Source organism: Thalassophryne amazonica, chromosome 18, assembly GCF_902500255.1.
Source record: "Thalassophryne amazonica chromosome 18, fThaAma1.1, whole genome shotgun sequence".
Taxonomy (NCBI): domain Eukaryota; kingdom Metazoa; phylum Chordata; class Actinopteri; order Batrachoidiformes; family Batrachoididae; genus Thalassophryne; species Thalassophryne amazonica.
Window position 1 is genome coordinate 20,697,080 of NC_047120.1, and position 72,089 is coordinate 20,769,168.

The 72,089-nt window shown below is 41.8% G+C and overlaps 5 long non-coding RNA genes across 5 annotated transcripts in view; 1 reads left to right on the top strand and 4 right to left on the bottom strand.

Annotated features, from left to right (window-relative positions):
- Positions 1 to 4,171: 4,171 nt before the first annotated feature.
- Positions 4,172 to 17,770, bottom strand: LOC117531217. The gene is made up of 3 exons (XR_004566564.1): positions 17,566 to 17,770; positions 6,035 to 6,039; positions 4,172 to 4,183 (listed from the first exon to the last, which is right to left on the bottom strand). It is a non-coding gene; the product is annotated as an uncharacterized LOC117531217 (long non-coding RNA).
- Positions 17,771 to 28,928: 11,158 nt separating this feature from the next.
- On the bottom strand, positions 28,929 to 43,101 carry LOC117531216. Its single transcript, XR_004566563.1, has 5 exons — positions 43,074 to 43,101; positions 41,020 to 41,222; positions 40,163 to 40,169; positions 36,738 to 36,741; positions 28,929 to 28,939 (listed from the first exon to the last, which is right to left on the bottom strand). It is a non-coding gene; the product is annotated as an uncharacterized LOC117531216 (long non-coding RNA).
- LOC117531235 lies at positions 38,777 to 40,131 on the bottom strand. Its single transcript, XR_004566583.1, has 3 exons — positions 39,971 to 40,131; positions 39,360 to 39,364; positions 38,777 to 38,788 (listed from the first exon to the last, which is right to left on the bottom strand). It is a non-coding gene; the product is annotated as an uncharacterized LOC117531235 (long non-coding RNA).
- A 170-nt stretch (positions 43,102 to 43,271) lies between the features above and the next one.
- On the bottom strand, positions 43,272 to 54,397 carry LOC117531211. Its single transcript, XR_004566558.1, has 3 exons — positions 54,124 to 54,397; positions 48,936 to 48,937; positions 43,272 to 43,284 (listed from the first exon to the last, which is right to left on the bottom strand). It is a non-coding gene; the product is annotated as an uncharacterized LOC117531211 (long non-coding RNA).
- Positions 54,398 to 66,444: 12,047 nt separating this feature from the next.
- Positions 66,445 to 72,089, top strand: part of LOC117531230 — a 16,300-nt gene continuing 10,655 nt past the window's right edge. Inside the window, exons 1-2 of the long non-coding RNA XR_004566577.1 lie at positions 66,445 to 66,572; positions 67,552 to 67,553. This is a non-coding gene — a long non-coding RNA (uncharacterized LOC117531230). The remainder of the gene's footprint in view (positions 66,573 to 67,551; positions 67,554 to 72,089) is intronic.

The window sequence follows — 72,089 nt, forward strand, 5'->3', positions numbered from 1 at the left end:
GTAGTCATTGGGGACTGCCACATCGATGATTTTGGCTGTTTTCTCTTGCTTGTTCCAGATGACAATATCAGGTTTGATTGCACCTCCTTCCATGTGTCTTCCTGCTGGGATCTCTTTGTCGTAGAAGATCGTAACTTTTCCGTTGGATGAGACTGAATGAATCATCATGTGTTTTCAGGTTGCCCTTTAGTCCAAATCTTTGACCACACTCAGAACAGACAAATGCTTTGTCTTTTTTTTTCATTTGCCTTGAATTTCCTTCTACTACAGTGCAGTGGGCCCCAGACACGGGGTCTAAAGCTGCACCCTTAACATTACTGGCTTTGCATCCGAGGGCTCTCTTCAAGATGGTGACCTTTCCTCTCCTCAAATACTGCCTTTGATCTCCTGCCCCACTTGTCAAGTTTGAGTAGGGGAAGCAGTGGGAGATTTTTTTCTTCTCCCCAATGGACCAATTTACAATGATGCAGTTTCACTGGATTCTTTTAGCTCATTGATGGTGTTGTTGCTGGGGTCCAGGATCAGAACTATCTGGTGGGATGACACAGCTGATCTGGTGGATGACCCAGCTGAGTGCTGCCTCCCCACAGCACTGGGAGAAGCTGCACCATTTTCTTCATACGCCCTGGTGCCTAGGCACTTTGTGGAGGTTTTAGCTGGGGTTTGTTTCTTTTGAAACATCCTCATACCAAGATCTCTCTTGGCAAACCCCTTCACAGTGGGACCGAGGACACTCGAGGCTTGTGTCCAGTAGGAACTCCAACTATCATGTGTGTGTTCAGGTGGCTCTTTTTTCCAAATCTATGACCACACTCAAAACAGACAAATGGTTTTCCTTCTGTCTGAATTCTAATGTGTTTGTTCGGAGTACCCTACTGTTTTTGTCTTTTACTCTGATCAGAACAGCTAAATGGTTTTCTGCTTGCTTGTCTCTCCTTTTGTTGCTTTGAGTTGTTCACATGACCAGATGCTTTTCCATATTTAGAGCCTTTAAATTGTTTTTCATCAGGGTTGCCTGAATGAACAATATTGGTATTTTTTAGACAGTTAAAATGTGACTGATGTTCTCTGGTCTGTTTCCAATCATCACTGTCATCAGTCTCAGTTCCAGAACTGTCTGAACTCCTACCACTGGTATCTGGTTGTGGTCCTCCATCATCCTCTCCTCTCAGTGTTCTGTGTACAGATGAGCTGCTGGCTACAGGCTCAGCCTCTGTGCTCTCATCCCTTTGGCTTTGATGAAGCTGTGATGACTCTGGTTTTTCATCATCATTTTCACTCTTTACAGGGACGGCAGTGAAACAACCTTGGTGAGATCTGCCTCCTCCAGCTGCTCTCCCTGCTGACTTATCCACAGCTTCTCTTCTTCTTTAATGTCCTCCTGGTCAACACTCAGATTCCATTCTTGGTGTTCAGGGAGACTTTCTTCTTTAATCACCAACAACGTCTGCACGTCTGCAAAGAAACAATACAATTAATTTAACAATAAGTATTAGAACAACACTCACTAAAATAAAGTATCAGTAGTGAGTCTGACCTGATGACAGTAAGTTATTTGCACTGGTGGAACTGATAAAGTGGAAATGTACATCAGCATTTGTTTTAAATTTCACAAATTGTAATTCACTGTCCTTGTTTTCCCACAATTGACTATTGCAGTGTTTTATTTTCTGGATTGCTATAACATAGTGTAGGGTGTCTACAGGTGGTACAGAATTACTAGTGCTTGAAGTTTGATGAAAACCAGAGGTGTGATCACAGACATTCTGGCTTCCCTTCACTGCATCGAGGACTAGATTGCAAGATTTTGTTAACATGTCAGGCTCTAAATGGTCATGAACTCAACTATCTTGCTGAACTTGTTCAGCCTTATGTCACCTCGTGCCATGTGGTCCTTGTATGCAGACTTTCTCTGTGTTTCAAGGGTTAAATAGAAGTCAGCAGGCTTCAGAGCCTTTTTTTTTGCCATGGTTGTATCTTGTGGAACAGGCTGACTGTTGGCATTTGAAATGTGAGACTATTTTTCAAACATATTTTCTGTCGACTGTAATTAGTTCTAAGGTTTTTCATCATCTTTTCATGATTTTTTTCTTTTTGTATTTAATTATTTTCTGTTTTGTTTTTATTTGGGATAGGGGGGGGTTCTTTGTTTCATGTACGTCTGCAGCTATGTTCAGCACTTTGTTGAGTTTTTTCCTTCATTTAAATTGCTTTAGAAATGTATTATTATTATTACTTAGTCAGCACGGTGCATTAAGTTGGTTTGCAAGGTTGCCTCACAGCAAGAAGGCATGGGATCGAGTCCCACCTGTGGCCTTTCTGTGTGGAGGTTGCATGTTCTCCCCGTGTTTGTGTGGGGTTCTCTCCGGGTGCTGCAGCTTCCTCCCACATCCAAAGACCTGCATGTTAGGTGAACTGAAAACTTTAAATTGACCCTTGGTGTGTGCGAGTGAATGTGTTTGTTTGTCTATATGTGGCCTTGCGACAGATCGTCATCCTGTCCAGGGTGTACCCCGCCTCATGCTCCATGACAGCTGGAATGGGCTCCAGCCCCTCGTGACCCTTAATTGGAGTAAGCGGGTATAGAAGATGGATGATTATTACTACTTACATGGCACTCCAACAGGATGTCAGAAGTCATCAAATATGATATGACACCATCTATAGTGATGTTACAACTCATTAAAAATATATAAGCCAAATATTTTAATTCGTTTGTAATGTGTCACAAAAACAAAACCTTAATGGACTGCATTTCTACAGCACTTTTTACCATCTGATACACATGTTCAAAGAGCTTATGGCTGCGTATTTCAACATCTAGACGCTGAATAAACTTTTTACTTCAGCCTTTTTTTCCCAACATATTTTTACTATAACTATTTTATTAAACACTTATTCAATGTTAAAATGCTCCTTTTTTAAAGCTCAATTAATGATCATAACTAACTTTTTTTTTTGTTGTTGAAATTAACAACACAAAGTAGTCTTGCTAGTTATGCTCCAACCAAAGCAGTTATGAGAACTAGAGCCCACACTCCCAATGCTGCCCACTAAACATGAACATCCTTTCATGGACAGTGACATGATGCCTCCTAACCGGACAAAATCTTGAAGTTCCCAGATGTTAATACACTTTCAATGGGGATTCGCAACTGAACACACTCAGAAAAACGCTCGCAATATACGTGTTAAAAATGCCATTCTGACCTGGATATCGAGCCAGTAAAATTAATTAACATTAAATCATGTCAGTAAAGTATTAAACTTACTCTGACACCCACACATTCCAAAATATTAGTGTTGAAAGTGACACGGATCTGATCTGTTCCAAGCTGCTGCTGTGTCAGGCACAGCATGGCTCCTAAAACCATTATATATATACACACACACACACACACACATTAAACACAATTATCCTTTATTGACCGAGTTTTATTCATGAAGTCAGTAGTGTGTGTGTGCACATTTCTGTGCGTGGGAGTGACTGTAATGGCACAGTTGTTATAATCAGGGGTGCACATAACTGGTACTCATTGTGCTTATGTGTGGTAAAAATCATTGATGCACAGCAGACAGCACAGAGAGGAACACGTTTCCTACAACCCCTGGCAAAATTATGGAATCACCGGCCTCGGAGGATGTTCAATTCAGGTTGTTTAATTAATAAAAAATAGCAGATCACAGACATGACACCAAAACTAAAGTAATTTCAAATGGGAACTTTCTGGCTTTAAGAAACACTATAAGAAATCAGGGAAAAAAATTGTGGCAGTCAGTAACGGTTACTTTTTCAGACCAAGCAGAGGGAAAAAAATATGGAATCACTCAATTCTGAGGAAAAAATTATGGAATCATGAAAAACAAAAGAACGCTCCAACACATCACTAGTATTCTGTTGCACCACCTCTGGCTTTTATAACAGCTTGCAGTCTCTGAGGCATGGACTTAATGAGTGACAAACAGTACTCTTCATCAATCTGGCTCCAACTTTCTCTGATTGCTGTTGCCAGATCAGCTTTGCAGTTGGAGCCTTGTCATCGACCATTTTCTTCAACTTCCACCAAAGATTTTCAATTGGATTAAGATCCGGACTATTTGCAGGCCATGACATTGACCCTATGTGTCTTTTTTGCAAGGAATGTTTCACAGTTTTTGCTCTAATGGCAAGATGCATTATCATCTTGAAAAATGATTTCATCATCCCCAAACATCCTTTCAATTGATGGGATAAGAAAAGTGTCCAAAATATCAACGTAAACTTGTGCATTTATTGATGATGTAATGACAAGCCATCTCCCAGTGCCTTACCTGACACGCAGCCCCATATCATCAATGACTGTGGAAATTTACAACATGTTCCTCTTCAGGCAGTCATCTTTCTAAATCTCATTGGAACGGCACCAAACAAAAGTTCCAGCATCATCACCTGCCCAATGCGAGATTCGAGATTCATCACTGAATATGACTTCATCCAGTCAAGCCACAGTCCACGATTGCTTTTCCTTAGCCCATTGTAACCTTGTTTTTCTTGCTGTTTAGGTGTTAATGATGGCTTTCGTTTAGCTTTTCTGTATGTAATCCCATTTCCTTTAGGCGGTTTCTTACAGTTTCGGTCACAGACGTTGACTGCAGTTTTCCTCCCATTCGGTCTTCTTTGTTGTTGTTGGTGCATTTTCGATTTGTGAGACATATTGCTTTAAGTTTTCTGTCTTGACGCTGTGATGTCTTCCTTGGTCTACCAGTATGTTGCCTTTAACAACCTTCCCATGTTGTTTGTATTTGGTCCAGAGTTTGACACAGCTGACTGTGAACAGCCAACATCTTTGCAACATTGCGTGATGATTTACCCTCTTTTAAGAGTTTGATAATCCTCTCCTTTGTTTCAACTGACATCTCTCGTGTTGGAGCCATGATTCATGTCAGTCCACTTGGTGCACAGCTCTCCAAGGTGTGATCACTCCTTTTAGATGCAGACTAATGAGCAGATCTGATTTGATGCAGGTGTTAGTTTTGGGATGAAAATTTACAGGGTGATTCCATAATTTTTTCCTCAGAATTGAGTGAGTCCATATTTTTTTCCCTCTGCTTGGTCTAAAAAAGTAACTGTTACTGACTGCCACAGTTTTTTTCCTCGATTTCTTATAGTGGTTCTTAAAGCCAGAAAGTTGCCATTTGAAAATGACTTAGTTTGTGTCATGTCTGTGATCTGCTTTTTTTCTACAAAATGAAAACAACTGAATGAACATCCTCCGGGGCCGGGGATTCCATAATTTTTTGCCAGGGTTGTACAATCTGTCATTGCTTTCCTCCTATGAAGTGCCTCCCTTGGGTTTCTGCTGTGCTTCATTTATTTTTAGCATGCACAAGCACCATGAGTACCAGTTATGGTGCATGCTGGGTTATATCTGAGCAGGCAGAGCGCAGGCGGCCGCTGCTGCCCTTCCCCCTGGTGCGCACCTCTGTCTCTGTTTACAAACAGGCAGCTAACGTTAGCTAGCTCTGCACCATGACTGAAGGAGGCGAAGCCTGCACTGAACTTTTCTCTCCGTTTAAAAGGACCGAGTTGGCTTTTCGTTTATTTCCAGGAATAGCCCTTCAAGCCAAAAACGGTGGCAACAAACGTACCGTAGCTATGGCCTGTGTCGACATGGAACGATTCAAGATACCCGCAAAGGATTACATAGAAGGAGTAAACTTTATCCGTCTTTGAAACCACTGAGAAGTACAAGCAGTGGACTCGAGTTGTCCCTTGTGGTCGACCAAATTTCTCCCATAAACATGTCAAGAAGGACAAATGCATCTATTCCAAGCACTTTGTTGGTGAAGCTGGGCCAAGTATTGAGCATCCGGAGTTCCGGACGGTTATTTCAGCCACGTTTCTCCCTAAGCAAGTAACTCATGTTTCCCACGGGGCAGATGCTACATGTCTAAAAGAGTACAGTAAACTATTATTTTGGTATTTTCTCTAAAGTTATCAGGGTATAGTACTCATAGCGGTAGACACCTGCGTCAATTAGAGCACCTGAATCACGTGTGCTTCATATACAAATAGCCATAATGTTGTTAAAGCACATTTTAAAGCTTACATAGTACCACAAAACCGTAAAACCGCTGTATTTTTGCCCATGGTTATCATACATCCAAATCTCATACCGGCCCATGCATACTAACAACAAGTATTTTAACTAGACATCGGTCTGGCAGGAGAAAATATCACACTAGAGAATAAGTTGAAGAGTTAATGGTCTGTGTCCATGGATAACACAGGCAGAGGCCAGAAACATATACCTGTTTATCAACCAAATGTCACGGCAAAATTGACAAGAAGAACCAAAACCACTCATGGAAGGAAATAGTGTCTCCCTTCTTCCTCCGTTGTGACTTTGCCAACATGTGCAGCTTCCGGCATATTCCACCTATTTCTTGACGAAACAAATTTAAATTCTATGAGCCGTGCTCAGTAAATTGCCCAGAATTAAAATGGTGACCACACCTCCTTGCCAGGACACAACTCAGTTTGAGTGCAGACTCTAGTTCTCATATATAACTCTTTGGCTCCAACAGTATGATTTGCCACAGTTTACTATTTGTATTGGGGAAAATGACACTATTGAAAATGCCAGTTAAAAACAGTCTAAACCCAAATGTTTATTGATCGTGTACAAACAGACTGAAAAAATCTTCACTTTTGAATGTCTTTCAATATAAAATACTAACTGGTGTAAATGGCCCAGCTCTTTGTTGAAACCATCCTATCAAAGGGCTCGAAGCAATGCTTTAAATACAGAAAAGGCCATTTATTTTAGTCCCATGCGAAGTCAGAAACGATCTCAACTCTTCGTGAACGTAGCTCACGTGGCAACTGTTCAGAAAAAGCCACAAACACACAGTGGCACACTGGAACCACAAAAACAGGACTCTGCGGTTGATTGTTTGGCCTGTTTTTCAGTATCCACCCTGTTGACTGACCGCAATGGCATCCTGTTGTGTCTCTTTTTCATGCAGATATGAGAAACGGAGACTGGCTGATAGTTTAGGCCCCCTGACACGATCATGACTTTGACTCACACACTAGCACAACCTGTGTTGTGCTGGAGAGAAACATGTCTTTAAACGGTGCAGACTGAACGTGAGAGGGGCGCCGTGTGCGTGCTATTGCGTACAGTGAATTTTAAAATGTTTAAAAAAAAAAAAAAAAACAAGATCTTTCACGCACCAATGTCACGCTACGTGGCACGATCTAATCGCCAACATGACGTGCAGCTCGTGAAGTCGAGTAAAGAAGGCGTGAACAGAGCGAGTGGTGACGTCAGCGGATCACATCAAATCAAATCAATTTTATTTATATAGCGCCAAATCACAACAAACAGTCGCCCCAAGGCGCTTTATATTGCAAGGCAAAAGCCATACAATAATTACAGAGAAACCCCAACGGTCAAAACAACCCCCTACGAGCAAGCACTTGGCGACAGTGGGAAGGAAAACTCCCTTTTAACAGGAAGAAACCTCCAGCAGAATCAGGCTCAGGGAGGGGCAGTCTTCTGCTGGGACTGGTTGAGGCTGAGGGGAGAGAATCAGGAAAAAGACATGCTGTGGAAGAGAGCAGAGATCAATCACCAATGATTAAAAGCAGAGTGGTGCATACAGAGCAAAAAGAGGTGAATAAAAGAAACACTGGGTGTATCATGGGAAACCCCCCAGCAGTCTAAGTCTATAGCAGCATAACTAAGGGATGGTTCAGGGTCACCTGATCCAGCCCTAACTATAAGCTTTTTCAAAAAGGAAAGTTTTAAGCTTAATCTTAAAAGTAGAGAGGGTGTCTAGTCTAGCCTAGAAGAAATAAATGCATGAATTAGCTTTTCAGCATCACCCTGAGACAAGACCTTTCTAATTTTAGAGATATTGCGCAAATGCAAAAAAGCAGTCCTACATATTTGCTTAATATGCGCAATGAAGGACATATCCTGATCAAAAAATGACTCCAAGATTTCTCACAGTATTACTGGAGGTCAGAGTAATGCCATCCAGAGTAAGGATCTGGTTAGACACCATGTTTCTAAGATTTGTGGGGCCAAGTACAGTAACTTCAGTTTTATCTGAATTTAAAAGCAGGAAATTAGGAGGTCATCCATGTCTTTCCTTTCATTCCTGCAGTTTAACTAATTGGTGTGTGTCCTCTGGCTTCATGGATAGATAAAGCTGGGTATCATATCGTACAATGAAAATTTAAGGCAATGCTTTCTAATAATACTGCCTAAGGGAAGCATGTATAAAAGTGAATAAAATCGTCCTAGCACAGAACCTTGTGGACTCCATAATTAACCTTAGTCCGTGAAGAAGACTCCCCATTTACATGAACAAATTGTAATCTATTAGATAATATGATTCAAACCACTGCAGCGCAGTGCCTTATTACCTATGGCATGCTCTAATCTCTGTAATAAAATTTTATGGTCAACAGTATCAAAAGCTGCACTGAGGTCTAACAGGACGAGCACAGAGATGAGTCCACTGTCTGAGGCCATAAGAAGATCATTTGTAACCTTCACTAATGCTGTTTCTGTACTATGATGAATTCTGAAATCTGACAAACTCTTCAAATAGACCATTCCTCTGCAGATGATCAGTTAGCTGTTTTACAACTACCCTTTCAAGAATTTTTGAGAGAAAAGGAAGGTTGGAGATTGGCCTATAATTAGCTAAGATAGCTGGGTCAAGTGATGGCTTTTTTAAGTAATGGTTTAATTACTGCCACCTTAAAAGCCTGTGGTACATAGCCAACTAATAAAGATAGATTGATCATATTTAAGATCGAAGCATTAATTAACGGTAGGGCTTCCTTGAGCATTCTGGTAGGAATGGGGTCTAATAGACATGTTGATGGTTTGGAGGAAGTAACTAATGAAAATAACTCAGACAGAACAATCGGAGAGAAAGAGTCTAACCAAATACCAGCAGTACTGAAAGCAGTCGAACATAAAGATATGTCTTTGGGATGGTTATGAATAATTTTTTTCTCATAATAGTTAAAATTTACATGCAAAGAAAGTCATGAAGTCAGTACTAGTTAAAGTTAAAGGAAGACTCGGCTCATAGAGCTCTGACTCTTTGTCAGCCAGTGCTGAAAGTAACCTGGGGTTCTTTATTTTCTTCAATTAGTGATGAATATGTAGTAAGATGTCCTAGCTTTACGGAGGGCTTTTTTAAATAGAGCAACAGACTCTTTTTCCAGGCTAAATGAAGATCTTCTAAATTAGGGAGACGCCATGTCCTCTCCAGTTTACGGGTTATCTGCTTTAAGCTGTGAGTTTGTGGGTTATACCACGAGTCAGGCACTTCTGATTTAAGGCTCTCTTTTTCAGAGGAGCTACAGCATCCAAAGTTGTGCTCATTGGAGGATGTAAAGCTATTGACAAGATAATCTATCTCACTCACAGAGTTTTAGGTAGCTACTCTGCACTGTGTTTGGTATATGGCATTGAAGAACATAAAGAAGGAATCATATCCTTAAACCTAGCTACAGCGCTTTCAGAAAGACCTTCTACTGTAATGCAAACTTATTCCCCACTGCTGGTTAGTCCATGAAAGTAAAATGTAATGTTATTAAGAAATGATCAGACAAAAAGGGGTTTTCAGGGAATACTGTTAAGAGTCTTCAATTCTATGCCGATAGTCAGAACAAGATCTAAAGTGTGGCTAAGGTGGTGGGTGGGCTCATTTACATTTTGAAGCGAAGCCAACTGAGTCGAATAGATTAAATGCAGTGTTGAGGCTGTCAGTTCTCAGCACTATGTGGATGTTAAAGTCACCCACTGTAATTAGCTTATCTGCTCTAAGCACTAAGTCAGACAAAAGGGTCCCAGAAAAATCACAAAGAAAACTCACAGTAACGACCAGGGTGGACGATAGATAATAACAATAAAACTGGTTTTTGGGACTTCCAATTGGATGGACAGACTAGAGTCAAGCTTTCAAATGAATTAAAGCTCTGTCTGGGTCTTTGATTATAATAAGCTGGAGTGGAAGATTGCTGCTACTCCTCCTCCTCCAGCCAGCAGTCAAGGAGAACAGTGCGGGTAAACATGCCACTCCCGGTCCGATTTGGGGAGGGGGCCAGAGAAAACTACAGAGTCCGACATTGTTTTTGCAAAGTTACACACCGATTCAATATTAATTTAGTGACCCCCGATTGGCGTAACCGGGTGGTCATTACTGCCGATGTGAATTACAATCTTACCAAATTTACGCTTAGCCGTAACCAGCAGTTTTCAAATTTCCGCAATGTCGCCTGCTCTGGCCCCCGGAAGACACTATGGTTGCTGGTGTCGCTAACTTCACATTTCTCAAAACAGAGGCGCCAATAACCAGAGTTTGATCCTCGGCGGGTGTGTCGCCGAGTGGGGAAAAACGGTTAGAGATGTGAACGGGTTGGTGGTGTACAGGGGGCTTTGGTTTAGAACTATGCTTCTTACTCACAGTCACCCAGATCGGCCTGCTTTCCCGGCTGCTCGGAATCTGCTGGTGGACAGCTAACGGTGGCTAAGCTACCTTGGTCCACACCAACTACAGGGGCTGGCTAGCTGTAGGATTTTCCAAGGTGCGGAGCCGAGTCTCCGTCGCCCAGCCTGGCCTCCAAGCTACGAACAAGCTACACTTATTACAAGTACCGTTACTGCTAAAGGGGCCGATGAATAACTAAACATTTCACACCCAGCAGAAAAGGCGGGAGAGGACAGGAGAAGCCGCCATGCTAAACCGGGTAGAGCTAATAGCTGCGCTAAGCTAGCGGATTACTAAAAACACACAAAGTGAAGAATGTGAAATAATTTTAGAGGTGATCAGCAGGAGGTGGCTTTAGTTAAGGCACGTGAAGATTACACTGTGAAATAAATCGTTATCTAGTTATCTAGATCAATCTAAACTATGCAGATTAAACAGCTACAGATACAGCAAAACACCGCTGTGCTCCGGAACAGGAAGTAATACATACCGCAGTGAGAGCCAACCACCATTAGAGTGCAGCTCGTCTGAACGATTATAACAAGAAGTTAAATTTTTATAAACATACTTTAACAGAAGAAGGAAAGTACATGCAACTGTTTTAATCAAGCCATGACAATGTAAACATGGCAAATAATTACCATTTTTTAGATGGCCTCCCTATTCTGTTTTTTTTTTTCTGCAGCCTCCTCTGTGATTCAGGAACCGATTAGAGCAGCTTTCAGCGGCCAATTTGCAGAAAAAAAAAAGATTAATTCCGCCACTAAATAATTATTTCCATATACGCAGCGTCCAGCGCAGAGCATGTGGCAGGCGGTGGAAGAAAGAACGGTGTCCAACTGGGAACAGAGGGTGGGGTAGTCACAATGACAGGCGTGCTAGTGCATGAGTCTAAAGTCATGCTTGTGTCAGGGGGCATTTACAAGAAATTGTGATAGCGGAGTACATACCGTTCCTGGGAAATGGAAACTTAATCTTATATAACCTTAGCAAGAGCACGGTGACACATTAACAACTCCTCCTTTTGACATTAGTAGGGGTCCCAAGTCGATACTCGGTATCGCAAATGGAAGCTGATAGGCTATTTTGCGACAATCGGTTACTATCGGATTTGGAAACGGTATCGGGCGGATTCACATTAGTTTTCAGAGTCGTCGCGTTTGAAAAGTGTGGGAGAGCAGTCATGTGTGTAAAGTGTGTACAGGAGTGGACTGTCCCAGACCACCACGCGATGTTGCCGAGGCATGTCAACCAAGATAGTCCCACAACATCCAGAGACTTAAGGTACTCAGGATGGATTTCACCCACCCCAGGAGGCTTGCCACAGAGGAGCTTTCTGACCACCTCGGTGACTTCGACCTGGGTGATGGATAGTCCACCTCTGATTCCCCATTCTCTGCTTCCTCTTCAGAAGATGTGACGGGATTGAGGAGATCCTCGAAGTATTCCTTCCACCACCCAACAAACATCAGTCAGGGTCACAGCTCCCCACCCGCACCGTAGACAGTGTTGGTGTAGAACTGCCTCCGCCTCCCGAGGCGTCAGACGGTTTGCCAGAATTTCTTTGAGGACGACCAATAGTCCTCCTCCATGGCGTCCCCAAACTCCTTCCAGACCTGAGTTTTGCCTCTGCGCCGCACAGGCTGCAGCACGCTTGGCCTGCCGGTACCTGTCAGCTGCCTACGGAGCCCACTTACCAAGAAAGACAAGCAGGACTCCTTCTTCAGCTTGACGGCATCCTTTACTTCCGGCATCCACCCCGGGTTTGGGGACTGCAACCGGACAGGCACCAGAGACCTTGCGACCACAGCTACGAGCGGCCGCATTGACAATGGAGGTGGAGAACATGGTCCACTCTGACTCCATGTCTCCAGCTCCCCCCGTTATCTGGGAGAAGCTCTCCGAAGGTGGGAGTTGAAGACCACTGACAGAGGGTTCCGCCAGCGTTCCCAGCAGACCCTCACAATACGTTTGGGCCTGCCAGGTCTGACCGGCTTCCTCCCTTCCCAGCGGATCCAACTCACCACAGGTGGTGATCGGTCGACAGCTCAGCCCCTCTTCACCTGAGTGTCCGAGACACGTGGCGAAGGTCAGATGTACGACTACAAAGTCGATCACGACCTTCGGCTCAGGGTGTCCTGGTGCAGCATGCACTAATGGACACCCTTGTGCTTGAACATGGTGTTCGTCATGGCAAACTGTGGCCAGCACAGAAGTCCAACAACTGAACACCACTTGGATTCAGATCGGGAGGCCGTGATTCCCGATCACCCTCCTCCAAGTCTCACTGTCGCTGCCCAGTGGGCGTTGAAGTCCCCAGGAGAACAATGGAGTCTCCAGTCGGAGCACCATCTAGTACCCCTCCCAGGGACTCCAAGAAGATCGGGTACTCTGCACTGCCGCTCGGCCATAGGCCGGAAAACAGTGAGACCTGTCCCTAACCCAAGGCGTAGGGACGCGACCCTCTTGTTCACCGGGTGAACTCCATCATATGGCGACTGAGCTGGAGAGCAATGAGCAATGCTACCCCAGCTTAAATCAATCAATCAATTTTTTTTATATAGCGCCAATCACAACAAACAGTTGCCCCAAGGCGCTTTATATTGTAAGGCAAGGCCATACAATAATTATGTAAAACCCCACGGTCAAAACGACCCCTGTGAGCAAGCACTTGGCTACAGTGGGAAGGAAAAAACTCCCTTTTAACAGGAGAAACCTCCAGCAGACCAGGCTCAGGGAGGGGCAGTCTTCTGCTGGACTGGTGGGGCTGAGGGAGAGAACCAGGAAAAAGACATGCTGTGGAGGGGAGCAGAGATCGATCACTAATGATTAAATGCAGAGTGGTGCATACAGAGCAAAAAGAGAAAGAAACAGTGCATCATGGGAACCCCCCAGCAGTCTAGTCTATAGCAGCATAACTAAGGGATGGTTCAGGGTCACCTGATCCAGCCCTAACTATAAGCTTAGTTTAAAACAAGCCTACATTTATTAAAATCTGCTAACAAATAGCGACAATAGAGCGAGAAAAGCAGCACAATTGTCACAATTTCCCCAAATTTCTGCATTTTACATAAGTTTTTTTCCACCCACACATGCATAGGTTCATTGGAAAGAGCTTTCAAAGGGCTTTAAAACAAGCCTACATTTATAATCCGTTAAGAAATAGCAACGCTAGTGCAAAAAAAGCTGTCAGTTTATTATTGATGATCGGCACATCTCCACCCTTAGTAATGGTGCCTTCCTGTCCTGAGCGACGCTAATAGATTGAGGAGCGCACGTCCATTCCAGGTCTATATTTCCATGCCAATATTATTGATGCTCTGTAGGCCTGGTTGATTTCGGTGAGACCCAGACCGCCTTCTTTGAGAGCGATATATTCTGTCCATGATGATTTCTGTACGTGACTTTGTGGAGGGTGAGCATCTTCCTGGTTTTTGTGTCCAACTTATTAAGCTCACACTGTGGCCAGTCGACTATGCCAAACTCATATCAACCACTGCATTGCAAACTGGTTTATGACTGTGATCTTGTCTTTGGTGTCAACTCTGTTTTGCAGCTCTTTTTTAAACAGTTTAGGTATTCTTGTGTTGTTTTCTTTGTCATTTTCTTGTGTTCGATTGGAGGATTTGTTCAATTCCCAATCATTTGTGTAGTGGAGTCTACAGCCAGATCTTCAATCTAGCTCCCTACATCCAACTGTATGTTTTTCTGTTTTTGTCTTTTACCTTTTATTGTGCATTTTGACCATTTATCCAGTCCAAATTCCATAACAATGTCTGTAGAACTTATGGACTGTTTCCATGAGCTGACTGAGTCCCTTTTTGTGTTGGCATTGATTTTCAAATTATCCATGAACAGCAGATGGTTCACAAGTTTTTGATTTTTCCTTCCTCTGCCTCTACTTACAGTAGTGTTCAGATAATAGTGCTATGTACTAAAACGATTAATCCAGTTTTGAGTATATTCTTATTGTTTCATGGGAAACAAGTACCAGTAGATTCAGTAGATTCTCACAAATCCCAAGACCAAGCATTCATGATATGCACACTCTTAAGGCTATGAAATTGGGCTATTAAAAAAAAAAAAAAAAAAATAGAAAAGGGGTGTTCACAATAATAGTAGCATCTGTTGTTGACACTACAAACTCAAAACTATTATGTTCAAACTGCTTTTTTAGCAATCCTGTGAATCACTAAACTAGTATTTAGTTGTATAACCACAGTTTTCATGATTTCTTCACATCTGCGAAGCATTAATTTTGTTGGTTTGGAACCAAGATTTTGCTCATTTACTGGTTTGCTTTGGGTCATTGTCTTGTTGAACACCCATTTCAAGGGCATGTCCTCTTCAGCATAAGGCAACATGACCTCTTCAAGTATTTGACATATCCAAACTGATCCATGATACCTGGTATGCAATATAGGTCCAACACCATAATAGGAGAAACATGCCCATATCATGATGCTTGCACCACCATGCTTCACTGTGAACTGTGGCTTGAATTCAGAGTTTGGGGGTCATCTCACAAACTGTCTGTGGCCCTTGGACCCAAAAGAACAATTTTACTCTCATCAGTCCACAAAATATTCCTCCATTTCTCTTTAGGCCAGTTGATGTGTTCTTTGGCAAATTGTAACCTCTTCTGCACATCTTATTTAACAGAGGGACTTTTCGGGGGATTCTTGCAAATAAATTACCTTCACACAGGCATCTTCTAACTGTCACAGCACTTACAGGTAACTCCAGACTGTCTTTGATCATCCTGGAGCTGATCAATGGATAAGCCTTTGCCATTCTGGTTATCTTCTATCCATTTTGATGGTTGTTTTCCATTTTCTTCCACGCGTCTCTGTTTTTTTTGTCCATTTTAAAGCATTAGAGATCATTGTAGATGAACAGCCTATAATTTTTTGCACCTGCGTATAAGTTTTCCCCTCTCCAATCAACTTTTTAATCAAATTACGCTGTTCTTCTGAACAATGTCTTGAACGTCCCATTTTCCTCAGGCTTTCAAAGAGAAAAGCATGTTCAACAGGTGCTGGCTTCATCCTTAAATAGGGGACACCTGATTCACACCTGTTTGTTCCACAAAATTGACAAACTCACTGACTGAATGCCACACTACTATTATTGTGAACACCCCTTTTCTACTTTGTTTTTTTTTTTTTTTTTTTTTTTTTTACTAATAGCCCAATTTCATAGCCTTAAGAGTGTGCATATGATGAATGCTTGGTCTTGTTGGATTTGTGAGAATCTACTGGTACCTTGTTTCCCATGTAACAGAAATATACTCAAAACCTGGATTAATCTTTTTAGTCACATAGCACTACTATTATTCTGAACACTAGTAAGTCATACCCGATGTCATGGTCCTTCAGGATCTCGTTAAGCAGGTCTATGATTAAACAGAATAAAAGTGGCGAGATGCTGTCTCCTGGAATATCCCTCTCTGAACTCGTATGTCTGGGATTGTTATTTGTCCCTCTGTGTGATTGAGGGTGATGGTGGTGTTCCACTTGTTCATTTGTGCTCTCAGGAAAGATTTTATTTCCTCATTGATGTTGTTCTAAGCACCTCATAATCCAGGAGTGTGGCATGCTGTCAAATGCCTTTTGTAATCAATCCAAGCCATGCTGAGGTTTCTCCTTTTTTTTGCAGTCCTCCATGATAGCTTTGTTTATCAGTAACTGGTCTTTAATTGAATCTTTTCTGGAACAACCTTTCTGTTCACTTTTGCCTTTTTTTTTTCATTTGCCTTGAATTTCCTTTTGTTTTTTATGTGTCTATTCAGGTGGCCCTTTTGTCCAAATTTTTGACCACACTCAGAACAGACAAATGCCTTTGTCTTTTGGTTTTTGTCTTTTTAGTAGAATGCAATGGGCCCCAAACCCTGATGTCTAAAGTTGCACTCTAGGCTCTATAGTTATCCTAACCAGATCTGGCATTGTATCCGAGGGCTCTCTTCAAGATGGTGATCGTTCCCTAATTGCAGACAACTGCACCTCATGTGCACTTGGGTGACCAGGGATTGCCTCAAGGTATTTCTTCAGGTTTCTTCTTCATCAGGCCTGTTGCTCCCACCACAACTGGGATGGATCTGATGTCTTTCAATGACCATGTTGTTCGTAGGTCATTTTTCAGGTCTTGTATTTTGAGATCTTTCCCCTTTCAGCTCGATTCAGACCGTAGTCAGTGGGGACTGCCACATCGATGATTTTGGCTGTTTTCTCTTGCTTGTTCCAGATGACAATATCAGGTTTGATTGCACCTCCTTCCATGTGTCTTCCTGCTGGGATCTCTTTGTCGTAGAAGATCGTAACTTTTCCGTTGGATGAGACTGAATGAATCATCATGTGTTTTCAGGTTGCCCTTTAGTCCAAATCTTTGACCACACTCAGAACAGACAATGCTTTGTCTTTTTTTTTCATTTGCCTTGAATTTCCTTCTACTACAGTGCAGTGGGCCCCAGACACGGGGTCTAAAGCTGCACCCTTAACATTACTGGCTTTGCATCCGAGGGCTTCTCTCAAGATGGTGACCTTTCCTCTCCTCAAATACTGCCTTTGATCTCCTGCCCCACTTGTCAAGTTTGAGTAGGGGAAGCAGTGGAGGATTTTTTTTCTTCTCCCCAATGGACCAATTTACAATGATGCAGTTTCACTGGATTCTTTTAGCTCATTGATGGGTGTTGTTGCTGGGGTCCAGGATCAGAACTATCTGGTGGGATGACACAGCTGATCTGGTGGATGACCCAGCTGAGTGCTGCCTCCCCACAGCACTGGGAGAAGCTGCACCATTTTCTTCATACGCCCTGGTGCCTAGGCACTTTGTGGAGGTTTTAGCTGGGGTTTGTTTCTTTTGAAACATCCTCATACCAAGATCTCTCTTGGCAAACCCCTTCACAGTGGGACCGAGGACACTCGAGGCTTGTGTCCAGTAGGAACTCCAACTATCATGTGTGTGTTCAGGTGGCTCTTTTTTCCAAATCTATGACCACACTCAAAACAGACAAATGGTTTTCCTTCTGTCTGAATTCTAATGTGTTTGTTCGGAGTACCCTACTGTTTTTGTCTTTACTCTGATCAGAACAGCTAAATGGTTTTCTGCTTGCTTGTCTCTCCTTTTGTTGCTTTGAGTTGTTCACATGACCAGATGCTTTTCCATATTTAGAGCCTTTAAATTGTTTTTCATCAGGGTTGCCTGAATGAACAATATTGGTATTTTTTTAGACAGTTAAAATGTGACTGATGTTCTCTGGTCTGTTTCCAATCATCACTGTCATCAGTCTCAGTTCCAGAACTGTCTGAACTCCTACCACTGGTATCTGGTTGTGGTCCTCCATCATCCTCTCCTCTCAGTGTTCTGTGTACAGATGAGCTGCTGGCTACAGGCTCAGCCTCTGTGCTCTCATCCCTTTGGCTTTGATGAAGCTGTGATGACTCTGGTTTTTCATCATCATTTTCACTCTTTACAGGGACGGCAGTGAAAACAACCTTGGTGAGATCTGCCTCCTCCAGCTGCTCTCCCTGCTGACTTATCCACAGCTTCTCTTCTTCTTTAATGTCCTCCTGGTCAACACTCAGATTCCATTCTTGGTGTTCAGGGAGACTTTCTTCTTTAATCACCAACAACGTCTGCACGTCTGCAAAGAAACAATACAATTAATTTAACAATAAGTATTAGAACAACACTCACTAAAATAAAGTATCAGTAGTGAGTCTGACCTGATGACAGTAAGTTATTGCACTGGTGGAACTGATAAAGTGGAAATGTACATCAGCATTTGTTTTAAATTTCACAAATTGTAATTCACGTCCTTGTTTTCCCACAATTGACTATTGCAGTGTTTTATTTTCTGGATTGCTATAACATAGTGTAGGGTGTCTACAGGTGGTACAGAATTACTATTGCTTGAATTTTGATGAAAACCAGGAGGTTTGATCACAGACATTCTGGCTTCCCTTCACTGACTCGAGGACTAGATTTCAAGATTTTGTTAGACATTTCAGGCTCTAAATGGTCATGAACTCAACTATCTTGCTGAACTTGTTCAGCCTTATGTCACCTCGTGCCCTGTGGTCCTTGGATGCAGACTTTCTCTGTGTTTCAAGGGTTAAATAGAAGTCAGCAGGCTTCAGAGCCTTTTTTTTTGCCATGGTTGTATCTTGTGGAACAGGCTGACTGTTGGCATTTGAAATGTGAGACTATTTTTCAAACATATTTTCTGTCGACTGTAATTAGTTCTAAGGTTTTTCATCATCTTTTCATGATTTTTTTCTTTTTGTATTTAATTATTTTCTGTTTTTGTTTTTATTTGGGATATGGGGGGGTCTTTGTTTCATGTACGTCTGCAGCTATGTTCAGCACTTTGTTGAGTTTTTTCCTTCATTTAAATTGCTTTAGAAATGTATTATTATTATTACTTAGGTCAGCACGGTGCATTAGTGGTTTGCAAGGTTGCCTCACAGCAAGAAGGTCATGGGATCGAGTCCCACCTGTGGCCTTTCTGTGTGGAGTTTGCATGTTCTCCCCGTGTTTGTGTGGGTTCTCTCCGGGTGCTGCAGCTTCCTCCCACATCCAAAGACCTGCATGTTAGGTGAACTGAAAACTTTAAATTGACCCTTGGTGTGTGCGAGTGAATGTGTTTGTTTGTCTATATGTGGCCTTGCGACAGATCGTCATCCTGTCCAGGGTGTACCCCGCCTCATGCTCCATGACAGCTGGAATGGGCTCCAGCCCCTCGTGACCCTTAATTGGAGTAAGCGGGTATAGAAGATGGATGATTATTACTACTTACATGGCACTCCAACAGGATGTCAGAAGTCATCAAATATGATATGAACACATCTATAGTGATGTTACAACTCATTAAAAATATATAAGCCAAATATTTTAATTCGTTTGTAATGTTGTTCACAAAAACAAAACCTTAATGGACTGCATTTCTACAGCACTTTTTACCATCTGATACACATGTTCAAAGAGCTTATGGCTGCTTATTCAACATCTAGACGCTGAATAAACTTTTACTTTCAAGCCTTTTTTTCCCAACATATTTTTACTATAACTATTTTATTAAACACTTATTCAATGTTAAAATGCTCCTTTTTTAAAGCTCAATTAATGATCATAACTAACTTTTTTTTTTGTTGTTGAAATTAACAACACAAAGTAGTCTTGCTAGTTATGCTCCAACCAAAGCAGTTATGAGAACTAGAGCCCACACTCCCAATGCTGCCCACTAAACATGAACATCCTTTCATGGACAGTGACATGATGCCTCCTAACCGGACAAAATCTTGAAGTTCCCAGATGTTAATACACTTTCAATGGGGATTCGCAACTGAACACACTCAGAAAAACGCTCGCAATATACGTGTTAAAATGCCATTCTGACCTGGATATCGAGCCAGTAAAATTAATTAACATTAAATCATGTCAGTAAAGTATTAAACTTACTCTGACACCCACACATTCCAAAATATTAGTGTTGAAAGTGACACGGATCTGATCTGTTCCAAGCTGCTGCTGTGTCAGGCACAGCATGGCTCCTAAAACCATTATATATATACACACACACACACACACACATTAAACACAATTATCCTTTATTGACCGAGTTTTATTCATGAAGTCAGTAGTGTGTGTGTGCACATTTCTGTGCGTGGGAGTGACTGTAAATGGCACAGTTGTTATAATCAGGGGTGCACATAACTGGTACTCATTGTGCTTATGTGTGGTAAAAATCATTGATGCACAGCAGACAGCACAGAGAGGAACACGTTTCCTACAACCCCTGGCAAAAATTATGGAATCACCGGCCTCGGAGGATGTTCATTCAGTTGTTTAATTTAATAAAAAATAGCAGATCACAGACATGACACAAAACTAAAGTAATTTCAAATGGGAACTTTCTGGCTTTAAGAAACACTATAAGAAATCAGGGAAAAAAATTGTGGCAGTCAGTAACGGTTACTTTTTCAGACCAAGCAGAGGGAAAAAAATATGGAATCACTCAATTCTGAGGAAAAAAATTATGGAATCATGAAAAACAAAAGAACGCTCCAACACATCACTAGTATTCTGTTGCACCACCTCTGGCTTTTATAACAGCTTGCAGTCTCTGAGGCATGGACTTAATGAGTGACAAACAGTACTCTTCATCAATCTGGCTCCAACTTTCTCTGATTGCTGTTGCCAGATCAGCTTTGCAGGTTGGAGCCTTGTCATCGACCATTTTCTTCAACTTCCACCAAAGATTTTCAATTGGATTAAGATCCGGACTATTTGCAGGCCATGACATTGACCCTATGTGTCTTTTTGCAAGGAATGTTTTCACAGTTTTTGCTCTATGGCAAGATGCATTATCATCTGAAAAATGATTTCATCATCCCCAAACATCCTTTCAATTGATGGGATAAGAAAAGTGTCCAAATATCAACGTAAACTTGTGCATTTATTGATGATGTAATGACAGCCATCTCCCCAGTGCCTTTACCTGACACGCAGCCCCATATCATCAATGACTGTGGAAATTTACATGTTCTCTTCAGGCAGTCATCTTTCTAAATCTCATTGGAACGGCACCAAACAAAAGTTCCAGCATCATCACCTTGCCCAATGCAGATTCGAGATTCATCACTGAATATGACTTTCATCCAGTCATCCACAGTCCACGATTGCTTTTCCTTAGCCCATTGTAACCTTGTTTTTCTTCTGTTTAGGTGTTAATGATGGCTTTCGTTTAGCTTTTCTGTATGTAAATCCCATTTCCTTTAGGCGGTTTCTTACAGTTCGGTCACAGACGTTGACTGCAGTTTCCTCCCATTCGTTCTTCATTTGTTTTGTTGTGCATTTTCGATTTTTGAGACATATTGCTTTAAGTTTTCTGTCTTGACGCTTTGATGTCTTCCTTGGTCTACCAGTATGTTTGCCTTTAACAACCTTCCCATGTTGTTTGTATTTGGTCCAGAGTTTAGACACAGCTGACTGTGAACAGCCAACATCTTTTGCAACATTGCGTGATGATTTACCCTCTTTTAAGAGTTTGATAATCCTCTCCTTTGTTTCAACTGACATCTCTCGTGTTGGAGCCATGATTCATGTCAGTCCACTTGGTGCAACAGCTCTCCAAGGTGTGATCACTCCTTTTTAGATGCAGACTAATGAGCAGATCTGATTTGATGCAGGTGTTAGTTTTGGGGATGAAAATTTACAGGGTGATTCCATAATTTATTCCTCAGAATTGAGTGAGTCCATATTTTTTTCCCTCTGCTTGGTCTAAAAAAGTAACTGTTACTGACTGCCACAGTTTTTTTCCTCGATTTCTTATAGTGGTTCTTAAAGCCAGAAAGTTGCCATTTGAAATGACTTTAGTTTTGTGTCATGTCTGTGATCTGCTTTTTTTCTACAAAATTAAACAACTGAATGAACATCCTCCGGGGCCGGGGATTCCATAATTTTTGCCAGGGGTTGTACAATCTGTCATTGCTTTCCTCCTATGAAGTGCCTCCCTTGTGTTTTCTGCTGTGCTTCATTTATTTTTAGCATGCACAAGCACCATGAGTACCAGTTATGTGCATGCTGGGTTATATCTGAGCAGGCAGAGCGCAGGCGGCCGCTGCTGCCCTTCCCCCTGGTGCGCACCTCTGTCTCTGTTTACAAACAGGCAGCTAACGTTAGCTAGCTCTGCACCATGACTGAAGGAGGCGAAGCCTGCACTGAACTTTTCTCTCCGTTTAAAAGGACCGAGTTGGCTTTTCGTTTTATTTCCACGGAATAGCCCTTCAAGCCAAAAACGGTGGCAACAAAGTACCGTAGCTATGGCCTGTGTCGGACATGGAACGATTCAAGATACCCGCAAAGGATTACATAGAAGGAGTAAACTTTATCCCGTCTTTGAAACCACTGAGAAGTACAAGCAGTGGACTCGAGTTGTCCTTGTGGTCGACCAAATTTCTCCCATAAACATGTCAAGAAGGACAAATGCATCTATTCCAAGCACTTTGTTGGTGAAGCTGGGCCAAGTATTGAGCATCCGGAGTTCCGGACGTTATTTCAGCCACGTTTCTCCCTAAGCAAGTAACTCATGTTTCCCACGGGGCAGATGCTACATGTCTAAAAGAGTACAGTAACTATTATTTTGGTATTTTCTCTAAAGTTATCAGGGTATAGTACTCATAGCGGTAGACACTGCGTCAATTAGAGCACCTGAATCACGTGTGCTTCATATACAAATAGCCATAATGTTGTTAAAGCACATTTTAAAGCTATACATAGTACCACAAAACCGTAAAACCGCTGTATTTTTGCCCATGGTTATCATACCATCCAAATCTCATACCGGCCCATGCATACTAACAACAAGTATTTTAACTAGACATCGGTCTGGCAGGAGAAAATATCAACTAGAGATAAGTGAAGAGTTAATGGTCTGTGTCCATGGATAACACAGGCAGAGGCCAGAAACATATACCTGTTTATCAACCAAATGTCACGGCAAAATTGACAAGAAGAACCAAAACCACTCATGGAAGGAAATATTGTCTCCCTTCTTCCTCCGTTTGTGACTTTGCCAACATGTGCAGCTTTCCGGCATATTCCACCTATTTCTTGACGAAACAAATTTAAATTCTATGAGCCGTGCTCAGTAAATTGCCCAGAATTAAAATGGTGACCACACCTCCTTGCCAGGACACAACTCAGTTTGAGTGCAGACTCTAGTTCTCATATATAACCTCTTTGGCTCCAACAGTATGATTTGCCACAGTTTACTATTTGTATTGGGGGAAAATGACACTATTGAAAATGCCAGTTAAAAACAGTCTAAACCCAAATGTTTATTGATCGTGTACAAACAGACTGAAAAAATCTTTCACTTTTGAATGTCTTTTCAATATAAAAATACTAACTGGTGTAAATGGCCCAGCTCTTTGTTGAAACCATCCTATCAAAGGGCTCAGAAGCAATGCTTTAAATACAGAAAAGGCCATTTATTTTAGTCCCATGCGAAGTCAGAACAGATCTCAACTCTTCGTGAACGTAGCTCACGTGGCAACTGTTCAGAAAAAGCCACAAACACACAGTGGCACACTGGAACACACAAAAACAGGACTCTGCGGTTGATTGTTTGGCCTGTTTTTCAGTATCCACCCTGTTGACTGACCGCAATGGCATCCTGTTGTGTCTCTTTTTCATGCAGATATGAGAAACGGAGACTGGCTGATAGTTTAGGCCCCCTGACACGATCATGACTTTGACTCACACACTAGCACAACCTGTGTTGTGCTGGAGAGGAAACATGTCTTTAACGGGTGCAGACTGAACGTGAGAGGGGCGCCGGTGCGTGCTATTGCGTACAGTGAATTTTAAAATGTTTAAAAAAAAAAAAAAAACAAGATCTTTCACGCACCAATGTCACGCTACGTGGCACGATCTAATCGCCAACATGACGTGCAGCTCGTGAAGTCGAGTAAAGAAGGCGTGAACAGAGCGAGTGGTGACGTCAGCGGATCACATCAAATCAAATCAATTTTATTTATATAGCGCCAAATCACAACAAACAGTCGCCCCAAGGCGCTTTATATTGCAAGGCAAAAGCCATACAATAATTACAGAGAAACCCCAACGGTCAAAACAACCCCCTACGAGCAAGCACTTGGCGACAGTGGGAAGGAAAACTCCCTTTTAACAGGAAGAAACCTCCAGCAGAATCAGGCTCAGGGAGGGGCAGTCTTCTGCTGGGACTGGTTGAGGCTGAGGGGAGAGAATCAGGAAAAAGACATGCTGTGGAAGAGAGCAGAGATCAATCACCAATGATTAAAAGCAGAGTGGTGCATACAGAGCAAAAAGAGGTGAATAAAAAGAAACACTGGGTGTATCATGGGAAACCCCCCAGCAGTCTAAGTCTATAGCAGCATAACTAAGGGATGGTTCAGGGTCACCTGATCCAGCCCTAACTATAAGCTTTTTCAAAAAGGAAAGTTTTAAGCTTAATCTTAAAAGTAGAGAGGGTGTCTAGTCTAGCCTAGAAGAAATAAATGCATGAATTAGCTTTTCAGCATCACCCTGAGACAAGACCTTTCTAATTTTAGAGATATTGCGCAAATGCAAAAAAGCAGTCCTACATATTTGCTTAATATGCGCAATGAAGGACATATCCTGATCAAAAATGACTCCAAGATTTCTCACAGTATTACTGGAGGTCAGAGTAATGCCATCCAGAGTAAGGATCTGGTTAGACACCATGTTTCTAAGATTTGTGGGGCCAAGTACAGTAACTTCAGTTTTATCTGAATTTAAAAGCAGGAAATTAGAGGTCATCCATGTCTTTCCTTTCATTCCTGCAGTTTAACTAATTGGTGTGTGTCCTCTGGCTTCATGGATAGATAAAGCTGGGTATCATATGCGTAACAATGAAAATTTAAGCAATGCTTTCTAATAATACTGCCTAAGGGAAGCATGTATAAAGTGAATAAAATCGGTCCTAGCACAGAACCTTGTGGAACTCCATAATTAACCTTAGTCCATGAAGAAGACTCCCCATTTACATGAACAAATTGTAATCTATTAGATAAATATGATTCAAACCACTGCAGCGCAGTGCCTTTATTACCTATGGCATGCTCTAATCTCTGTAATAAAATTTTATGGTCAACAGTATCAAAAGCTGCACTGAGGTCTAACAGGACGAGCACAGAGATGAGTCCACTGTCTGAGGCCATAAGAAGATCATTTGTAACCTTCACTAATGCTGTTTCTGTACTATGATGAATTCTGAAATCTGACAAACTCTTCAAATAGACCATTCCTCTGCAGATGATCAGTTAGCTGTTTTACAACTACCCTTTCAAGAATTTTTGAGAGAAAAGGAAGGTTGGAGATTGGCCTATAATTAGCTAAGATAGCTGGGTCAAGTGATGGCTTTTTAAGTAATGGTTTAATTACTGCCACCTTAAAAGCCTGTGGTACATAGCCAACTAATAAAGATAGATTGATCATATTTAAGATCGAAGCATTAATTAACGGTAGGGCTTCCTTGAGCATTCTGGTAGGAATGGGGTCTAATAGACATGTTGATGGTTTGGAGGAAGTAACTAATGAAAATAACTCAGACAGAACAATCGGAGAGAAAGAGTCTAACCAAATACCAGCATTACTGAAAGCAGTCGAACATAAAGATATGTCTTTGGGATGGTTATGAATAATTTTTTTCTCTAATAGTTAAAATTTTACATGCAAAGAAAGTCATGAAGTCATTACTAGTTAAAGTTAAAGGAATACTCGGCTCAATAGAGCTCTGACTCTTTGTCAGCCAGTGCTGAAAAGTAACCTGGGGTTCTTATTTTCTTCAATTAGTGATGAATATGTAGTAAGATGTCCTAGCTTTACGGAGGGCTTTTTTAAATAGAGCAACAGACTCTTTTTCCAGGCTAAATGAAGATCTTCTAAATTAGGGAGACGCCATTTCCTCTCCAGTTTACGGGTTATCTGCTTTAAGCTGTGAGTTTGTGGGTTATACCACGGAGTCAGGCACTTCTGATTTAAGGCTCTCTTTTTCAGAGGAGCTACAGCATCCAAAGTTGTGCTCATTGAGGATGTAAAGCTATTGACAAGATAATCTATCTCACTCACAGAGTTTAGGTAGCTACTCTGCACTGTGTTGGTATATGGCATTGAAGAACATAAAGAAGGAATCATATCCTTAAACCTAGCTACAGCGCTTTCAGAAAGACTTCTACTGTAATGAAACTTATTCCCCACTGCTGGGTAGTCCATTAAAGTAAATGTAAATGTTATTAAGAAATGATCAGACAAAAAGGGGTTTTCAGGGAATACTGTTAAGTCTTCAATTTCTATGCCATATGTCAGAACAAGATCTAAAGTGTGGCTAAGGTGGTGGGTGGGCTCATTTACATTTTGAGCGAAGCCAACTGAGTCTAATAGATTAAATGCAGTGTTGAGCTGTCATTCTCAGCATCTATGTGGATGTTAAAGTCACCCACTGTAATTATCTTATCTGCGCTAAGCACTAAGTCAGACAAAAGGTCAGAAAAATCACAAAGAAACTCACAGTAACGACCAGGTGGACGATAGATAATAACAAATAAAACTGGTTTTTGGGACTTCCAATTTGGATGGACAAGACTAAGAGTCAAGCTTTCAAATGAATTAAAGCTCTGTCTGGGTCTTTGATTAATTAATAAGCTGGAGTGGAAGATTGCTGCTACTCCTCCTCCTCCAGCCAGCAATTCAAGGAGAACATGCGGGTAAACATGCCACTCCCGGTCCGATTGGGGAGGGGCCCAGAGAAAACTACAGAGTCCGACATTGTTTTTGCAAAGTTACACACCGATTCAATATTAATTTTAGTGACCCCCGATTGGCGTAACCGGGTGTCATTACTGCCGATGTGAATTACAATCTTACCAAATTTACGCTTAGCCTTAACCAGCAGTTTCAAATTTCCTTCAATGTCGCCTGCTCTGGCCCCCGGAAGACACTATGGTTGCTGGTGTCGCTAACTTCACATTTCTCAAAACAGAGTCGCCAATAACCAGAGTTTGATCCTCGGCGGGTGTGTCGCCGAGTGGGGAAAAACGGTTAGAGATGTGAACGGGTTGGTGGTGTACAGGGGGCTTTGGTTTAGAACTATGCTTCTTCCTCACAGTCACCCAGTCGGCCTGCTTTCCCGGCTGCTCGGAATCTGCTGGGGGACAGCTAACGGTGGCTAAGCTACCTTGGTCCACACCAACTACAGGGGCCTGGCTAGCTGTAGGATTTTCCAAGGTGCGGAGCCGAGTCTCCAATTCGCCCAGCCTGGCCTCCAAAGCTACGAACAAGCTACACTTATTACAAGTACCGTTACTGCTAAAGGAGGCCGATGAATAACTAAACATTTCACACCCAGCAGAAAAGTGCGGGAGAGACAGGAGAAGCCGCCATGCTAAACCGGGTAAGAGCTAATAGCTGCGCTAAGCTAGCGGATTACTAAAAACACACAAAGTGAAGAATGTGAAAATAATTTAGAGGTGATTCAGCAGAGAGGGTGCTTTAGTTAAGGCACGTGAAGATTACACTGTGAAATAAATCGTTATCTAGTTATCTAGATCAATCTAACTATGCAGATTAAACAGCTAACAGATACAGCAAAACACCGCTGTGCTCCGGAACAGGAAGTAATACAATACCGCAGTGAGAGCCAACCACCAGTAGAGTGCAGCTCGTCTGAACGATTATAACAAGAAGTTAAATTTGTTATAAACATACTTTAACAGAAGAAGGAAAGTACATGCAACTGTTTTATCAAGCCATGACAATGTAAACATGGCAAATAATTACCTTTTTAGATGGCTCCCATTCTTTTTTTTTTTTTCTGCAGCCTCCTCTGTGATTCAGGAACCGATTAGAGCAGCTTTCAGCGGCCAATTTGCAGAAAAAAAAAGATTAATCCGCCACTAAATAATTATTTCATATACGCAGCGTCCAGCGCAGAGCATGTGGCAGGCGGTGGAAGAAAGAACGGTGTCCAACTGGGAACACAGAGGGTGGGGTAGTCACAATGACAGGCGTGCTAGTGCATGAGTCTAAAGTCATGCTTGTGTCAGGGGGCATTTACAAGAAATTGTGATAGCGGAGTACATACCGTTCCTGGGAAATGGAAACTTAATCTTATATAACCTTAGCAAGAGCACGGTGACACATTAACAACTCCTCCTTTTGACATTATTAGTAGGGATGTCCCAAGTCGATACTCGGTATCGCAAATGGAAGCTGATATGGCTATTTTGCGACAATCGGTTACTATCGGATTTGGAAACGGTATCGGGCGGATTCACATTAGTTTTCAGAGTCGTCGCGTTTGAAAAGTGTGGGAGAGCAGTCATGTGTGTAAAGTGTGTACAGGAGTGGACTGTCCCAGACCACCACGCGATGTTGCCGAGGCATGTCAACCAAGATAGTCCCACAACATCCAGAGACTTAAGGTACTCAGGATGGATTTCACCCACCCCAGGAGGCTTGCCACAGAGGAGCTTTCTGACCACCTCGGTGACTTCGACCTGGGTGATGGATGAGTCCACCTCTGATTCCCCATTCTCTGCTTCCTCTTCAGAAGATGTGACAATGGGATTGAGGAGATCCTCGAAGTATTCCTTCCACCACCCAACAACATCCCCAGTCAGGGTCAACAGCTCCCCACCCGCACCGTAGACAGTGTTGGTGTAGAACTGCCTCCGCCTCCCGAGGCGTCAGACGGTTTGCCAGAATTTCTTTGAGGACGACCAATAGTCCTCCTCCATGGCGTCCCCAAACTCCTTCCAGACCTGAGTTTTGCCTCTGCGACCGCACAGGCTGCAGCACGCTTGGCCTGCCGGTACCTGTCAGCTGCCTACGGAGTCCCACTTACCAAGAAAGACAAGCAGGACTCCTTCTTCAGCTTGACGGCATCCTTTACTTCCGGCATCCACCACCGGGTTTGGGGACTGCAACCGCGACAGGCACCAGAGACCTTGCGACCACAGCTACGAGCGGCCGCATTGACAATGGAGGTGGAGAACATGGTCCACTCTGACTCCATGTCTCCAGCCTCCCCCCGTTATCTGGGAGAAGCTCTCCCGAAGGTGGGAGTTGAAGACCTCACTGACAGAGGGTTCCGCCAGTCGTTCCCAGCAGACCCTCACAATACGTTTGGGCCTGCCAGGTCTGACCGGCTTCCTCCCTTCCCAGCGGATCCAACTCACCACCAGGTGGTGATCGGTCGACAGCTCAGCCCCTCTCTTCACCTGAGTGTCCGAGACACGTGGCCGAAGGTCAGATGATACGACTACAAAGTCGATCATCGACCTTCGGCTCAGGGTGTCCTGGTGCAGCATGCACTAATGGACACCCTTGTGCTTGAACATGGTGTTCGTCATGGACAAACTGTGGCCAGCACAGAAGTCCAACAACTGAACACCACTTGGATTCAGATCGGGGAGGCCGTGCTTCCCGATCACCCTCCTCCAAGTCTCACTGTCGCTGCCCACGTGGGCGTTGAAGTCCCCCAGGAGAACAATGGAGTCTCCAGTCGGAGCACCATCTAGTACCCCTCCCAGGGACTCCAAGAAGATCGGGTACTCTGCACTGCCGCTCGGCCCATAGGCCGAGACAACAGTGAGAGACCTGTCCCTAACCCAAAGGCGTAGGGACGCGACCCTCTTGTTCACCGGGGTGAACTCCATCATATGGCGACTGAGCTGGAGAGCAATGAGCAATGCTACCCCAGCTTAAATCAATCAATCAATTTTTTTATATAGCGCCAAATCACAACAAACAGTTGCCCCAAGGCGCTTTATATTGTAAGGCAAGGCCATACAATAATTATGTAAAACCCCAACGGTCAAAACGACCCCCTGTGAGCAAGCACTTGGCTACAGTGGGAAGGAAAAACTCCCTTTTAACAGGAAGAAACCTCCAGCAGAACCAGGCTCAGGGAGGGGCAGTCTTCTGCTGGGACTGGTTGGGGCTGAGGGGAGAGAACCAGGAAAAAGACATGCTGTGGAGGGGAGCAGAAATCGATCACTAATGATTAAATGCAGAGTGGTGCATACAGAGCAAAAAGAGAAAGAAACAGTGCATCATGGGAACCCCCCAGCAGTCTACGTCTATAGCAGCATAACTAAGGGATGGTTCAGGGTCACCTGATCCAGCCCTAACTATAAGCTTTAGCAAAAAGGAAAGTTTTAAGCCTAATCTTAAAAGTAGAGAGGGTGTCTGTCTCCCTGATCTGAATTGGGAGCTGGTTCCACAGGAGAGGAGCCTGAAAGCTGAAGGCTCTGCCTCCCATTCTACTCTTACAAACCCTAGGAACTACAAGTAAGCCTGCAGTCTGAGAGCGAAGCGCTCTATTGGGGTGATATGGTACTACAAGGTCCCTAAGATAAGATGGGACCTGATTATTCAAAACCTTATAAGTAAGAAGAAGAATTTTAAATTCTATTCTAGAATTAACAGGAAGCCAATGAAGAGAAGCCAATATGGGTGAGATATGCTCTCTCCTTCTAGTCCCCGTCAGTACTCTAGCTGCAGCATTTTGAATTAACTGAAGGCTTTTTAGGGAACTTTTAGGACAACCTGATAATAATGAATTACAATAGTCCAGCCTAGAGGAAATAAATGCATGAATTAGTTTTTCAGCATCACTCTGAGACAAGACCTTTCTGATTTTAGAGATATTGCGTAAATGCAAAAAAAGCAGTCCTACATATTTGTTTAATATGCGTTTGAATGACATATCCTGATCAAAATGACTCCAAGATTTCTCACAGTATTACTAGAGGTCAGGGTAATGCCATCCAGAGTAAGGATCTGGTTAGACACCATGTTTCTAAGATTTGTGGGGCCAAGTACAATAACTTCAGTTTTATCTGAGTTTAAAAGCAGGAAATTAGAGGTCATCCATGTCTTTATGTCTGTAAGACAATCCTGCAGTTTAGCTAATTGGTGTGTGTCCTCTGGCTTCATGGATAGATAAAGCTGGGTATCATCTGCGTAACAATGAAAATTTAAGCAATACCGTCTAATAATACTGCCTAAGGGAAGCATGTATAAAGTGAATAAAATTGGTCCTAGCACAGAACCTTGTGGAACTCCATAATTAACTTTAGTCTGTGAAGAAGATTCCCCATTTACATGAACAAATTGTAATCTATTAGACAAATATGATTCAAACCACCGCAGCGCAGTGCCTTTAATACCTATGGCATGCTCTAATCTCTGTAATAAAATTTTATGGTCAACAGTATCAAAAGCAGCACTGAGGTCTAACAGAACAAGCACAGAGATGAGTCCACTGTCCGAGGCCATAAGAAGATCATTTGTAACCTTCACTAATGCTGTTTCTGTACTATGATGAATTCTAAAACCTGACTGAAAACTCTTCAAATAGACCATTCCTCTGCAGATGATCAGTTAGCTGTTTTACAACTACCCTTTCAAGAATTTTTGAGAGAAAAGGAAGGTTGGAGATTGGCCTATAATTAGCTAAGACAGCTGGGTCAAGTGATGGCTTTTTAAGTAATGGTTTAATTACTGCCACCTTAAAAGCCTGTGGTACATAGCCAACTAACAAAGATAGATTGATCATATTCTCAACAAAAATATAAACGCAACACTTTTGGTTTTGCTCCCATTTTGTATGAGATGAACTCAAAGATCTAAAACTTTTTCCACATATACAATATTACCATTTCTCTCAAATATTGTTCACAAACCAGTCTGAATCTGTGATAGTGAGCACTTCTCCTTTGTTGAGATAATCCATCCCACCTCACAGGTGTGCCATATCAAGATGCTGATTAGACACCATGATTAGTGCACAGGTGTGCCTTAGACTGCCCACAATAAAAGGCCACTCTGAAAGGTGCAGTTTTATCACACAGCACAAGGCCACAGATGTCGCAAGATTTGAGGGAGCGTGCAATTGGCATGCTGACAGCAGGAATGTCAACCAGAGCTGTTGCTCGTGTATTGAATGTTCATTTCTCTACCATAAGCCGTCTCCAAAGGCGTTTCAGAGAATTTGGCAGTACATCCAACCAGCCTCACAACCGCAGACCACGTGTAACCACACCAGCCCAGGACCTCCACATCCAGCATGTTCACCTCCAAGATCATCTGAGACCATCCACTCGGACAGCTGCTGGAACAATCGGTTTGCATAACCAAAGAATTTCTGCACAAACTGTCAGAAACTGTCTCAGGGAAGCTCATCTGCATGCTCGTCGTCCTCATCGGGGTCTCGACCTGACTCCAGTTCGTCGTTGTAACCGATTTGAGTGGGCAAATGCTCACATTTGCTGCCGTTTGGCACGTTGGAGAGGTGTTCTCTTCACGGATGATGCGAAGGAGATGTGTTGCACTGCATGAGGCAAATGGTGGTCACACCAGATACTGACTGGTATCCCCCCCCAATAAAACAAAACTGCACCTTTCAGAGTGGCCTTTTATTGTGGGCAGTCTAAGGCACACCTGTGCACTAATCATGGTGTCTAATCAGCATCTTGATATGGCACACCTGTGAGGTGGGATGGATTATCTCAGCAAAGGAGAAGTGCTCAATATCACAGATTTAGACTGGTTTGTGCACAGTATTTAAGGGAAATGGTGATATTGTGTATGTGGAAAAAGTTTTAGATCGTTGAGTTAATCTCATACAAAATGGGAGCAAAACCAAAAGTGTTGCGTTTATATTTTTGTTGAATATATTTAAGATCGAAGCATTAAATAATGGTAGGGCTTCCTTGAGCAGCCTGGTAGGAATGGGGTCTAATAAACATGTTGATGGTTTGGATGAAGTAACTAATGAAAATAATTCAGACAGAACAATCGGAGAGAAAGAGTCTAACCAAATACCGGCATCACTGAAAGCAGCCAAAGATAACGATACGTCTTTGGGATGGTTATGAGTAATTTTTTCTCTAATAGTTAAAATTTTGTTAGCAAAGAAAGTCATGAAGTCATTACTAGTTAAAGTTAATGGAATACTCAGCTCAATAGAGCTCTGACTCTTTGTCAACCTGGCTACAGTGCTGAAAAGAAACCTGGGGTTGTTCTTATTTTCTTCAATTAGTGATGAGTAGAAAGATGTCCTAGCTTTACTGAGGGCTTTTTTATAGAGCAACAGACTCTTTTTCCAGGCTAAGTGAAGATCTTCTAAATTAGTGAGACGCCATTTCCTCTCCAACTTACGGGTTATCTGCTTTAAGCTACGAGTTTGTGAGTTATACCACGGAGTCAGGCACTTCTGATTTAAAGCTCTCTTTTTTAGAGGAGCTACAGCATCCAAAGCTGTCTTCAATGAGGATGTAAAACTATTGACGAGATACTCTATCTCACTTACAGAGTTTAGGTAGCTACTCTGCACTGTGTGTTGCATTAGAGAACATAAAGAAGGAATCGTATCCTTAAACCTAGTTACAGCGCTTTCTGAAAGACTTCTAGTGTAATGAAACTTATTCCCCACTGCTGGGTAGTCCATCAGAGTAAATGTAAATGTTATTAAGAAATGATCAGACAGAAGGGGGTTTTCAGGGAATACTGTTAAGTCTTCAGTTTCCATACCATAAGTCAGAACAAGATCTAAGGTATGATTAAAGTGGTGGGTGGACTCATTTACTTTTTGAGCAAAGCCAATAGAGTCTAATAATAGATTAAATGCAGTGTTGAGGCTGTCATTCTCAGCATCTGTGTGGATGTTAAAATCGCCCACTATAATTATCTTATCTGAGCTAAGCACTAAGTCAGACAAAAGGTCTGAAAATTCACAGAGAAACTCACAGTAACGACCAGGTGGACGATAGATACTAACAAATAAAACTGGTTTTATTTGCTTGCTGCCTCTCCCTGTGGGCAATGCCAGAAAAGTGGAGCATCCAGCCCCTCTCCAGGAGTTGGGTACCAGAGCCCAAGCTGTGCATGGAGGTGAGCCCGATTATCTGTAGTTGGTACCTCTCAACCTCTCGCACAAGCTCAGGCTCCTTCCCCCCCCCAGCGAGGTGACATTCCACATCCCGAGGCTGTGAGCGTGGACCAGGCCGTCGGGCCACCCGCCCTCGACTGCCACCCAGTCCTCTCTGCACCCGACCCCCATAGCCCCCTCTGCGGGTGGTGAACCTACAGGAGGGCGGGCCCACGTCGCTCTTTCGGGCTGGGCTGAGCCAAGCCAGGACCCGTGGGCTAAGGCCTGACCACTGTGCGCTCACGCGCGAGCCCCAACCCCAGGCTTGGCTCCAGGGTGGGGCCCCAGCTCCGCCATACCGGGCGACATCTCAGTCCTTGATTTCGTACTGGTCATGGGAGCTTCTGAACTGCCCTTGGCCCCTCAGGAGCTGGGGGTCTAGGGTGTTGTGGGGCCCCAGAAACCAAATAAAATTTTTATCTAATGATACATTTTCAGCATCCCCTGGAAGAACAAATCTCAAAAGAAGTGCATATTTAAATGATCCAAGATTCAACCTTTCATTTGAACTGTCAGTGATCATGTTGAAATAACAGAATATGATGTGGAAGTAGGACCTGGAATGATTTTCCTTTTAATTGTAAACCAAATTATGCATTAACTCAGATCAGTTAAACTACATGAAATTCATGAAGACTGAAAAGATTATTAAAGCATTTCAAAATCCACAGCTAAAGCTTGTAGAATATTTTAAAAAGCATGGTAAAATATCAATAACACACCTTATAGTAAAAAAGCCACACATTCTTGTGTAAATTCCTGTAAATTCACTCAAAGCCAGAGTGTCTTTTTTTCCCATGAAAACATCTACATTAATAAAACTAATTTACAGTGTTGCGTAAATTAATTTAGCCTAAATTCATTCAAAGCCAGTCTTTTTTTTTCCAATGAAAGAAGTCTAGATTAATGAAAGAAAAGAAGTCACATAATCTTGTCTAAAATCCTGTTAGAACAGCACAATGTTTATTTTCCAGACAGAGAAAAATTCTTATCTTGTTTCCTGATGGCACAGTTCACTTTTCCCGTTTCTTTTATCTTTCAGGTGTGTTTATGAAGCCAGCGACAATTCCACGGTTTCCTATCCTTATCAGACCTTTCCAAACAGTCTTTCTTGCCATCTTTCTCTCTGTGCGATGTTGGTCCGTGACACAGACATGATGCAAAATTCTTCATTTAAAAACTTGAAAGCTCTAAAAGTTTGCAATGTCCACATGCTACCTTTAGCTTAAGCTTCGCACAGGAGATACACAGTGTCATCGCAGCAACAGTTTATGATGCTTTATGACAGTTCCATTGTAAAAGTCACGCTTTGAGTGGCATTTATTCTCCTCGAAACTCTGCGGATCCGAGGAAACTGATTTGTATCTGTAACACACAGATCAGTGTCCATGGACTTATAAAACTTGTGTGATGTCGTAAAAAAAAAGAACGCTTTGCGATAAGCATTTTAAAAACTCAGTAATGATCATGATTAAAGAGTACAACACTAACACCCCTCCACCCCATGATGAAATCTGCGGAATACCACGGCGTTTTCACAGCCCTGGCTGTAACTTCTGCTAAACTTTTTTGGGGTTTATCGGCTTAGCTTTAAAAAAGTTAACTTTTCAGTTAGCGGATTAACAGTTATTGCCCCAACATGTCCTGTGAGGCTTCATCACGGCGTCGCTTTGCGCCATGCGGCTCCGTCGCGACGCGCGGGATTCCTCCGCACGTCTGTCTCAATGTGCCGAAAAAGTGCTGATGTCCACGTCTTCCGCAATTCCTGTGCTAATCAGACGACATACCGGATCAAGACAGCGTCCAGTTTAGAAATGAACGGCACATTCCACTGTCCAGCTCATGCTCAATTTCTCGGATATTCACACGACTGAAAAGCAACCGGAAGCCGTCTGAAAGCCACCTGAAAGCCGTCCTGAGAGACCAACATGGAGGTGGTTTTGTCCCGCGCCATGAGCGGCACGGTGGCGCATTCATCCGCTTCTTTTTCCATGAAAAAAAAAAAAAACTCCTGTAACAGTGGAATGTGCTGAAAAAGTGCTGATGTCCACACCTTCTGCCTTTTTGTGAAAGTCAGACGACGTCCCGGATCAACAAAGCCTTCACGTTGGAAATGATCTGGTTGTTTCAGCGGGGTGTCAGCCTGTCGATCGGCGCCGTGCTCTCAGACGCTGTGGGCAGTCTTTAAACCGGCTGGAGCACTCCTTAATCTGTGTAATCCCCATAAAATTGTCCCTGAAAGCCATATTAATTTTCTGAATGGTGTCCACATGGAGGTCTCTCACAGTTTCAAGAAAAAATTGATGCAGCAAAGCTCCAAATCATTCCGCCATTTCCTTAACGACGAGAGGGGTGGACCAGTGCTCACTCAAAGCCTGCTCACAGGCGAATGACACAACCGACAGGCGTGAAAAAACTCACGCATGCGCACGAAGGTTCAAGCTTTGCTGATGCAATCACACGTGATTCAAATCCATATGGTTTTTGAAAAAAAATAAAAAGGTCCGATACTTTTCTAACAGACTTCGTAAAAACAAAAGGAAGATATCAGATAAAACACTAAAAAGATTAAAAAAAAACACACACACACAATAAAAACAGACAGAAGACCACACAACTCTCATGCAGTATTAAAAGCCATGGAATAAAAATAAGTTTTTAAACGAGATTTAAAAGTATCCAGGGTGGGTGCCATTTTGATATGAGTGGGCAGCTCATTCCATAACTTAGGAGCCACGAGTCTTTTGTCTGCTTTTTGGCACCACAAGACGGAGCTGATCCACGGCTCTCAATGATGTCATGGGGGCATAGATATGTATAAGATCAGCAATATACTGAGGTGCCAGGCCATTTCGTGACTTAAAAACAAACATTAAAATCTCAAAATTTATTCTAAAATGGACAGGAAGCCAGTGGAGAGAGGCGAGAATGGGAGTAATGTGATCATGCTTACGAGTACCTGTTAAAAGAGGAGCAGCCACATTTTGGACTAACTGTAAGCGGGCAAGGGAGGACTGGTTAATGCCAGTATACAGTGCATTACAGTAGTCCAAACGGGTTGAGATAAAAGCATGAATCAAACACTCAAAATCATTAAAAGATATGACAGATTTGATTTTAGATAAAAGCCTCAGATGATTAAAAAGTGGTTCGCTGTGCTCATCACTGTGTACCCACAACGAACACAAGGAGTGGAAATGCTGATTTTAGAAAATGAAGCTACAGTTGATGGGGGTACATTGAAGCTGGATAGTGGGAAAAATGTGAGAGGCAGCTTTACACATATGATGCATTCACGTTGCCGTCTTGCACCGCAGCTGTTGAAATGTACATATATTTGTGGTAAACAGGTCTGGATTACCGCAGTCATATGGACAAATCAGTCTGAGTGCATTCAGAGCACCTGCAACATCTGGACACATTTTTTTTTGTTTGTTTGTTACAAACAAACAAAGCGGACTAACTACTCTGATTTGATCAACAAAAACAAGCATAACTCAAAGTTCTTGTTCAACACGGTGGCAACACTTATGCATGGACAACCACCTGTAGTTCGCTCTCCTTTAATAGCACAAGATTTCCTGGATTACTTTGGGAAGAAAATAGAAGACATCAGGTTAAACATATCCCGGCATGCCTTAACCCAGCCACTACACCCTGCTATGGAGGTGGGCGCCACGACTGAGGTATTACCTAGATTTACAGAATTTGACAGTATCTCACTAGGCATGCTGACAAAACTCATAATGTCAACAAAAAGCACAACCTGTTTATTTGATCCTATACCAAAAAAACTGTTTAAGGACCTGTGGCCCACTCTTGGGACGACTGTGCTGGAAATTATTAATCTTTCTTTAACTTCTGGATCTGTTCCTAAATGTTTCAAATCTGCAGTGATTAAACCATTATTTAAGAAACCTAATCTTGACCCTAGTGTATTGAAAAACTATCAGCCGATATCAAATCTATCATTTTTCTCTAAAATTCTGGAAAAAGTGGTGTCACAGTAGCTCGTAGACTATTTTACTGAAAATAATCTCTTTGAGCCATTGCAGTCTGCTTTTAGAAAATATCATTCCAGAGACGGCTCTCACTAAAGTGGTGAATGATCTTCTGCTTACAATGGATTCGGACACCACTACGGTTCTGTTGCTGTTAGATCTCAGTGTTGCATTTGATACAGTGGATCATCATATTCTACTTGATAGGCTGGAAAATCATTTTGGGATTACTGGGAGTGCCCTTGCATGGCTGACGTCATACTTGACCATTCATTCTCACTGTGTTTTGTACAGTAACACTACCTCTAACCTTAGTGACATGAAATTTGGGGTTCCACAGGGGTCTGTTTTAGGCCCCCTGCTTTTCTCCCTTTATATAGCACCCCTTGGGCACATATTGTGGCGTTTTGGGATTACCTTTCACTGCTATGCAGATGATACTCAGTTATACATACCTATAACTGCTGGTAATCTCGTTCACATAAAATCCTTAGAAGATTGCCTTGCAGCAGTGAGAAGTTGGATGTCTAGAAACTTCCTACTTTTAAACTCTGATAAGACTGAAATGATGGTTCTTGGTCCAGTGAGACATAGGCATCAATTTGACCAGTTAACACTCAGCCTCGGCTCGTGTGTCATACATCACACTGACAAAGTGAGGAAACTTGGGGTAATTTTTGATCCTTCGTTGTCCTTTGGCCTCCACATTAGAAATATTACTAGGACTGCTTTCTTCCACCTGCGAAATATAGTGAAGATTCATCCCATCCTGTCTATGGCTGAGACCCTGATCCATGCATTTATCTCTTCTAGATTGGACTACTGCAATGTTCTATTTTCTGGTTTACCGCAGTCTAGCATTAGGGGTCTCCAATTGGTTCAAAATGCTGCAGCCAGACCTTTGATACGAAGCAGAAAGTACAACCACATTACACCCATTTTGGCATCCCTTCACTGGCTTCCTGTCCCAGTGAGATCAGATTTTAAGGTTCTGCTACTAACCTATAAAATTATTCATGGACTGGCACCTCCCTACCTAGCTGACCTAATTAAACCTTGCGTACCGGCCTGGGCTTTACCTTCTCAGGGTGCAGGACTACTCTGTGTCCCTAAGGTGAATAAGAAGTCTGCGGGTCACAGAGCTTTCTCTTATCGTGCCCCTGTTCTGTGGAATGATCTCCCTGCATCAATAAAACAGTCAGATTCTGTGGAGATTTTCAAGTCCAGACTTAAGATGCACTTATTTTCCCTTTCATATGGCTAGCATACTGGTACAGTTTTGTTTTACGCTTTTTACTCTTTTAATTCATTTATTAGTAGTTGTCCAGTTAGTAGTTGGAGCAGGCTGCGGCCTCAACTTTACCTAAATTGTGGGTCTTTTAGTGAAGTTTAGGGCTAGTGGCCGGTGATCACCTTAGTATTTCTCTGTTTTTCTTGTTGTTTAAAGCTGGCAAATTATATAGTATTTTTTTGTCTTTCTGATGCCTGATTCAGTTTTTTCTCTCTGAGGTGCAGCTACATCCAGAGATGGGAGTTGTATTCATGTTGGCGATCCTCCTGTCCTGTGCGCCAATAGCATTTCTTGTATATTCGTTCGTGAATTGTTCTGTAATTTATGTTTGTAGCATGGCCCAAGCAGAGGGTCACCCCTTTGAGTCTGGTCTGCTTGAGGTTTCTTTCTCAGAGGGAGTTCTTCCTTACCACTGTTGCTCTGGGGGTTGTTAAGGTTAGACCTTACCCGTGTGAAGCAATTTGAGGCAACTCTGTTGTGATTTGGCGCTATATAAATGAAAATAAATTGAAATTGAATAACCCACTGCTGTAATCACCAAACAAAATGTTTTTTCTACTCTATTCTCTACAAGCACCTCAATTTCTGTTTCAGAAAATTTTTACTTGCACTTCATCTCAGTTGTCAAGGCCATTAAATGTTTATCTGTTTGAAACATTTGAGGTGTTTAGCATTGACTATTTATGGCTGAATTTGGTCGTTTAGAGGGTGGAATATGTGGCTGATCCAGGTGTGCACAATTCTAGAGTGTGATTTATAAAGAGCATTGTTTGCAGGTGTGTGTCTGCATGTTTTTTTTATAAAACTGATTTTTTTTGTACACTTTCAGCTTTTATACGCATGAGTCCTCGGCTGTTTTATAAAGGAGACTCTTGTCCTTCAGTGTGTTCTAACGGCAAATCAGAGCTTTTACATAATGAAATTTTTACAATTGTTTAAATTTTTTCATAATATCATTCTCATCCTACTGCACAAGTATTTGCAAAATTACCGGTTAAATACCTGATTAGGAAAATATTTGACAGTCATAACAGCTTGTTATGGGCTAAAAGTAGATATTATCGGCCGATATAAGCCCTTTTCAAAGTACTTACTATCGGCCGAAATTTTGCCGATAATTTCTCATAAACAGAACAGTTACTGAAATAATGTTTGTGTCGGCAATGTAAAATGTGCTTGCACCGTTTGTCCAGTAGATGGATCTCTGACTCCATCCAACTGAGAGCTGCTTACACCCCTGCTTAATTGTGTTCATCACCGGCCTCCGTAGTTCGCCGTCACACTGCACTGATCGGCTGACAAAAGCATACAAGTAAGTTTATAAGGATCTATATCCTTATCCTGAACCTATATCTAAGTTGCAACAACAAGAGGTACAAGATCAGATGTATTTCACAACTCTTTTTAAGGATATGTATTTGCTAATTTCATAAAGGTTTAAGTCTTTATTGCATTTTTTGAACTTGAAAATTCTTCTCTTTTATAAAGTTAATCAATATGAGAACAAAGCTTCAGCTTTTAGCTCATACCTCTTTTGTTAAGGGTCCAAAAAAGAACATTTTATTCATAAAAAAAATAATAATAATATCGGCTGATTTATCGGCTATCGGCAAATCAGCTGATTTATTGATTATCGGTATTTTTTTCATCCAAATATCGGTATCGGCCTCAAAAAAAATCCATATCGGTCAGGCTCTAGCTAAAAGTAATACGTTTAGTGAACAAACCTGCTTTGTACAAGCGAACTCGAGGATTAAAAGCAGCTTCCAGAACTTTCCGTCCTTTGTTCTCTTCTTTTAAACGATGAATTTCTTCTTCATGGTTTGCTATCAACCCTGCTAACAATTCAAATATTTCTTCATCAGCAGCTGTTGGCAGTTGTTTCAGCCTGTCCCTCAGCTGTTAGGCTTTAGACATGTTTGTAAAAAACCTTTAAAAAGACACAAAAACAGTTACTGACCAAGTGAATTGATGAATCATTGAATTATCAGAGGGAGAAAAAGTGAATAGATTGAGTGACAATTGTAATTCTTCCTGATTCTTTATGTAATATATTGCCCCTTACAAAAAACAAATCAATATATTCTTCAGTTTGAATTTATTGAAAGTCACACTGAAACCCAAAAACAGAGCCCACAGACGGCTCTATTTTGTGAAAAGACCACGAACATGGCTGACACAGTATCTTTACACAAGACAATGTGGGCGTTACAGTGGGTGGGTTTTAGTCTCACAAACCTAATCTTACTGGTTCCCCACAGACTGAGAGGAAGCTCCACCCCCTGTCTTCAACCAAGTTGTTTGATACACGATGGAACCTAAATTGGCAGTAAGTCGACCCAATGTCTTAGCATCGTTATAGATGATAAACGTGGATGGTGTGAACATATTGATCAGTGTCAAAAGAAAATTAGAAGTGGCATATATGCGCTTAACGTGAGTAAGAATTCTCTATTTTAAACAGGAAAATGTTATAGTTTAATTAATTCACATCTGCTCTATGGCAGTGTGCTTTGGGGAATGGTGCATAAAAAATACTTAAAGACTGTACTTTAAGAACATGACTGTGTTCTTGATTTCGGGGTTGATAAGGTTAGACCTTACTTGTGTGAAGCGCCTTGAGGAAACTTTGTTGTGATTTGGCGCTATATAAATGAAAATATATTGAAATTGAAGAACATGCTCCAGTGTGCCATCGTGGTGCAGCTTAGCTAAAATTTCAATAACAATTGTTCAGTTTGTGATAAAAGCATAAAATTTGGCACACATATTCAAATTAACTTAAGTTGATTTTCAGATATGGAGACACAGCACTGAGTGGAGCGGGTCAGATGACCGGTTCAAGATGGCGGCCCCACGGCTCATCAGTGGCAGCAGCAGTCGATGCAGCGTCTACTCTTTATGTCTATGGTCAACTCATACTACTGATAGATCACACCTGTGTTAAAGGAATTGTCACTTATAATGCACCAGACATAAAAATCAATACGGTGTTACCAGGGATATTCCATGGAACATCCCTGCATCACCTGCCATAAACCAGGCCACAATCATCACCTGTGACAGTGCTGTGTTTTAATAAATAATGAATGATTCTTCATATTTCTACGAATGGTCCTTGTCTATGAATAGTCTTTTTTTGTCCGCGAATGTTCTTTTTTGTGTCTATGAATGGTGTTTTTTTAAACTGATGGCTGCTTTATGATCTTACACAGGAAATCAATGGAGGTAAGAAAAATCACTCCGCATGGACGAAAAACAATTCAAACAATTTAAGCAAAATTATCTGAGAAAACAGAGTGAACACCCCGGCAATACTAAAATACGAAATGAACGAAAGGGAGCCTAATAATCACAAAATGGGGGTAAAAAGTAACGAAAAGGAGCAGACTGACCCAGACTGACTCCAAATATGATTAAATTAATTACTTTTATCTTATTATTTTAAGCGACTGATAACGAAACGGAGGTTAAACGTAGCGAAATGGAGCAGACTGACCCATTGACTGACGTTTCATCTCTTGAACGCCAGATGGCGCACCTGCCCCACTACATGAACTGAGCTCATCTCACAAAAACAAAAGATCAAGAATTAAATAAAAGGGATTATTTGGAGTCAGTCTGGTTCAATCTGCCCCATTTCGTTATATTTTAACCTCATTTCGTGATTATCGGTACCCAAACACCCTAAACTTGAAAATGATGCCGCTGAGAACAACCTGGTGCAGCGCGTTTCCATTGTTTAAACAGAGACCTGAATACAAAAGTTTAGTGGACAAACCTGCTCTGGATCAGCGAACTTCAGGCTTGAAAACAACATCCGGCACGTTGACTAGTTTCTTCTCTTCTTTAAATCCACTCGTTTCTTCTTGCTGCTCTGCGATCTGTTTGTTTCTACCAACTCAAATGTTTCAGCATTAGCAGCAGTTAGCCGCTGTTTCAACAACCTTCTCAGCTGTTCCACCTTTTCGCGCTGTTCACCTTTTCTTTTTCTTCTTCCGGTTTACTGTCGACCTTTGTGCTTCTGGAGCTCTTCAAAAAACATATTCGAGGATCACAGAGTGAAGTTTGATCTGTTCAGAGAAACGTTTCCAGCGTCTCCAGCTAACTAGCTTTAGCCTCGCCCGCCAAAAGGAAAGTTCTTCTTCTATCGAGTTATTTTTTGTTTTGGCGGTTTTGAAACCGACATATGGTGCATTACTGCCACCAACTGTTGGGGTGTGGAGCATTAATGAAGATATATGTTATATTCATGAGGAAATGTGGTTGATAAGAGAGGAGGAGAAAAAAGGTGGAGGAAATTACACTGTACTATATTCTGTTGAATAACTCTGTTCCCTTTAAATCCAAGCTGGTGGTACAGGTGTAGAAAAAGAAAGTAACCCCTTAAGTGTTACTGTTCCGTCCTGGTATTCTGTCATTGTCTAATAGAATTCTTCTTTGTTATATTCTTGTCACTCCAGTAACGTGCTCAGCCGTCTCTTCTGCTGCATTTCAAACACTGACCGGTTTCATGTTTTCTAATGAGAGTTTGATATAAACCTGTGTGACCTATACATAGTTGTGTGATTACTTCTTCTTCCCTGTGACTCCATCTCTCCTGTCTCCTTGATCCAACCTGTCCCTGAATTTTATGTAAAAATGTCCCGTTGCGTTTGTCACGCTTTGTTCGTTTCTGTATTGATGGTCCAGGAACCTTCAGCACTGAAATCAAGTGCACTAAACACTTGGGCACCACCCCTGATATCTATCTGTATCTTATACACGTAGATTAATAAGCATGGTGGATTTGTTTTTAGCACAGTTGCCTCATCGCAAGAAGGTCATGGGATCGATTCCCACCTGTGGCCTTTCTGTGTGGAGTTTCCTCATGTTTGTGTGGGTTTCCTCCCACATGTAAAGACATGCAAGTGAGGTGAATTGGAAAATTTATAATTGCCCTGGTTGCCCTTGCAAAAGAGATCTTGATCTCAATGGGACTAACCTGGTTAAATAAAGGTTAAATTAAAATTACACACTGCCATCAGATATTTTATATACCTTAGCTCATACCCAATTCCTACAGTAGAGTTGAGGAAGTTTTGCCTTTATTTAGTAAACTTGCATAGGGGATACATTTTCTGGAGAGAACAGAGAAGTTTCAGAAGAAGTCGGTTTTCAGCATTTTATCCGGATATTCCACTGTTAAAGTTTTTTTTTTAATGAAAGACGTGCGGACGGGTCCGCTCCGCCACAGGAAAAACACCTCTGTTGGAAGCCTTAAGGACAAGTTGGAACATGTCCAGCTGTTAAACAATTTCTCATATACTCACTCCACTGAAAGCCATCAAAAGCCGCCTGGATTTTACAAATGGTTATCAACACGGAGGTGTTTTTCCTGTGCCGCCGCTCCGCGCCGGCTGCGTCCCGACGCGCGGACCCGTCCGCACGTCTTTCATTAAAAAAATAGTGGAATATCCGGATAAAATGCTGAAACCGACTTCTTCTGAAACTTCTCTGTTCTCTCACGATGTCCTGGATCAATAGAACCTGAAATGTGGAGGTTTTCAGCTTGAAACAGGCTGATGACGCCGCCTGAGAGCGCAGCGCGACGTCTCGCACCGTGGGAAGTCCTTAAAGCGACAGTGTCACCTCAAAATCTCTCATCAGCCGTTAAAATTTTCACTGAAAACCAGCTTAATTTTTCGAACCGTGTCCACTTCGATGTGTCTCACAGGTTTAGAAAAAATTTTAATCAAACAAAGCACCAGTCTCTCAGCAACTTCTCAGACAAAGGAATTCCGACGAGGGGCTGGACGGCTCCTCCCACAAGGAGTGCTCACAGGCGAATGACGTCACCGACAGGCGTGGAAAAACTCACGCATGCGCACGAGGGTTCATGCATGTCTGACGTAAAAACTTATGAATGAAATCCATATAGTTTTTGAAAAAAATAAAAAGGACCTATACTTTATGATGTGTACAGTATGATGTGCCTGTGTGTGCTGTGCTGGTGAAGTGCATTAAAAGGGTGTGACATGTGAGGCCCAACCCCAAGCGGGCGGCAGAAGGAGAGGCAGGGTGAAGGGAGCGGGCCACACACACCGGCCCCACTGGGCACCGCGGCCCAACTCCAGAGCCACAGAGGCACCAGAGAGACCACGAGACAGAGGGGAGGTGGGCAGCCCCGGAGGGGCACCAGAAACGCTGGGAAAGAACAAACCAACAGGGGGGAAAGGGGGCCAGGCAGCCGCAGATGGGTGAGCCACCTCGCCCGGCGGCCCCAAGCCAGGGAGGCACGAGATGAGACCCAAGAGAGACAGGGGCAGCCAAGGAGCCAGAGGGAGACAGGTGGGCCCCACAAACCCGGGGGGGGGGAGCAGGGGGACGGGGAGCGGCGCCCCCCTCCAGGCACCAGACCTGGCCCACCAATGGACAGGCCCAACGTGGATAGGAACGATGGCCATCCAGTTATCCCCCGCCCACCGCCCCCCCCACCCCCCAATTAGATCAGAAGCCTGGCGGCGCAGCGCCAGGGCCCCCCACGGGCGGACCGGCCGCTGCCCAGCACCCCCCCCAGGCCAGGGGCACACCCACGCCCCGAAAGGGAGGAGCCAGAAGGGAGCACGGGCCAGCACCCGACCCCCCCGAAGCCAGGAGAGCCACCGGGCAGCACCAGAATGCAACCCCCCAGGCCCCTGATGTCCCACCCCCAACCACAATCCCCAGGCAGCTTTGTGCTGGATTTGTGGTTTTGTGCTGCGAATGTCTCAATATTGCATAACTGAGCAAAGTGATGAATGCGTGTGTTCGGTGATCTACAAATGCTGAATCACACTTCGCAAACAGAATTTTCAGTTTTGTAAATAAACATTTCTTTGTAAAAACCCACACGTTACAAATCAGAAATTTGTGTTTGTGGATCACAAAGCACGTGTAAATCACCTTCTGCGAATTTGCAAGTACTAATGAGACAAATTTAACTCCATACGAGTCTTGTTTTTGTCCCGTTCATGTCCACTTAAACTTTTTTTTTTTTTTTTTTTTTAAACACCATGATGTCTTTAACGCGGCCTTCATCTTCTCTCTCTGTAATTTTGGCCACAAACCAAACTTTGCAGAAACTCAAAATGTCCACATCTGGGTATTTTCAGTGACTAGATATTACAGAGACTTTGATTGGATGAAAGTTGAACGTTGTAAAAAAGTAACCAATGACATTGAGCGTTTTAGCTTGGAGTTTCAGCAGCGCTATCATGGTTCACATGCATATGAGGAAAGATTAAACTGGCACGGATGACCCGTGCTGCACCAACACCCAAACGTTTTCTCTACGGATTTACACTGATCTCAGAAATGGCGCAGAAACCTCAAAAAAACTCTGAAATCTGCGGATCTGTGGAAAATTCTCATCCCTGATCCAGTCAGGTTTTAGGATCAGTGGAATTTATCTGCTGAATCCAGATGTTTTTCTGGAGTCTAGAAGTTTCTTTCCAGCTGCTGTCAGACTGAATTTGTCAAACTGTGTGACTGAGTGAACACAAAGTGTTTGATTTTGGAGTTCAGTAACACTCATTTGGCTCTGATTCAAACCGGATCAGATTTTCACGAGTCTGAGATGAGGACTGAAGGTCACTCGAGTAGAGTCTCTGGGCTTTTTAAGCCCACAATTTGATCTCATCCCTGATTTTGCTGCCGACAAACAACTTGACCTCATGATGACTCAGTTGTTTTACCGGCGACGACACAGCGGTCACTCTATTTTTCAGACAGTGTTTCCTTTAATTCAGTTTCTCTGCAGGAAAATCTACAAAATCTTCTTGAAACAATCACTTTGGACATGACCTTCAGTCCATCCCCTGCTCACTTCTCTCAGCTGTGACATCTTCTCACAGCACTTTATCCTGGTTGACCTCCAGCCTTGATAAGCTCCACCCTCTTACCGCCACAGAGGCTCATGACACCTCCAACATCCAGCTGACTGAAGCTGTCAGAAACCTGGATCAGAGCATCTGAACGGCAGTGTTGTAAATCTGGGCACCTTGTTGTTCTCAGTTCATGTCCATCTCTTCTGTCATGTTGATTTTCCAGCATTTCTGCTGCCAAACTGTCTTCATGACAGAATCAGAAACATAGCTGATTCAGGAAAAATGTTGTTCACCTTTAAGACACTCCACCTCCAGCATCAACCTCTGACCTTACAGGTACAGCAGCAGACATCATGAACCGGTTCGAGTTAATAATAACCAGAGCTCACCCGGGTTTATTGTCCTAATTATTTCCCCGCACTATGCAGGCGAGGAAAATGATGACATACCCAAAATAAAATTGTTTACCAATGGTTGTAAATTTCATAAGTCATTTTAGTGTTTACACAATTGTGTAAATAGACTTTTGAATGAAAACTGAAGTACCAGCTGAAATGTTGACAGCAGTGTGTCAACTATATCAGGGGACAGAAATTTGCTGGAAGTTGAGATTCTCCAAAAATTCAATGACTGTTTAAAATTCCTTGAATGCCATCTTGTGGTCATTTTTTTCCCTCTGTCTCATGCAATTTGAGAACTTGTACAATTGTGGGAGAATTTCATGGTTGTTCATGACCAAAAGTTAGCATTCAAAATTCAAGAGGGAAGAACAGAACTTCAAACAAAACAATCAGAATTAAAATTTATCAGAAACTGGAGGGAAAGAAGCAGTTTGGTGAATTTTATTGTTTTCCAAACACACAGTATTTCTTTTGAATTGTGAACAGTGTTTAAATTAATCATCCTAATATGAATCCAAATGAAAACTTTTGCATTAATTTCACCTTGAATGAAATCCATATTTTTACTAAAAATTATTTCATATATCCACAAGGATGAATTATGAACAATGTTTGGAAGAATCAAACAAAACCGACAGAAATAAAATCTATCAGAAACTGAAAGAAAAAGTGTTTTGGTGAATTTCTCTATTTTCACCATAAAAAATATCTACAATTTCCAAAACAATTCAAAAGTTCAATATTGTGTGAGGAAGGATTGTAAATCAGTGTTTAGATGAAACAAACAAAAACAATAATCAAAATCCATTAATAACTGAAGAAAGAAAACATTTGGGTGAATTTCAGTTTCGCCCTAAAAAGTCCATATTTTCCTAAAAACTTACAGTTACAACATTGAGACATTACTACACTTAGAGAAATGAATATGACATCAGATGGGTGCCAAAACCACTCTCATGTTAAAGACAAAAAAAAAAAAAAAAAAAAAAAATATATATATATATATATATACATATATACACACACACACACACACACACATACATACATACACACCCACACACAGTAGTGTTCAGAATAATAGTATTGGTATGTGACTAAAAAGATTAATCCAGGTTTTGAGTATATTTCTTATTGTTACATGGGAAACAAGGTACCAGTAGATTCAGTAGATTCTCACAAATCCAACAGGACCTGTCCATAAGTTCTCCAAAGACTTTGGTATGGAATTTGGACTGGATAAATACTCAAAATGCACAATCAAAAAAAGGTAAAAAGAAAAAAACAGAAAACATACAGTTGGATGAAGGGAGCTACACTGAGGATACTTTCTGTTTTTGGCATGACATCTTTGCGTGCACAGTTAATATCTAAGTGTGTGAAATCATATAATACGCCTGAATGCATATATATATATTCATATATATATATATATTCATATATATATATATATATATATTCATATATATATGAATGAGCAAGTGAGAGAAGCACTGGTTGGAGGGGAAGCAATTTTGGACAACTGGAAAAGTACTGCAGATGTGGTGAGGGAGACAGCTAGGACAGTACTGGGTATGACATCTGGACAGTGGAAGGAAGACAAGGAGACTTGGTGGTGGAATGAAGGTCCAGGAAAAGCATAAGGAGAAAGAGGTTGGCGAAAAAGTTTTGGGAGAGTCGGAGAGATGAAGAAAGTAGACAGGAGTACAAGGAGATGTGGCGTAAGGCGAAAAGAGAAGTGGCAAAAGCAAAGGAAAAGGCATATTGCGAGCTGTACAAGAAGTTGAATAGTAAGGAAGGAGAAAAGGACTTGTACCGATTGGCCAGACAAAGGGACAGAGCTGGAAAGGATGTGCAGCAGGTTAGGGTGGTAAAAGATGCACATGGTAATGTGCTGACAAGTGAAGAGTGTGTGCTGAGAAGGTGGAGGGAATATTTTGAAGAGTTGATGAATAAAGAAAATGAGCGAGAGAAAAGGCTGGATGATGTGGTGAGAGTAAATCAGGAAGTACAAGAGATTAGCAAGGAAGAAGTGAGGGCTGCTATGAATAGGATGAAGAGTGGAAAGGCAGTCGGTCCAGATGACATTCCAGTGGAGGCATGGAAATGTCTAGGAGAGATGGCAGTAGAGTTTCTAACCAGATTGTTTAATAAAATCTTGGAAAGTGAGAGCATGCCTGAGGAGTGGAGACGAAGTGTACTGGTTCCTATTTTCAAGAACAAGGGTGAAGTGCAGAGCTGCAGTAACTACAGAGGCATAAAGCTGATCAGCCACAGCATGAAGTTATGAGTAGTAGAAGCTAGGCTTAGAAAACAGGTGAAGATCTGTGAGCAGCAATATGGTTTCATGCCGAGAAGGAGCACTACAGATGCAATGTTTGCTCTGAGAATACTGTTGGAAAAGTACAGAAAGAGTTACATTGTGTGTTTGTGGACTTAGAAAAAGCTTATGATAGGGTGCCAAGAGAAGAGTTGTGGTATTGTATGAGGAAGTCTGGAGTGGCAGAGAAGTATGTTAGGGTAGTGCAGGACATGTACAAGAATAGTGCGACAGTGGTGAGATGCGCAGTCGGAATGACAGACTCATTCAAGGTAGAGGTGGGATTACACCAAGGATCAGCTCTGAGTCCTTTCCTGTTTGCAGTGGTGATGGACAGATTGACGGATGAGATCAGACAGGAGTCCCCATGGACTATGATGTTTGCAGATGACATTATGATCTGTAGTGAGAGTAGAGATCAAGTTGAGTCTAGTCTGGAGAAGTGGAGATATGCTTTGGAGAGAAGGGGAATGAAAGTCAGTAGAAGCAAGACTGAGTACATGTGTGTGAATGAGAGGGAGCCCAGTGGAATAGTGCAGTTACAAGGAGTAGAAGTGGTGAAAGTAGATGAGTTTAAATATTTGGGGTCAACTGTTCAAAGTAATGGAGAGTGTGGTAGAGAGGTGAAGAAGAGAGTGCAGGCAGGGTGGAGTGGGTGGAGAAAGGTGGCAGGAGTGATTTGTGACCGAAGAATATCAGCAAGAGTGAAGGGGAAAGTTTACAAAACAGTAGTGAGACCAGCTATGTTGTATGGTTTAGAGACAGTGGCACTAACAAAAAGACAGGAGGCAGAGCTGGAGGTGGCAGAGCTGAAGATGTTGAGATTCTCTTTGGGAGTGACAAGAATGGACAAGATTAGGAATGAACATATCAGAGGGACAGCTCAGGTGGGACGGTTTGGAGACAAAGTCAGAGAGGCGAGATTGAGATGGTTTGGACATGTGCAGAGGAGGGACCCAGGGTATATAGGGAGAAGGATGCTGAGGATGGAGCCACCAGGCAGGAGGAGAAGAGGGAGACCAAAGAGGAGGTTCACGGATGTGCTGAGAGAGGACATGCAGGTGGTTGGTGTGACAGAGGAAGATACAGAGGACAGGGTGAGATGGAAACGATTGATCTGCTCTGGCGACCCCTCACGGGAACAGCCGAAAGACAAAGAAGAAGAAGATATATATATATTATTATTATTATTATTATTATTGGGCTATTAGTAAAAAAAAAAAGTAAAAAAGGGGGTGTTCACAATAATAGTAGCATCTGCTGTTGACGCTACAAACTCAAAACTATCATGTTCAAACTGCTTTTTTAGCAATCCTGTGAATCACTAAACTATTATTTAGTTGTATAACCACAGTTTTTCATGATTTCTTCACATCTGCGAGGCATTAATTTTGTTGGTTTGGAACCAAGATTTTGCTCGTTTACTAGTGTGCTTGGGGCCATTGTCTTGTTGAAACACCCATTTCAAGGGCATGTCCTCTTCAGCATAAGGCAACATGACCTCTTCAAGTATTTTGACATATCCAAACTGATCCATGATACCTGGTATGCAATATATAGGCCCAATACCATAGTATGAGAAACATGCCCATATCATGTTGCTTGCACCACCATGCTTCACTGTCTTCACTGTGAACTGTGGCTTGAATTCAGAGTTTGGGGGTCATCTCACAAACTGTCTGTGGCCCTTGGACCCAAAAAAGAACAATTTTGCTCTCATCAGTCCACAAAATATTTCTCCATTTCTCTTCAGGCCAGTTGATGTGTTCTTTGGCAAATTGTAACCTCTTCTGCACATGTCTTATTTAACAGAGGGACTTTGCGGGGGATTCTTGCAAATAAATTAGCTTCACACAGCCGTGTTCTAACTGTCACAGCACTGACAGGTAACACCAGACAGTCTTTGATCATCCTGGAGCTGATCAATGGGTGAGCCTTTGCCATTCTGGTTATTCTTCTATCCATTTTGATGGTTGTTTTCCGTTTTCTTCCACGCGTCTGTTTTTTCTGTCCATTTTAAAGCATTGGAGATCATTGTGGATGAACAGCCTATAATTTTTTGCACCCGCATATATACTCAACAAAAATATAAACGCAACACTTTTGGTTTGGCTCCCATTTTGTATGAGATGAACTCAAAGATCTAAAACTTTTTCCACATACACAATATCACCATTTCCCTCAAATATTGTTCACAAACCAGTCTAAATCTGTGATAGTGAGCACTTCTCCTTTGCTGAGATAATCCATCCCACCTCACAGGTGTGCCATACCAAGATGCTGATTAGACACCATGATTAGTGCACAGGTGTGCCTTAGACTGCCCACAATAAAAGGCCACTCTGAAAGGTGCAGTTTTATCACACAGCACAATGCCACAGATGTCGCAAGATTTGAGGGAGCGTGCAATTGGCATGCTGACAGCAGGAATGTCAACCAGAGCTGTTGCTCGTGTATTGAATGTTCATTTCTCTACCATAAGCCATCTCCAAAGGCGTTTCAGAGAATTTGGCAGTACATCCAACCAGCCTCACAACCGCAGACCACGTGTAACCACACCAGCCCAGGACCTCCACATCCAGCATGTTCACCTCCAAGATCGTCTGAGACCAGCCACTCGGACAGCTGCTGGAACAGTCAGTTTGCATAACCAAAGAATTTCTGCACAAACTGTCAGAAACCGTCTCAGGGAAGCTCATCTGCATGCTCGTCGTCCTCATTGGGGTCTCGACCTGACTCCAGTTCGTCGTCGTAACCGACTTGAGTGGGCAAATGCTCACATTTGCTGGTGTTTGGCACGTTGGAGAGTTGTTCTCTTCACGGATGATGCGAAGGAGATGTGTTGCACTGCATGAGGCAAATGGTGGTCACACCAGATACTGACTGGTATCCCCCCCCCAATAAAACAAAACTGCACCTTTCAGAGTGGCCTTTTATTGTGGGCAGTCTAAGGCACACCTGTGCACTAATCATGGTGTCTAATCAGCATCTTGGTATGGCACACCTGTGAGGTGGGATGGATTATCTCAGCAAAGGATAAGTGCTCACTATCACAGATTTCGACTGGTTTGTGAACAATATTTGAGGGAAATGGTGATATTGTGTATGTGGAAAAAGTTTTAGATCTTTGAGTTCATCTCATACAAAATGGGAGCAAAACCAAAAGTGTTGCGTTTATATTTTTGTTGAGTATAGGTTTTCCCCTCTCCAATCAACTTTTTAATCAAACTACGCTGTTCTTCTGAACAATGTCTTGAACGTCCCATTTTCCTCAGGCTTTCAAAGAGAAAAGCATGTTCAACAGGTGCTGGCTTCATCCTTAAATAGGGAACACCTGATTCACACCTGTTTGTTCCAAAAAACTGACAAACTCACTGACTGAATGCCACACTACTATTATTGTGAACACCCCCTTTTCTACTTTTTTTTTCCCCTAATAGCCCAATTTCATAGCCTCAAGAGTGTGCATATCATGAATGCTTGGTCTTGTTGGATTTGTGAGAATCTACTGAATCTACTGGTACCTTGTTTCCCATGTAACAATAAGAAATACTCGTATACTTAAAACCTGGATTAATCTTTAGTCACATAGCACTACTATTATTCTGAACACTACTGTGTGTGTATATATATATATATATATATATATATATATATATATATATATATGCATTCAGGTGTATTATATGATTTCACACACTTAGATATTAACTGTGCGCGCAAAGATGTCATGCCAAAAACAGAAAGTATTCTCAATGTAGCTCCCTTCATCCAACTGTATGTTTTCTGTTTTTGTCTTTTTACCTTTTTTGATTGTGCATTTTGAGTATTTATCCAGTCCAAATTTTATACTAAAGTCTTTGGAGAACTTATGGACAGTTTCTACGAGCTGACCGAGTCCCTGTTTTGTGTCGGCATAGATTTTCAAATCATCCATGAACAGCAGATGGTTCACAAGTTTTTGATTTTTCCTTCCTCTGCCACTACTTGAGTCATACCCAATATCATGCTCCTTCAGGATCTTGCTGAGCGGGTCTATGGCTAAGCAGAATAAAAGTGGCGAGAGGCTGTCTCCCTGGAATATCCCTCTCTGAACTCGTATGTCTGGGATCGTTATTTGTCCCTCAGTGTGATTGAGGGTGATGGTGGTGTTCCACTTGTTCATTTGTGCCCTGCTGAGCTTTCTCCTCCTTTTTTGCAGTCCTCCAGGATAACTTTGTCTATCAGTAACTGGTCTTTATCTCCCAATCTTTTTTCTGGAACAACATTTCTGTTCATTTTCCAGGTAGCCACCAGTGTCAAGATGTTCGTAAAAGGCATCAGCTGATTCCTGTCAGCCATTTATGTTGTTGTCAGGCAGCAGATGGGGCTGTACTTGTTGAGTAGCTCTGTTTCATTGGTCTTTGGAAGTAGGCTTATGTTCCCAGTCATTAGCCAGTCTGGTGTGTCCTCTACTCCGTTCAATATTTTTGTGAAAGCCATGGCATAGTGGTGGTGCAATGCTTTCAGTCTTTTCAGCCAAAAATGTGGGATTTTTTTCAATGCTAGGTGCCTTGAAGTTACTGTATTCACTCATTTTCTTTCTGATCTCCTCTTCAGTGATTACAATTGCTGGCATTTCCTGTTTTTCTTTGTTTGTCTCTTATTATTTCAATCCACTCAGCCTCTTGGTGCTGTTTTGGATGTTCAAAGAGTGGTCTCCACAATGTTTCAATTTCTTCTCTCTCTGGTGGCTGTTGTACTTCTATTGTGTCCTTTGCCAACTTCCTGTACACTAGTCTGGGTTTTTTTTTTTTTTTTGCAAATTGCTTGTTTATTTATATGTTTTGCTTGTATTTTCTTGTCTTTGTTCCTAATCTGTGCAGCAAAAGCTTTCACTAAAGTTTGATGTTCAGCCAGCCTCCCACCCAGTTCTTTATCTTCAACATTGTATTTTCTTTTAATGCTACTGACTTTTTTGAAGAGGTCCCTTTATGGTTTTGGCCTCCCAAAAATGTCATCATTAGGGAGATCTCTGCTCTTAGATGGCTGATTTTCTGTTGTTAATCCCCCCCCCATCGTGGCACAGTATTCTTTTTCTCATTTGTGGGTCCTTTGCTCTCCAAATCATGTGGCACTAATTTACTTTGTATGTACCATGCCACTCCATAATTTACACAGTTCAATTATGTCCATGTGGTTCCTTCTGGGACCAGTCTAGCCAATCCTAGGTTAACTTTCTGTAGGATAGTTTTGAGCTTTTTATTCTCCTTTAATTTAGTCAGTTTTGGACACTCTTTCATGTCCATTCTCCTTGTTTCCTCAATTTTATTTGCCAATTCCTCTTCTAATTCCCTCTGTTCTGAGTCTGGGTTATATTGTTTTGTGGTTGATGTGGTGAATGACTCCTAATTTGTCAGGGTGGTGGATGACTCCTTTTCTGCTGTTATAGCGTGTCCTGTATGAATTCTCATGTGTGTGTTCAGGTGGCTCTTTCGTCCAAATCTTCGACCGCATTCAGAACAGACAAATGCTTTTTGCCCTGTGTGAATTATCATGTGTCTGTTCAGAGTGCCCTTTATTCTAAATCTCTGGCCACACACAAAACAGACAAATGCTTTTTGTCCTGTATGAATGATCACGTGTCTGTTCAGACTGTTCTTGCGTGTAAATCTTTTACCACATTCAGAACAGACAAACGGTTTTTCTCCTGTATGACTTATCATGTGTGTGTTCAGGTGGCTCTTTCGTTTAAATCTTTGACTACATTCAGAACAGACAAATGGTTTTTGTCCTGTATGAATTATCATGTGTGTATTCAAGCAGCTCTTTCGTTTAAATCTTCGACCACATTCAGAACAGACAAATGGTTTTTGTCCTGTATGAATTATCATGTGTTCATTCAGGTGGCCCTTATATCCAAATGTTTTACCACACTGAGAACAGCCAAACTGTTTTTGTGTTCTCTGAATTATCATGTGTTTGTTCAGAGTGCCCTTCTCTTTCTGTCTTTTACTCAGATCAGAACAGCTAAATGGTTTCCCGCTTGCTTGCCTCTCCTTTTGTTGCTCTGGATTGTTCATGGGTCTAGATGCTTTAGAGCAATTAAATTGTTTCTCAGCAATGTTGCAATTGCTTGAATTAACAATACTGATATTTATTTGACAGTTAAAACTTGACTGAAGTTCTCTGGTCTGTTTGGAGTCATAACTGTCATCACTCTCAGTTCCAGAACTGTCTGAACTCCTGCCACTGGTACCTGGTTGTAAATGACTGTTTGGATCTGAGTTGCTGGCTGGTTGTAGTCCTCTGTCATCCTCTCCATCAGCTTCTGCTGTCAGTGTTCTGTGTACAGATGAGCTGCTGGCTACAGGCTCAGCCTCTGTGCTCTCATCACTTCGGCTTTGATGAAGCTGTGATGACTCTGGTTTTTCATCATCATTTTCACTCTTCACAGGGACGGCAGTGAAACCAAACTTGGTGAGATCTGCCTTCTCCAGCTGCTGAAGCTGCTCTCCCTGCTGACTTATCCATAGCTTCTCTTCTTCTTTCATGTCCTCCTGGTTAACACTCAGATTCCATTCCTGGTGTTCAGGGAGAGTTTCTTCTTTAATCACCAACAACGGCTGCATGTCTGCAAAGAAACAAAATGTACATCAAGATTTGTTTTAAATTTCACAAATTTTAATTTACATCTTTGTCTTCCACAATTGTCATCATGCTTTATTTCTGGATTGCCGCAAAATAGAATCAGATGTCTACAAATGGTATAGAATACTGCTGATCAAGTTTTGATCACAGCCATTCTGGCTTCCCTTCACTGGCTCCATGTGACTGGAAGAGCAGAGATTTCAAGGTTTTGTTGCTGACATATAAGGCTCTAAAGGGTCATGAACTCAACTATCTTGCTTTATGTGCCTCTTCGTGCCCTGTGATCCTTGGATGCAGAATTGCTCTGTGTCTCAAGGGTTAAAAAGAAGTCAGCAGGCTTCAGAGCCTTTTCTTGTCATGCTTGTATCTTGTGAAACAGGCTGAATGTTGGTATTTGAAATATTTACACACAAAACTGAGTTTGCAGCTAACAACCAGACTATGATGTCATGGGACAGCTCAACTCTGATTGGTTGTCACCCCCGCTACTCAAAAACGAAACTGAATGCTAACATCTGCTAAATGTCTTTTAAATCACTTCAGAGGTATTAGGTTCTAAAACCAATGTTTTTAGTTTTAGAAGTGTATTTCTTGCTCGCTTTTACACAATATATGACAAACAGGATATATTTACACACAAGCAGAAACAGAGTTTTGCTAAAAACCTGTGTTGTCACCACACTAAAGTCCGCAAAATGCTTTTTAAATCCTTCCAGAGGTGTTGTCAGGTCACAAACACAGCATATACAATTTTAGAAGTGTTTACTTATCACTAGCTTTTACATAATATATGAGAAACGTGTAGGGCTGTGAAATGAAAATTGTGAAATCTGAGGAAAATTTGCAGGGGTCGGGGGGGGGGGGGGGTACAGCTCCCCAGGAGCCGGGGTCTAGGGCCCTGTGGGGCCCCAGAATTCAATTTTTATCCAATGATACTTTTTTCAGCATCTCCTGGAAGAACAAATCTCAAAATTAGTGGATATTTAAATGAGCCTATATTCAACCTTTTATTTGACCTGTCAATGATGATGTTGAAATAACAAAATATGACGTGGAAGTAGGACCTGGAATGATTTTCCTTTTAACTGTAAACCAAATTATGCATTAACTCAGAACAATTAAACTACATGAAATTTATGAAGACTGAAAAGACTGTTACAGCATTTCAAAAACCACAGCTAAAGCTTGTAGAATATTTGGAAAATCATGGTAAAATATCATTAACAAAGCTTACAGTAAAAAGTCACTTATATTCTTGTGTAAATTCATGCAGCCTAAATCCATTCAAAGCCACGTCTTTTTTACAATGAAAGAAAGTCTAGATTAGTGAAAAAAGTCACATGATCTTGTCTAAAATCCTGTTTGAACAGCAGAATGTTTATTTTCCAGGGAGAGAAAAGTTCTTACCGTGTTTACTGAGAACACAGTTCACTTTTCCCGTTTATCTTTCAGGTGTGTTGATGAAGCCAGCGACATTTCCACGGATTCTTGTCCTTATAAGACTTTTCAAACCGTCTTTCTCGCCATCTTCTCTCTGTGTGATGTCGGTCCGTGACACAGACATGCACAAATCTTTTAAAAACTTGAAAGCTCTAAACGTTTGGGATGTCCACATGCTAAGATTAGCTTCAGCGTCTTGCAGGAGCCACACAGCGTCGCCGCAGCAACCAACCAGTCCTGCTTTATGTCAACTGTCGTAACAGCTACCGTCGTTCGGCATAAGCAGACTACGCAGCCTGCGTGGGGCACCAACCATGTTGCACTAGTTTGCAGGGCCTCCAATTGACTGAAAAATGTGTTGAAATTATTACATTATTACATTTCAAAATCAATATGAATTATTTATGAATAGGTCCATCGTTTGTCTTTAAACATTGTGTAGGCCCCTACCCCATTACTTAATTGGGGCAAATTAACAGTTTTTTTTTTGCCTAATATAAAGCCCCCATCCACCCCCGCCCCGATTCCCTGAAATGGTACAGCCCTGTTTGCGTCTTTCTCTGTTCGCTGTGCCGCTTAACCAGGATTGCCAGATGTGACGATTTCCAGTCCAATAAATGAGAGAGTAGAGTGCACTGTAGAGTGCTCCATTCCCCCTTAGGGTAAGGAAAGGGTGACACCTGCTGGTAAACTTTAGCATTTGTTGTGGTTGTGTATGGTTTCACAATGCCACCACAGTTTTGCTTGATGTGTAGTATTGACCATTTTAATATTTAGGTATTTTTCTATGTGTCCATAATTTAATATAATATAATGGTTTCATGTAGTTTTCCTATCATTATGGAATACACCGGATAATAGATAACATAATATAATGAAGTGTTTTACAGTTAAACAGAAAACCTAAACTGATACATATTTTATGCATTTGTTATCCTATTATGAACAATGGTACAACATGGTATTTTGTTAAAAAAATTGTCAAAAAATCTTAATGTTTTCGTATTTTGTTTAGCATAACTAATGTTATATATTTTTTTTATTTATAACATTAAATAGTAATGGTTTGAGTAGAACTTATGTGTGTATGTGTGTGTGTGTGTGGGGGGGGGGGGGGGGGGGGCGGCTCCCTGACCAGTTATGCTTAGGGCCTCCAAAACCTTAGCAGCGGCCCTGCAGCTACGCTTTGAGTGGCATTTTTCCTCTGCAAAACTCAGCGGAAACTGATTTGTATCTGTAACACACAGATCAGTGTCCATGGACTTATAAAACTTGTGTGATGTCGTAAAAAAAAAAAGAACGCTTTGCGATAAGCATTTTAAAAACTCAGTGATGTTCATGATTAAAGAGTACATCACTAACACCCCCCCCAATGATGAAATCTGCGGAATCCCGCGGATCCGTGGAGTTTTCACAGCCCTGAAGGTGTTATTTCTAGCCAAAAAATGAAGGGAAGTTAGCACCTAAATCAAATCAAATCAATTTTATTTATATAGCGCCAAATCACAACAAACAGTTGCCCCAAGGCGCTTTATATTGTAAGGCAAAAGCCGTACAGTAAATACAGAAAACCCCAACGGTCAAAACGACCCCCTATGAGCAAGCACTTGGCGACAGTGGGAAGGAAAAACTCCCTTTTAACAGGAAGAAACCTCCAGCAGAACCAGGTTCAGGGAAAGGCAGTCTTCTGCTGGGACTGGTTGGGGCTGAGGGGAGAGAATCAGGAAAAAGACATGCTGTGGAAGAGAGCAGAGATCAATCACCAATGATTAAAAGCAGAGTGGTGCATACAGAGCAAAAAGAGGTGAATAAAAAGAAACACTGGGTGCATCATGAGAAACCCCCCAGCAGTCTAAGTCTATAGCAGCATAACTAAGGGATGGTTCAGGGTCACCTGACCCAGCCCTAACTATAAGCTTTTTCAAAAAGGAAAGTTTTAAGCTTAATCTTAAAAGTAGAGAGGGTGTCTGTCTCCCTAATCCAAATTGGGAGCTGGTTCCACAGGAGAGGAGCCTGAAAGCTGAAGGCTCTGCCTCCCATTCTACTCTTACAAACCCTAGGAACTACAAGTAAGCCTGCAGTCTGAGAGCGAAGCGCTCTATTGGGGTGATATGGTACTAAGAGGTCCCTAAGATGAGACGGGACCTGATTATTCAAAACCTTATAAGTAAGAAGAAGAATTTTAAATTCTATTCTAGAATTAACAGGAAGCCAATGAAGAGAGGCCAATATGGGTGAGATATGCTCTCTCCTTCTAGTCCCTGTCAGCACTCTAGCTGCAGCATTTTGAATTAACTGAAGGCTTTTTCAGGGAACTTTTAGGACAACCTGATAATAATGAATTACAGTAGTCCAGCCTAGAAGAAATAAATGCATGAATTAGCTTTTCATGCATCACTCTGAGACAAGACCTTTCTAATTTTAGAGATATTGCGCAAATGCAAAAAAGCAGTCCTACATATTTGCTTAATATGCACATTGAAGGACATATCCTGATCAAAAATGATTCCAAGATTTCTCACAGTATTACTGGAGGTCAGGGTAATGCCATCCAGAGTAAGGATCTGGTTAGACACCATGTTTCTAAGATTTGTGGGGCCAAGTACAATAACTTCAGTTTTATCTGAATTTAAAAGCAGGAAATTAGAGGTCATCCATGTCTTTATGTCTGAAAGACATTCCTGCAGTTTAACTAATTGGTGTGTGTCCTCTGGCTTCCTGGATAGATAAAGCTGGGTATCATCTGCGTAACAATGAAAATTTAAGCAATGCTTTCTAATAATACTGCCTAAGGGAAGCATGTATAAAGTGAATAAAATGGGTCCTAGCACAGAACCTTGTGGAACTCCATAATTAACCTTAGTCTGTGAAGAAGACTCCCCATTTACATGAACAAATTGTAATCTATTAGATAAATACACTCAACAAAAATATAAACGCAACACTTTTGGTTTTGCTCCCATTTTGTATGAGATGAACTCAAAGATCTAAAACTTTTTCCACATACACAATATCACCATTTCCCTCAAATATTGTTCACAAACCAGTCTAAATCTGTGATAGTGAGCACTTCTCCTTTGCTGAGATAATCCATCCCACCTCACAGGTGTGCCATAAAAAGATGCTGATTAGACACCATGATTAGTGCACAGGTGTGCCTTAGACTGTCCACAATAAAAGGCCACTCTGAAAGGTGCAGTTTTGTTTTATTGAGGGGGATACCAGTCAGTATCTGGTGTGACCACCATTTGCCTCATGCAGTGCAACACATCTCCTTCGCATAGAGTTGATCAGGTTGTCAATTGTGGCCTGTGGAATGTTGGTCCACTCCTCTTCAATGGCTGTGTGAAGTTGCTGGATATTGGCAGGAACTGGTACACGCTGTCGTGTACGCCGGTCCAGAGCATCCCAAACATGCTCAATGGGTGACATGTCCGGTGAGTATGCCGGCCATGCAAGAACTGGGACATTTTCAGCTTCCAAGAATTGTGTACAGATCCTTGCAACATGGGGCCGTGCATTATCCTGCTGCAACATGAGGTGATGTTCTTGGATGTATGGCACAACAATGGGCCTCGTCACGGTATCTCTGTGCATTCAAAATGCCATCAATAAAATGCACCTGTGTTCTTCGTCCATAACAGATGCCTGCCCATACCATAACCCCACCGCCACCATGGGCCACTCGATCCACAACACTGACATTAGAAAACCGCTCACCCACACGACGCCACACATGCTGTCTGCCATCTGCCCTGAACAGTGTGAACCAGGATTCATCCGTGAAGAGAACACCTCTCCAACGTGCCAAACGCCAGCGAATGTGAGCATTTGCCCACTCAAGTCGGTTACGACGACGAACTGGAGTCAGGTCAAGACCCCGATGAGGACGACGAGCATGCAGATGAGCTTCCCTGAGACGGTTTCTAACAGTTTGTGCAGAAAGTCTTTGGTTATGCAAACCGATTGTTTCAGCAGCTGTCCGAGTGGCTGGTCTCAGATGATCTTGGAGGTGAACATGCTGGATGTGGAGGTCCTGGGCTGGTGTGGTTACACGTGGTCTGCGGTTGTGAGGCTGGTTGGATGTACTGCCAAATTCTCTGAAACGCCTTTGGAGACAGCTTATGGTACAGAAATGAACATTCAATACACGAGCAACAGCTCTGGTTGACATTCCTGCTGTCAGCATGCCAATTGCACATCCCCTCAAATCTTGCGACATCTGTGGCATTGTGCTGTGTGATAAAACTGCACCTTTCAGAGTGGCCTTCTATTGTGGGCAGTCTAAGGCACACCTGTGCACTAATCATGGTGTCTAATCAGCATCTTGATATGGTACACCTGTGAGGTGGGATGGATTATCTCAGCAAAGGAGAAGTGCTCACTATCACAGATTTAGACTGGTTTGTGAACAATATTTGAGGGAAATGGTGATATTGTGTATGTGGAAAAAGTTTTAGATCTTTGAGTTCATCTCATACAAAATGGGAGCAAAACCAAAAGTGTTGCGTTTATATTTTTGTTGAGTGTATGATTCAAACCACCGCAGCGCAGTGCCTTTAATACCTATGGCATGTTCTAATCTCTGTAATAAAATTTTATGGTCAACAGTATCAAAAGCTGCACTGAGGTCTAACAGGACAAGCACAGAGATGAGACCTGACTGAAACTCTTCAAATAGACCATTCCTCTGCAGATGATCAGTTAGCTGTTTTACAACTACCCTTTCAAGAATTTTTGAGATAAAAGGAAGGCTGGAGATTGGCCTATAATTAGCTAAGATAGCTGGGTCAAGTGATGGCTTTTTAAGTAATGGTTTAATTACTGCCACCTTAAAAGCCTGTGGTACATAACCAACTAATAAAGATAGATTGATCATATTTAAGATCGAAGCATTAACTAATGGTAGGGCTTCCTTGAGCAGCCTGGTAGGAATGGGGTCTAATAGACATGTTGATGGTTTGGAGGAAGTAACTAATGAAAATAACTCAGACAGAACAATCGGAGAGAAAGAGTCTAGCCAAATACCAGCATTACTGAAGGCAGCCGAACATAAAGATATGTCTTTGGGATGGTTATGAATAATTTTTTCTCTAATAGTTATAATTTTATTTGCAAACAAAGTCATGAAGTTATTACTAGTTAAAGTTAAAGGAATACTCGGCTCAATAGAGCTCTGACTCTTTGTCAGCCTGGCTACAGTGCTGAAAAGAAACCTGGGGTTGTTCTTATTTTCTTCAATTAGTGATGAATAGTAAGATGTCCAAGCTTTACAGAGGGCTTTTTTATAGAGCAACAGACTCTTTTTCCAGGCTAAATGAAGATCTTCTAAATTAGTGAGACGCCATTTCCTCTCCAGCTTACAGGTTATCTGCTTTAAGCTGCGAGTTTGTGGGTTATACCACAGAGTCAAGCATTTCTGATTTAAGGCTCTCTTTTTCAGAGGACCTACAGCCTCCAAAGTTGTGCTCAATGAGGATGTAAAGCTATTGACGAGATAATCTATCTCACAGAGTTTAGGTAGCTACTCTGCACTGTGTTGGTATATGGCATTGAAGAACATAAAGAAGGAATCATATCCTTAAACCTAGCTGCAGAAAAGACTTCTACTGTAATGAAACTTATTCCCCACTGCTGGGTAGTCCATTAAAGTAAATGTAAATGTTATTAAGAAATGATCAGACAACAGGGGGTTTTCAGGGAATACTGTTAAGAATTCAATTTCTATGCCATATGTCAGAACAAGATCTAAAGTGCGTTTAAAATGGTGGGTGGGCTCATTTACATTTTGAGCGAAGCCAGCTGAATCTAATAATAGAGTAAATGCAGTGTTGAGGCTGTCATTCTCAGGATCTATGTGGATGTTAAAATCACCCACTATAATGATCTTATCTGACCTAAGCACTAAGTCAGACAAATGGGCTGAAAATTCACAGAGAAACTCACAGTAACGACCAGGTGGACGATAGATAATAACATAAAACTGGTTTTTGAGACTTCCAATTTGGATGGACAAGACTAAGAGTCAAGCTTTCAAATGAATTAAAGCTCTGTCTGGGTCTTTGATTAATTAATAAGCTGGAGTGGAAAATTGCTGCTAATCCTCCTCCTGGACCCGTGCTTCGAGCATTCTGACAGTTAGTGTGACTCGGGGGTGTTGACTCATTTAAACTAACATAATCATCCTGCTGTAACCAGGTTTCTGTAAGGCAGAATAAATTAATCTGTTGATCAATTATTATATCATTTACTAACAGGGACTTAGAAGAGAGAGACCTAATGTTTAATAGACCACATTTAACTGTTTTAGTCTGTGGTGCAGTTGAAGGTGCTATATTATTTTTTCTTTTTGAATTTTTATGCTTAAATAGATTTTTACTGGTTATTGGTGGTCTAGAAGCAGGCACCGTCTCTACGGGGATGGGTATTGGGGGGATGGCAGGGGGAGAGAAGCTGCAGAGAGGTGTGTAAGACTACAACTCTGCTTCCTGGTCCCAACCCTGGATAGTCATGATTTGGAGGGTTTAATAAAATTGGCCAGATTTCTAGAGATGAGAGCTGCTCCATCCATAGTGGGATGGATGCCGTCTCTCCTAACAAGACCAGGTTTTCCCCAGAAACTTTGCCAATTATCTATGAAGCCCACCTCATTTTTTGGACACCACTCAGACAGCCAGCAATTCAAGGAGAACATGTGGCTAAACACGTCACTCCTGGTCTGATTGGGGAGGGGCCCAGAGAAAACTACAGAGTCCGACATTGTTTTTGCAAAGTTACACACCGATTCAATATTAATTTTAGTGACCTCCGATTGGCGTAACCGGGTGTCATTACTGCCAACGTGAATTACAATCTTACCAAATTTACGCTTAGCCTTAGCCAGCAGTTTCAAATTTCCTTCAATGTCACCTGCTCTGGCCCCCGGAAGACATTTGACTATGGTTGCTGGTGTCGCTAACTTCACATTTCTCAAAACAGAGTCGCCAATAACCAGAGTTTGATCCTCGGTGAGTGTGTCGCCGAGTGGGGAAAAACGGTTAGAGATGTGAACGGGTTGGTGGTGTACAGGGGGCTTCTGTTTAGAACTATGCTTCTTCCTCACAGTCACCCAGCCGGCCTGCTTTCCCGGCTGCTCGGGATCTGCTGGGGGACAGCTAACGGCGGCTAAGCTACCTTGGTTCGCACCAACTACAGCGGCCTGGCTAGCTGTAGGATTTTCCAAGGTGCGGAGCCGAGTCTCCAATTCGCCCAGCCTGGCCTCCAAAGCTACGAACAACCTACACTTATTACAAGTACCGTTACTGCTAAAGGAGGCCAAGGAGTAACTAAACATTTCACACCCAGCGCAGAAAAGTGGGGGAGAGACAGGAGAAGCCGCCATGCTAAACCGGCTAAGAGCTAATAGCTGCGCTAAGCTAGTGGATTCCTAAAAACACACAAAGTGAATAATGTGTGAATAATTTAGAGGTGATTCAGCAGAGAGAGTGCTCTAATTAAGGCACGTGAAGATTACACTGTGAAATAAATCGTTATCTAGTTATCTAGCTCAATCTAACTACACAGATTAAACAGCTAACAGATACAGCAAAACACCGCTGTGCTCCGGAACAGGAAGTGATACAATACCGCAGTGAGAGCCAACCACCAGTAGCGGCCAGTGGAGTAACAACAGGAAGCAACGTCACCACGCTCGCATGCTCACGTCTGCGAGAGCATGCCAAAAATAAAATTAGGTACAGAATGTGACATTTTAGCATCTTAAAATACCTTTTAAAATAGATCAAGGTTAGCCATCTTCGAACTTGTCCATGGTCTGTGTCCCAAGAATGTTCCCTGTGAATTTGATGACTGTGGCAGTAAAAGAAATGGACTTGTACTGTACACGGACAGACAGACAGATGGATGCCAGGTCTTCGCAATACCCGATGGCCATATGTTGGCCTTGGGTAATAATAAAACACAAGAACCTTTGCAGCAAGCAGGCAATCTAACAATATCTCTGGGGCTGAAACGATTACTTGAATAATTCGATTACAAAAAATGATCAAGGCAAATTCTGTGCCTCGAAGCTTCGTTTAATGTTGTAGTACATTGCCAGGCCTGTGTGTGGTGCTGTAACCTCCCCAGAAAAAAAAACAGAAGAAGACTAGAGCATGCGCTCAGGCCGTGTAACAGCTAATAATTTAGCCATTAAAGCTACTGCTTTCCAATACCACACAGAGTAAAATAAAGCATTTTAAAAGAAAGAGGGTCCATACTGACTTACTGCGCATTTAAAGTGAAGCAGTGTGTTTGTCTATTTTTAAAAAACACACGGTCTGCTCCACGTGGTGAGTGACTGTTACTGACCCGACGGCTGAGTACCCATAGTTGAAGCCGGCTGCTGCCTGTTTTGTTCAGACTCGCACTGAGTATTTCGCTTTTTAGGGCAACACACAATGCTTCACAAACACAGTAGCTTTAAAAAAAATTAAAAATTACAAGTTGGGTGGAAAAAAACAAAAAACAAAAAAAACAGAACAGAAGGCCACATTCCATCGCCATTTCAGCAAAATGTCAAGACTCTGGCACGGTGATATTGTGCCATTACTTAGGGATAGCCCTGGACTATTGATGTTTAAAAAGGGAAAAGTACTTTTTATGTGATTACTCGCTTAATCACCAGAATAATCAATAGAATACTCGATGACTGTTGATCTGAAATGTAAAATGAAAGCTAAATGTAAGGAACTAAAAAAATTTAACTGCAAAATCAAGAAGGAATTCAGTCATGACTTTGAAACACGCTTAAAACTCAGCAAACCCAAAGAATATTGGAATCTACTGAAAAATGCACAGAGAAGCAAGGAAACCACAGGTAAACTATCAATTGAAACTTTCAAGGAACACTTTGAAAAATTACGGCGGAAACGGGCTGGGAATAGTCCCCCAGAATTCAATCCAAGAAAAATATGTCAGTAAATGAAGATCTAAATCGACTGTTCACAATCAATGATGAAGTCAGACGCCAGATCAAGAAACTCAAGAACAACAAAGCTTATGGAATAGACCACGTTTTAAATGAGTTCATTAAAAATAGTCCTGACAGTATGGAAAAACTACTTGTTGACTTTTTTAACCTTGTGCTAGATACTGGCTATATTCCATTGATTGGACGATAGGCTTTATTAAACCCTTGTATAAAAACAAGGGATCCCCTGATACTCCAGACAACTAAAGAGGTATAACCTTACTTAGTTGTATTGGTAAATGCTTCACAGCAGTAGTTAACGCTAGGTTAACCAGTTACCTAGATGCTATTGGGATTATTGGTGAGGAGCAAGCAGGCGTCTGGGAAGGATACTCTACAATAGGGATGGGTATTGATAAGATTTTATTGATATCAATGCCATTATCGATTCCCTTATCGATACCTCATGAATTTTGTACTAAAAGTAGGCTTTACAGGTTTTCTATGTATTTCATTGAGTCTTAAAGTAAATAAATATGAAATTAGTCACTGTATCCTTGATCTCTGGACATAAATAAAAAACAAAATGGTGTTTCGCTTTGAAGTTATTAATTCAGACTGGATTCTATCGTTCTAACTTGACTCGGCAGAGAGCCGCGCAACGTTTGGAGCTGTGTGAACAGAACGGAGGACAATTCTCGTTTCTTTCTCGCAACGAGACAGGAGTCCCAGTTATTAACTTTAATCCCCACAAAAGTGAATCACAACTCATATTCAGGGATGAAAGTGGTGAAAAACAAAAAAAGCTGAAACCCAAAATTACCCCCTAACACCACCTGCACGAAAATGTTTGAATTCTAGAAGCTCTGAAATACAATCTGGGACTATTCCAGACGATAAACTGGAGTGAGTGCAGCATCCATTTAGTGAGAAAAACAAAAACAACTTTCCTTATTAAAATTCATTCCAGTAGTATTCTGCTATTACTAGGATGCAGCAGTTTTGTAGTTTGGCAGATAGTCCTGGAGGAAATCACTGAAGAAATTAACACACTGAAAATATGGTTTGACAGAAACAAACTGTCATTAAACTTAAATAAGACAGGGATGAAATGGAGGTGTAAGAGTCACTAGGTGTTCACAGGAAACACTTATTTCTGTATGTATTTATTTATGTACAGTCACTTGCCCAGTTCCGGATCATTGCCAGTTCCGGCTCACTGCTGTAGTTTTTGTGTCGCCGTTTCTCGTAATCAGCACGAATAAGCTAATACTTGGTACCAATGGAAAGATTGATGTTTTGTCTACAAACGACCACAAGCTCGACCGGATCCAGCCGTCCTTGTGATCAGCAGAGGAATCAAAACATTCCGGTGTCTGCGGTGTGCGTGCCTTTTCTGACTCACTCATTCCTGCAAATTTTAAAGTAACGATCTCTAAAACGTAGCAAAGGTGAGTTAGCCGTTCTGTGTTTTTGGTTCTAGAGTGGGAAAATACTTACTTACTTGGGTAGAAAATGTCAGTGTGTTATGTCTTGCTGTTTAATTGCTGCGCACATTTATCTCCGATGCGAAAATTTTCCAGTTGCGGATCACTGAAGCAGCAGCCTCGTGTCTGTAGTTGTGAGCCTTGTGGACTTTGGGGGTCATCTCGACATCAGGAATGGACATGAATGTGGGGGCTTTTACTTTTTAATTCGGGAGAAATCTCACCTCCACACTTCATTTTTTGCTCGTAAAAACGTATAACGGCTTTTCGAAACGAAGTAAATTCTCATTTAATAAGAATTATTTTTATCATTTTGTGTTCAAAACACATTCTCGGGCACAGTGTATCATTCTGCATTAGAAGGGCTCCAGCCAGATGCCAGGAATGCCCCCAAAGTGACGCAGAGCGTCGTGATCCGGAACTGGATCAACAAAAGTGATCCGTTTCTGGCAAATGTTTGCGCCACACATAATGTGGCTTCACAGTTTAAGTAGAAGCGCTACTCCACCCACACTTTTTCAGCTAAACAACATCCAAATACCCAATACAATAATACACAATAAAGGACATTCAGTTGCATTATGGCTCCGTATAGCGGGACTTTAAAAAAGGTGATCCGGAACTGGGCAACCGTCTGTATTTATTTATGTTCATTGTTAGTTGCTATTATATATTTTCTGTTGTGTTTCTATTCGGGTTCTTTTTGTCTCTTTCTCTAAAATTGTATATAATAATCATTAGTTTATTAATATATAAACAAAAATAAATTTAAGAAATATTACAATTCGAAAACAAATGCACCCGAACGTGATGACAGCTGCAACTGCTAAATGCTAACTTTTAACATTGAAAATGCCATAGACATGCTAACGCGTTAGCATCGCTCCCGTTTTAAAGTTATAAAATACATCTATCAACTGTTTCAGAAGACCATAACAGGTCGGTTTAACATAGAAAAGGTAAATAATACTCACAGACGTATGCTCTTTGGGGTTTTAGCAGGGAAAATTTAAACGAAAGAAAGAAAGAATAAATGAAGCAATCGATCGAAGCATTGCTTCAATCGGTTCAAGGTTCAAAGCAAAGCCGCGCTGCAGAAAAGTTGATTAAGGACCCGCTGCAGGGTCTATAATCAATGTAGAGAAATTATCATTTTCCTGACAAACACCCCCCAAACAACCGCCACTCTGAAGGACCGATAACAGAATCGTTAAGCACAAAGCTTATTGATGTCGGTGGATCGAATCATTTCTTAATGATACCCGAAAGGAACCGGTTCTCGATACCCATCCCTACTCTACAATGGACCATATTTTTTGTTTTACACACTATTATTAGTCTGTACCAGCAGAAAAAAAAACAGGTGTATTGTGCTTTTATTGATTATAAAAAGGCGTTTGATTTAGTTGATAGGTCATCTCTATGGTCTAAGTTAATTGCACACAATATAAATGGGAAACTTGTCACTGTAATTTACAACATGTATGAAAATGCCAAGTCATGTAACATTGATGTAAAGCAGGGTGAGAACCTACCTCCGTTATTGTTTGCTTTGTTTATTTCAATTATTTTGACTATTTTATTAGTAGGAGATATAGTGGTCTAAAGGAGCTCGCAGGTGACTTTAGGACTCACCTTAGTGACGATGACATCGAAACGTACCTGAAAATATTCTTGTTATTGTATGCTGATGATACCATTGTTATGGCTGAAAGTGCCAATGAACTGCAAAATGCTTTAAATGCAGTCCATACGTACTGTAATGAGTGGCACCTCACTATGAATACAAATAAAACCAAAATAGTAATTTTCTCAAGAGGTAAAACAAGACAAAAGCTATACTGAATGTTATTTGTAGTTCTCTCATACCCCACTAGGGGTGCCTTTTGGAGAATAAATTAAACTAAAAAAATAACTAACCAGGATTTTTTAACAGCACAGGGGGGAACTTAGCGGGGCATAGTTGTGCGACGAGCAATGCAGGTGCGAGTATTGTAGAAGGGTCCTGGGACATCCCCTGAGAAAATCTTTAAATTTATAACCCTTTGAAACACTGTTTCTTGCATTTTGAGGGCTAATTTGTGTTGCTAACTAGAATGCTAAATAACGTGCAAAATGCCCTTTAAAAAACAAAATAAACACACATGACAATAAAGACTATTCTATATGTAATATTATACTACTGCACAAGTAAAAAGTCAATCAAGCATAAATACTGATCCAAAATGAAATTAATATTCAAAGTCATGTGACTAAAAGACCATCATTAAGACTTTTGAATTTCAGATTATAATCATTGTGATAAAGACTACATAAAAGTATCTTTTCAATGAGAAAAATGTTCATAGTTTATTTGAATGTTAGATTTAGATCATTTTGATGCACAGCTGAAGCACATGAGATAAATTGTAAAGCCTTGGTCCCATCGAATAATACACCATGAATAATGAGCCATGCATGGGTGTGTCAGCGATTATTTGAAGAATGATCCACGTTTTAATCTATTACGTATGCGTTATGAAGAAGCCTCTCTGTACCTCACATGTGCCAGGTATCAGCCTCTAGTGAGCCATGACCGACCTGTCATCTGAGTTCTTACTCACCAGACATGAGACTAAGTTTTCCCGCTGCTCAATCATAAAATCTATTCCTTAAAGGTGTCCACAAAAATCAGAGTTGAAGTCCCACAAACAACATCAAGTACAACTCCAGACATCTCCACATTTACTCACGGACGGTTCGTTCACGCGAGCACGCAGCTCGTGGTCAAAGGAAGAAAGATAAACTATAACAGAACTCAGAGCGCAGACCTGCAGCTCAGCACAAGAACAAATATAAACTAGAAGAGAAATCAGAGTGCACAGTCTGCAGCCAAACTGTGCACTCTGACTTCTCTGTGCAGAGATCCTGCAGGCTGAGTCCTCACCTCCTCTCTGCCCCCCGCTGCACACCTGACGCAGACATTCCTGCGTCGTCATGACGCCACAGGAAGCAAGTCGAAGCAGGTCCGATGTGAAAGAGGCTTGACCACCTGTTCAATCTCAACAAAAGTACACAATATAATCCTTTCCTGGCAATTCATATAAGTTCTTCATTAGCACATCTTTCTTTGACAAAAGATTACACAACAGTGTCACTGCATATGAGCCACGTCAAGCCACATATGATCCATGTAGTGCCATGTTAACACGGCTGTGGTGCACATTTAGGCATGGGTTTGGTCCAAACCTCCAGCCCTCCCACACCTGGTCCCTTTAAAACAGTGATCCTCACTATTTTTTCCCCACAAGAGCCACATTGGCAGGGAAAAATCAAGGGGAGAGCCACTTTTACGACAATGTACCAGTCACCTTTGCAAATGTGCATTTCTACATATACGAGGTCTGTCAAAGTATAGGTCTTTTTTATTTTTTTCAAAAACTATATGGATTTCGTTCATATGTTTTTACGTCAGACATGCTTGAACCCTCGTGCGCATGCGTGAGCTTTTCCACGCCTGTCGGTGACGTCATTCGCCTGTGAGCACTCCTTGTGGGAGGAGTCGTCCAGCCCCTTGTCGGAATTCCTTTGTCTGAGAAGATGCTGAGAGACTGGCGCTTTGTTTGATCAAAACTTTTTCTAAACCTGTGAGACACATTGAAGTGGACACGGTTCGAAAAATTAAGCTGGTTTTCGGTGCGGCGGCACAGGAAAAACACCTCCGTGTTGATAACCATTTGTAA